Genomic DNA, 72,089 nt, shown 5'->3' with positions numbered 1-72,089 from the left:
TTGTCCAGTCACCTGTCTGTCCCCCTGTCCAGTCCTTTACCTCATCTTCTGTCCAGTCTCTGTCTCCTGTCTCATCTGCTGTCCTGTCTCAGGTCCAGTTTCCTGTCCAGCCTCCAATCCAATCTTCAGTTCTCTATATATACTCTATATATATAGTTGTGTCTCCAGTCTTGTCTCATGTTTCCTCTTCTGTCCAGCCCGTAGTCCCATCTCATGTTTTGTCTCCTGCCATTTCTAATGTCTCTCATGTCCAGTCTTCCATTCAGCCATTTGTCAAGTCTTGTGTCCAGTCTTTTAAACAGTTTCCTGTCCGTGCATTCCTTTGTCTAGTTTCCTGTTTGTTTTCTAGGTCAGTCCCCTGTCCAGCCCTTGCTTCCAGCCTCCCCTCTAGGTAAGCTCCCTCGGTGTGTCCTGTTCTGCGCCTTGGGAGCTGCACGTTGGAGGAAGGCTTCTGTAACATCTGATCACTCTTTGTTCTGGTCCTTTTCTGTCTATTTCTTGGTGTCCCAGTGCTGTGTTTATGTACATCTGCCATCTGCCTTTGTTTACTTGTGACATGTGCTTTTGTTGTCATTTTGCCTCCTAGCCCCGTCCTCTCATTGGTCTCAGGTGTTTCTCGCTTTCTCTATTAGTATTTATACACCTCCGACGTCACAGCTAGGTTGGAGGGTGAGATTAAGGCACTGCTGGAATGTCAAACTCAACACCACATTCAGTAAACTCGCCTCGAGACAGCCCGCAAGACCTCCCATGTACCAGGATTGGCCAGTTTTCCCAGACTGGTGGAAGGTCGAGGGAAACATAGTGTGCTAGGGAATGGGACCACCAGCACCTGGGCAACATCCGCACTGAACAGAAGTCACCTTAACCAAGCCAAACCTCTGAAACTTATGCCAGGGACTCTCCTGATAACTCCAGATACTAAGGACAGTGGAGTCTGGGAATTCCAGTATCGTAGAAGACTGAACTCACCTCCAGCAACAGATCTGAAGTACTCTCCTCCTCTACTCCTCCCTTGACCAATGTTTTAGTAATTGGTGACTCAATTGTGTGGAACATCAACTCCAGCTAAAGGTAAACTGTTTGTTTTATACCCCCGTGTTGCTTGAGTCATGGATATCGCACAAAACCTGCTAGAGTTGTAGTTTCTGGCCCTCTGTCAAAATTTGATTTTTAGCAGAATCTAAGCACTAAACGAGTGACTGAAAGGTGGACTGAGGACAAACTGTTTCTTGTTGACAATTAAAACATATCTGTATTCAGGTATAGAAATGAACAGTGGAATTAAAAACACAGGATGGAAAATGAACAGACGTGAATATTAAGAAGTGAATATACTACTGACTCTGACACCTTTAAGACCACATACTCAGATATTTATGAAAAACAGGAACCCACCAAAAGCAGCACAGAAACCACTGACCACCACAGACTGAAAACTCCTTTAGCTCACACTGAAGGCCTGAGCTTCTGTAGAAAAAAGAACTGATGTGTTTAATCGAAGAAACTATAATTATTCCTTGCATAGACATGGAGGTTTATTTATCTAGCACCTTTCATACACTGTGGTCATACAACATGCTTTACAAATGAGTAAATACAAAGATAATTCAAATTTAAAAACATGTAGGAGAATAAAAATTAAGAACATGACTAAAACATTATAACAAAAGCTTCAAAAGAAAAAATTGAACTTAAAAAATTCTAATTAAAGATTCAATTAGGATAATAAAGTGCCATTACAGGAGAGAAGTGCCGAGAAGTCTAGAATGAAGTGTTGTCAACTGAGCTAAAAAATGTTTTGTCACCATTTTGGACTCTGTGAGCAAGTGTAAGAGAATCCAGGCAGCAACAGGCTACACGAGCAACTTCAGCTGCTCATCCACCACACATGCCTCCATTCCTGCTGAACTCAACTCATTCTATGCCTGCTTTGAGATCAACCAAGCTTAGCTGACCAGTGAAGTTCTCTCTGTAGAAGAGGCCCTGTCAAGAGTGCACACACACACACAGCTATCGGACCTGATTTCATCCCAGGATGGGTCCTGAAAGCATGTGCCAGGCATCTTTAACCTTTCTCTGCCATGGTCTGCTGTTCCCACCTGCTTTAAAACCACAACCATTATCCCCAGATCAAAGAAACCCATTGTGCACTTGAATTACTATGGACCAATTGTTCTTGTGCTTTGACAGACTGGTCCTGACTCCTGAACTCTGGATCCTTATCAGTTGGCCTATCATGTGAACAGATCCACTGAAGATGAGTGATTCCTGCCGATGCACACTGCATTGAACTATCTGGATCTCCTCACCAGCAGGCCTCAGTCTGTTAGGATTGGTGATCACACTTCTCTCACCCTCACTCTTAGCACAGACTGTTCACAAGTCTGTCATATCACCCATGATCTACACCCTGTACACCCATGACTGCATCGCCAAGCACAAGTCCAACACCATCATCACCAAGTTCACTGAGAGCACAATGGTAGTGGGCCTCATCACTAACAACGAGGAAGTGTACAGAGAGGAGGTGAAGCTTCCCACAGAGTGGTGCACAGACAATAAACTTTCCCTTAGTGTGGACAAAACTAAAGAGATTACTGTTGATTTCAGGAAGGGGAGCAGAGTGCACACACCTTTGAACATTGAGGGGACCATGGCAGAAAGACTGAGCTACTTTACATGCCTCAGCGTTCATCTGGCTGGGATTCCACCTGGTCACCCAACACATCACACCTCACCAAAAAGGCCCAACAATGCCTTCAGTTCCTCAGGAGGCTGGGGAGAGTCAATCTGCCACATCAGCTCCTCTGAACTTCTGCAGTTCCACAATGGAGAGCATCCTGCCCAGCTACATCACAGTCTGGTACAGCACCTCCACCGCTGTGGAACGGAAGGCCCTGCAAAAACCTCTGCTGCCCTCCCACCCGGACAGGACATTTAAAATAAAAGATGTCTGAGAAAAAAAAAATCACCACTGACCCCCCACACCCTCCACCCACGTCCTGTTTCACCCACTGCTGTTTGGGAGGAGATATGAGAACATTCAAGCCAGAACCTCCAGGCTCAAGAGCAGTTTTTGCCTTTGAGCTGTTATTCTTATCACACCAACAACGCCCACCAGATGATGAACACAAACACAACTTGGACTGTATGCACATTGCACTTTAGTGATATTACCAGCTGCTGTCTGACTTTATATATGCCTGGATATATGCCTTAATGTTTATCCACCAAAGAAGTAGCTCAAATGTGTTTCGTTATAGTGTAACCCTGGGCATGTATAAGGACAAAAAAGGTAAGGAGGACTGAGAAATCAAGATAATCAGTCAAGAACTGGAACGGATGGAGGCTGAAATTAAGGCACGGCTGGAACGTCAAACTCAACACCAAACTCAGAAAACTCACCTCCACACGGCCCACAAGGCCTCCCGCGTAGCAGGATTGGCCAGTTTTTCCAGACTGGTGGAAGGTTGTGTGCTAGGGAATGGGGTCACCAGCACCTGGGCTACTTTCACACTGAACAGAGGCCACTTGAACCCAGCCAAACCTCTGAAACGTATCCCAGCGATTCTCCTGATAACCCCCACACCTTTGGAAGGTGGAATCTGGGACTGCCAGTTTTGCAGAAGATGACCTGGATCCCCACAGTCACTTCAGCTTGAAGTCACCTCCAGCAACAGATCTGAAGTACTGGGCTCTCTCTCCTTCTCTGCTCCACCCTCGACCAACGTTTTAGTAATTGGTGACTCAATCGTGTGGAACGTGAACTCCAGCTAAATGTAAATTGTCTGCTCTATGCTTCCCCGGTGCTCAAGTCATGGATATTGCATTTTCCCACTGTTTTTAATAAACATTAGGACATTGGTTATTGTCATTGTGCATGCAGGAGTACAGAACACACAACATTGAAAAGAACATTGAAAGGGCAAAGTTTTAAAAGACTATTTTATAACACTTGCATAGCGTACAGGAAAAAACAACAGCCAGAGCTGTAGTTTCTGGCCCTCTGCCAACATTTAGAAGAGGAAAGGAGATTTTTAGCAGAATCTATGCACTAAACAGTAAATTGGACAATAAATTGTTTTTATTGACAATGTGAAGACTTTTTGGGAAAGATCTTCTCTATCACAGAGATGGACTACACCTAATTCGATGCTGAATCTATGTGCTTTATTTTCAAACCATAAGAAGGCAATCAGTAAAATATGACATCAAAAAACAAACAGCAACTCGTCTGATACTAATGGTTACTTCTCTATTCAAACTTCAGTAACCAATCGCAATGCAGTTTGTACAACAGGAAGTAAAAGGAATACTTGATGTTAGTTGAAGTTTGCAGGTCTTCTTACAAACTATAACAAAGCCAAATACAGATTTGAGAATGGCGCTGCTGAATGTAAGAGCCCTAACTAACAAGGCCAGCACTGCCAGCGATCTTATTTCTGAATAGAAACTGGACTTTATGAAACTGAAACCTGGCTTTGTTCAGATGGGGCAGTTTTCCTGATTGAAACTGCTCCACAGAATTATGATTTTATCTATACTGTATGGGAGGTAAGAAAGAAGGTGGTCTAACTGTTGTTTCTTCCAGTATTTTTAATTGCAAAAAGATTTCATTTGGAACAATTTCTTCTTCTGAATATTTTGCTGTGCTACTTCATGGTCAGGAACCGATCTTGCTGGTGATTTGTTTATCGTCCACACAAATACAAACCCTCCTTCTTACCAGAACTGTCTGAACTACTGTCTATCTGTGTAACTAATCATGATCAAATTCTTCTGACTGGTGCTTTCAGTTTTATTGTTAATAAAAACTCAGACAAAATAGTTGCTGAATTAATGCAACTTTAAGTGGATCTCTGTAGATGCCTGTTTATAAAAAAGTATACGTAAGTAGTTTTGAAATAGTTAAATACTTTAATTATGTAACTTTGGAACCCTTCATGTGTGGTAAATCATTACAAATGTGTTGATGATACATATTTAAATCACATAATATTATACACTGAGCACATTAGTTATACATATTTTGTGTCACTCTCATGATACTATTTCAGTATATTAGTCTGTGCTGCTACATTGAGCTCTATAAATACATTTAAATTGTAGTAAAATTCTATTATTCTACTCATGTACTAATTAATCACATTACTAGCATATTGAGTTAAAGAATTCTTCTACTCTCACAACACTGTTTCACTGTCCTAAAGTATGTACTTGAATTGAGTACTACAGTGTACTCAAACACATTGTTGGATGGTGGACCTGTTCTTAATCTAGCAATGTGTGTCGAAACCTCAACTTTTTTGTTGGAATATCAAGGGTGTGATGACTTGACCAATGTTACTGTCCACCCAGTCTCTTTAAAAGCCCTTAAATGTCTGTCTTTAATGACTTTAAATGTCTTACTTATCTTTAAATAATTTAAAGGTCAGTGGTACTTTTGTTTCTGGTGCCATGCTGGACAGTCATGTTCCAGAAAGTCTTTTTATCTACAAAGGTTAGTGTTGTAAATCTGCATGACCACTCAGTCAATAGAAGAAAAGAAGAAAGAGAAAAAGAAAGAAAATGTTTATCTTCTGTATTCAGTTTTACAAATGAGCGGTAGAGTCACAAACACAGGGTGGATGAACAGACTTGAATATTAAGAAGTGAATACACTACTGACTCTGACACCATGAAGAACACATACTCAGACGTGTAAAAAAACAGGAACCCACCAGAAGCAGCACAGAAACCACTGACCACAACAGACTGAAATTCACTCCATTTCATATGCGTGTGAAGGAAGACAAGCAAATAATTTTGGCAATATAGTGTTAGAGTTAAAGAATTTTTCTTCTACTCTCACAATACTGTCTCAACATCCTAAACTATGTACTTTAGTTGTGTACTACAGTGTAATCAAACACATTTTTGGATGGTGGACCAGTTCTAGCAATGACAATGATGTTTGTCATTGCTCAACTTTTTTTTCTCAGAATATCAAGGGTGTGATGACTTGACCAATGTTATTGTCAGCCCAGTATCTTTAAACACTTAAGAAGTGAATACATTACTGACTCTGACACCATGAAGAACACATACTCAGATGTGTACAAAGACAAGAACCCACCAGAAGCAGCACAGAAACCACTGACCACAACAGACTGAAAATAACTCCTTCAGCTCAGACTGAAGGCCTGAGCTTCTGTTCAAAGAGGAACTTCTGTGTTTCATGTGGTAATTAAAAGTGCTTTACAAATGAAAAAGTACAAAGATAATTCAAATTAAAAATTTAAAAGATGCAGGAAAATGGAAATTAGCAACATCATTAAAACACAATTAAAATAATAGATTTAAAAGAGAAGAAATTAATAAGGGTCAAAGGTCACTGCCATTTTGTGGTTGTCATCCTTGCCCTTTTGTACACAAAGATTTCTCTGGATTCTCTGAATCTGTTGATGATCTCCATGCACTGTAGATGGTGAAATACCTAAAATCCTTGCAATCACTCATTGAGGAATGTTATTCTGAAAATGCTGGACTAATTGTTCACATATTGTTTGGTAAAATATGAGATTGATCATGTAACTTCATCTGGAAGAGCAGGTCAGAGCGAGCAACAGAGAGCAGCCTAGTTTAGCCCCACACAGCTAGTTCTTTTAGACCTAGCCTTTAGTCTGAGCTGCCTGTCTTTTTTTTTTTGTTTTATTTTTATTTTTTTTACATTTTAATCATTTTACTTTACTTTTACCATTTTGTATTTTAATTATTTTATTAACTATTAGTATTCTTGTGAAAAGCTAGTGTAACATCTGTTCACTCTTTGTCCTGGTCTTTCTTTGTTATTACCTATTTCTTGTTTCGTAGTGCTGTGTTTGTATATCTGCCATGTGCTTTTGTTGTCATATTGGCTCCTCCCCTGTCCTGCCCTGTCTTCACCTGTTCTTTGTCTCCTAGCCCCACCCTCTCATTGGTCTCAGGTGTTTCTTGTTTTCTCTGTTAGTATTTATACCCCTGTGTTTGCGCAATCCCTTTGTCTTGCATTGTCTATACACCTTGTTGCTGACTGTGTCTTGGATTGTAGGTTTTGTTTCTCTGGTTGTAGCTTTTGTTTCTCTGGTTTAGTTCTGTTTTACTTTGTTTTGTCTTGTCGTGGATTTTTCTGTTCCACTAACCTCTGCCACTGTGTTTTTGGACTTTGAATCGTGTTTAAATAAAAGCAACTCACACTTGGATCCTGTCTCAACGCCTCCGATGTCACAGAATGCAAGACCAAACAAGGATGCAGAAAAAATATCTTGAAGATTTACTCTCCACTCTCCAGTCTGTGGAGTGGAGTCTGGGAATACTAGCATCGCAGAAGATGACCTGGATCCCCACAGTCACTTCAGCCTGAACTCATCTCCAGCAACAGATGTGAAGTACTGGACTCTGTCTCCTCTGTTCCTCCCTCCACCAATGTTTTAGTAATTGGCAACTCAATTGTGTGGAATGTGAACTCCAGCTAAAGGTAAATTGCCTAGTTTATGCCCTCCTGGTGCTTGAGTCATGGATATCGCACAAAACCTGTCAGAGTTGTAGTTTCTGGCCCTCTGCCGACATTTAGAAGAGATTTTTAGTGGAATCTAAGCGCTAAACGAGTGACTGAAAGTTGGACTGAGGACAATAAACTGTTTCTTGTTGACAATTAAAACATATCATCTGTACTCAGGTATACAAATGAACAGTGGAATTAAAAACACAGGATGGAAAATGAACAGACGTGAATATTAAGAAGTGAACATACTACTGACTCTGACACCAATAAAGACCACATACTCAGATATTTATAAAAAACAGGAACCCACCAAAAGCAGCCCAGAAACCACTGACCACAACAGACTGAAAAACCCCTTTAGCTCACACTGAAGGCCTGAGCTTCTGTCCAAAAAAGAACTGATGTGTTTAGTCGAAGAAACTATTATTATTCTCTGCAAAGACATGGCAGGTTTATTTATCTAGCACCTTTCATACACTGTGGTCATACACCATGCTTCACAAATGAGTAAATACAAAGATGATTCCATTCTCCTACATGTTTTTACATTTGAATGTAAAAAATAAAACATTTATAACAATATATATTAAACAGAAAAAATTAAACTTAAACAAAAAAATCAAATTAAAGACTAAATTAGGATAATAGAGTGCCATTACAGGAGAGAAGCGCAGTGGATCTAACAATGTTTTCAACTGAGCTGAAAACTGTTGTCACCATTTTGGACTCTCATGTTGAAGAGAATCCAGGCAGCGACAGACTACAAGAGCAACATCAGCTGCTCATCCGCCATACATGCCTCCGTTCCAGCTGAACTCAACTTATTCTATGCCTGCTTTGAGATCAGCTAAGCTTAGCTGACCAGTGAAGTTCTCTCTGTAGAGAGAACAGTCTGCTGTTCCCACCTGCTTCAAAACCACAACCATTATCTCCACATCAAAGAAACTCATTATGTGCTTGAATCACTGTAGATCATTTGGCTAATTTATCATCTTCTTTGTTCATTATGGGCCACCGTGTTTTGTGTCTAGGCCAATCAGAGTGCCCAGGCTTCTTCTGTGTAAGTTCAGTCATGGTGGTAGAGCCATGGAACGTCAACCTTACTAACGGGGTTTCTTTTTTGTTCCTGAATAAACCTGCGGGTTGTTCCAAATCAGTGTGGTTGTTGACTCACACACAAATGAACCAGTTTCTACAATCACTATGGGCCAAATGCACTCACACCATTCATAATAGAAGTCTTTGAAAGACTGATCCTCACTTATATTAAAAACTATGTCCCAGAACTCTGGATCCTTATCAGTTCTCCTAGCATGTGAAGATATCCACTGAAGATGAGTTACACACACTTATCTCACCCTCACTCTTAGCACAGGCTGTCCACAAGTCTGTGTCATATCACCCATGATCTACACCCTGTACATCAACACCCACCAGATCATGAACACAAACACAACTTGAACTATATGCACACTGCACTTTACTGATATTACAAGCTGCTGTCTGACTTCATATATACCTGAACTGGACACTTGAACTAACATTCATACCATAGTAAACTGAACAATCCAGATCGGCAGCGTGTCTCTGCCTCTCATTGCTATTCCCGTTTTGTTCAATCCAGTTAGTGATGAGCTCAAGGCACTTACAAAGTGAGTCAAGGGAATCATAGTTGTTTGGGGAGAGGGCCAAGTAGTTCTGTGTTTCATCAAAAAAACTATTAAGTGAATTAAAAACTATTAAGTTATTAGTCCCACAACGGGAAAATGTCACCCTCACATCTTAACCCATCTGTGCAGTGAAACACCTACATACACACTAGTGAACACACACACTAGGGGGCAGCGAGCACACTTGCCCAGACCAGTGGGCAGCCCTATCCACGGCGTCCAGGGAGCAGTTGGGGGTTAGGTGCCTTGCTCAAGGGCACTTCAGTCACATACTGTCAGTTCAGGGGATCAAACTGACGACCATCCGGTCATAGGGCTGGTTCCCTAACCTCTAGCCTATGACTGCCCTGCTATTGTCATTCCATGCACACAAAGTGCAGGTTTTTGTATCTAGCACCTTTCATACACTGCAGTCATGGTCATGGGTCACAACATGCTTTACAAATGAGTGAATACAAAGAAAATTAAAATTAAAATTTAAAAAGATGTAGGATCATAGAAGTCTGCATAGCTGTGGTAAGACATCATATAGTCTTGTATGATTTGGCCAGGAGGAACCATGTATGTAAATTAAAGTGGCCCAACAATTGAACCCTGGATGACACCACAGGCCACTAGCACTCTCTCAGAAATATGTTCCATTTTAGCAAAGTAGTCCCTTCCTTATAGGTATGAGCTGAACTATTTTAGGGCAGTAACTGAGAGCCCATCCCAGCGAGTCTCTCTATGAGATTTTATGGTAAATGTTATCAAAGGAAGTGCTGAGACGGAGCAGTAATGGAACAGATATTTTTCAGAGTCTGAATTTAAACAAATATTATTAATAACTAAGAGCCATTTCAGTACCAGGATTGGGAGCCCCAGTGGGGGTCACCAAGGGTGACAGTGGTAAAGAAAAACTCCCTAAGAGCAAAAGAAATAGCAAATAATACATTTATATGTTAATATATTAATTACAGGAATTGAAACATAGAATATAGAGAAAAGGAAAAAAACCTGTAATTGGACAAAAGTATGTAGATTAAGCAGTGATAACTAATTACTACTGTTAGAGGCCTATCAGAATAACACTGAGAAACAGATCGGTCAGCAAACCTGAGTGAGTGAGTGAGGCAGCAGGACGACAGCACCAACACTCCCAGTTTACCATAATACTCTATGACCATGAACCCCAGATCTGCACCTTTTATCTAACAGGGAAAACTAATTACCAAACTCTGCTTCTAACAAATGCAAGTGTATAATGCACTTTAATGAAACACTTTTGATTAACATTTTTTAGTGAATGAATGCAAATGTATATGTTTCTGTTAATATAAACCATAATACAAACCATGTCCACAATTGCATTACATAAAACCAACAGACTTTTTAGTGTATTAGTTATTAAACAGTGTTCAAGATTTCCATAAAGTAACTGGCATGAAAAACCAAAAAATCACAAGCATTATCTTCACTAGCTGGAAATTTACATTAAATTATCTGAAACATGCTAAAAAAGGGCACAGTTATACATTTACACAGTTATTCAGCTGGGTTTCCTTCTGCATATTTTTATGCATATTTAGGCATAACTGACTGTCCCAGTCTCCCGACCCATAGGCACCAACAACAGCCACAAGGGAGGGCAGAAAGATGGTGCCTGAGCCTCACGGGCCAATGAAAGCTGTGACTGACAGTGGGATGAGGACATCAGCTGCAAAAGAGAGCAGGAAAACGAAAACTTGCCTATAGTCTCATTCAGCATATTTTAAGAGTTCAATTTGGCAGCACAGACTAATAAACATAAACTATATCACAGGGTTCACCTGGAACACTGGAGCACAGGACTGCGGGTATGGGAGACTAAATCTCTACTAGCTCATGGGAGGAGGACAAGGCCAACAAATCAGAGAAGAGTAACTTGATTCAATATTGTCTCTCTTTTTATTTCTTCTCAACAAGAACAAACTTATATTTTTTTAATACTGCTGAAGAGCAGAGCATAGCAAATCCCAGAAAGAACTCTGACAAGCTGAAGAGAAGTTAACCAAATACCTGGCACACCTGGCAGGTTAACTTGACAGTCACTGATCACTCTGCCTCCCCCTGTTGGTGGGACTGGGTCTTTACACAGACTGGGTGATAGGCAGAATAATAAAGAATAATAAAGGGGCAATGTGAAAGGAGTTAGAGATCTGTGAAATATTTGTTCATCTGCTGATCTGAGGAACCATAAATTATATGATATCCTTCATATCATATCTGCTATGAGCTCTTCAAAAGAAAATTTACCATTTATTAATTCTGAGAACATTTTTTTTTCTGAATTAGTGTAGAGGTTCTTGCATAATTCTTGGACTGTTTGCACTTGCTGGTTTGTGAATGGTGGGAACTCCACATTGTAAATAACGAACCGCCTTTGGCAGTAAAGTGTTGTTTTGTGGTGGGTGGACGTTGGTTGGCATTGAAGGACGTCTCCAAGACATGAGTACATGTACTTTAGTAAAACACTGATGGATTTGTCCTCTATTGAGCATTTTCAAATCATAATTATTTTATTTCTACTCCAGTATTTTAGTGAGTAAAGGAATCTGTTTTTACTCTGTTCATATTTAGTTAATAATTTATTTTTTATGCTTAAATTCATTATGTTTTGTTGGTAACAACATCTGTATTGCTTTGTGATTGATCACATCTCTGACTTTGGAGCTTTAGCATTTTATTTTAGATGAAAAGTATCTCAAAAAGAGAAGAATAAAGCTGTATATTCTTCAGCTCTGGTGCTGATAAATACTGGATGTTTTAAGAAGTTATAACACTACACTGTAGTTCTGTAACGTACTCGGTACTTAAATAGTTTTTTTCATATACTTTCAATTTTTTTACTTTTACTAGTTTTATTTTTGAGAAGGTACTTTTATTGCAGTCATTTCACCTAAGTTCCAATTCTTTTACGTCAGCATTGATTTAGGCTACTCAAAAATATTATAAGTTCAATATATGACTATTTCAGCACTACATAGGTATACATTTTCACAGAGGAAAGTAATATTATCATTTTTCAGGTACAGAACAATTCTATTTAATGTGAGTAGCCAGACATCCTACTTACACTCATATTATTCCACTGTTAGATCATAAAAGTTACAACAAATTAGCACAAAGATCATTTTTAAGCTGTACTTTAGTGTACTTTATCTTTATACATGTAATATTGCTAGACATCACATTTATTCAGAATAGAATTGCACTGCTAATACAAAATATTTTATTGTAAGCTTTGTTTCCATCACATTTCACTAAAATAGATTTACCACAAAAATAATACATTTCCATTACAAATACTTCAAGTTTTGTCATAACACCACCAGTCAACATAAACATTCTCATAAAAATAATCATTTTCAAATACAGCATACTTCACTGAATTCACTAAACCGTGTTATCACAGAAGTAATTCAGGCCCCTAAGGTTTACCATAAAATAAGTACAGTTACTAAATATATACTTGTATGAAGTATATCACAAATAGCAAATTAGCACACCCAAATGAAGTATACATGTAACATACATAACTACTATATATACCATAAGTCTTCTGATAAAGAGTCTCTCCTTCTCTCCTCTACTGTGGTCAGTGAACATATACACTTTAAGTTGTTTCAACAGACATATGTTATAAATACATTTACTTTGTTAGCTGCTTGATTCTTTTAGATGTACATACTGTATATAAGTACTTTATTTAACTCTCCCATATATATGTATGTATGAGAGAGAGAGAGAGAGAGAGAGAGAGAGATATACACACAGTATCTCAAAATGAGAAAAGTGAGTGCAAATATTTTATTATATCTTTTCATGGGACCGGCAGCTTGGATGATGCTGCACTGCGGCTATGGGCTGCCTGGACCAGTAGTGTTCGGCTGCGTGAGCAGCAGTATGCCATGGCTACAACGCCTCTTGGGCCGGCTTGACGCTACATTGCAGCTACATGGCTACCTGGGCTGATGGTGTTCAGCTGCAGGCAAATGTTACCCCTTCGTGACTAAGGACATTTTCGGCCTTCAAGCCTTCTTAGGCTGGCTGCCTGTGTGACGCACCATAGCTGTGGAGTGAGACTTTCTCCCATGGCTAAATGACTCTATACTATGGCCATTGTAATTTTAATTGTAAATTAGCTAAAGTATCAGTATGACCCACCTTCTATGTCAGTTCATGGTCTCTCAATGACTGGAATGTGCTTGAAATCAAAGTATGAAAGCAAACAATTCACAGAATAACCATCATTTTGCTGAAGCATAAGGCAGTAGGCTACAACATAATGTTAGTGTAGAAAGTATTACAGATTACAGCACTGCAGACATCTTAATGTTTCTTGAACCTGGCCTTTAAAAAAACTGCAGTAATAAAATATAAGAAATTATCTTCTGTAATAATCTATAATACATTCACTACTAACATTATCATTGCTGTACTACTGTCATTTAATTGTATATACTTGTGTACTATTACAAGATATTACAGTATTTGTCCTAATATAAAATAAGATTCTTATAAGAATATTTTAAAAATGTTTGTTATAAATATTGTCATAAGAAAATAAATATGAAAAGATTATTTTAAATAGATTATCTGAATTCCCTATTCAGTGTTAATATAAACATTGAATACATTAATATATTTCCTTGCTTCACCACCTAGATTGCATCTGGGGTGTTTGGCATATCAGAGTCATGGTTTAGGTGGCCAAACGAGACTGGGACATTGGAACTATGATGAGTTCCACTCCACCTTACATCTTCAGATATTTTCAACACCCAAAAGCTATACAACAAAAATACCATAAGCAGTACACTATTACTGCACTTAGGCACTACATAAACTGGTGTCAATAAGCTAAAGAACCATGTGAGAACAGATGCGTGCAAAAGAATACATTCTTTAGTAGTTAAATAAGTCACCTGAGTGTATTGTGTGTGCAGTGTGGATCAGAAGAGAGCAGCTTCACTTTTGATTCTCCTGGTCGATTGTAGGTCAGATCTAGTTCTTTCAGGTGTGAGAGGTTTTAAATCAGAGCTAAAGCCAGTGAAGAACAGTCTTCCTCTGTGACCATACAATAAGACAGGCTGCAGAGAGAGAGGAGAGCTGGAGATTAAACAAAAGAGATGAGAGATGTGAATTTGCATAGAACAAAAAGCTATCATCTTGATATGGAAACTGTAGGCACCAAACTCTATCAAATATACAAAAACATGTTAATATAAACCAGACATAACAAATTGACACACTTGATTCTAACATAATTCTAACTGTGCAGTCCCCCACCCCTGCTGTTGTTGTTTTTTCCCTTTAACACACTGACCATTTGAATTTGTAATAATTAAATAATAATTTAATTAGAAATAATAATAATTTCTCTGCATAATTCTCAATACAAATCATCCATGTCACACCTCTGTCTTCTCTCTCCACTCAGAGGGGCTTCATGTGTTCTGATTGCCCCAGCTTCTTTGTAATTCACAGCTGTATGTTATCAGCAGCCATTTTCTCTGTGTAAATGAACTCACATCTCTCACTGTGGGTTAGTTTTCCTTCAGTATCTATATTAGCCATTGTTTTTTGTTGCTTTGCCCTTTTGTCTCTTTTAGTATAGTGAATAATGGCTAATAATGGGAATAACTGCTCTTTGAATGGAACTGGCTCTTATTCTCTGTTACTTTCTCAGAACTGTTCAAAAGAATGGCCACCAACAATTCCTTTTTTTCTACCCTTTTTCTACCCTTAACCTCACACAACTTGTGACTGGCTGGTTATCACTGTTCAGTGGGAAGAGGTGTAGATTTAAGGCAGGCAGTGAAATTTGGGCACAACAATAAAAAGAACATCTCTCAAGAACGACTTGTCCCCCATTGTTCTTACCAAAAAAGGACTGGATCATTTCTGAACATAAAATTACTATGTTAGTAGCTTGTTTGCTGAATTTGTTTATTCTCTTGTTTTTGGAAATGTTTCTTATTTGTTATTTGGATGACTTACTAATAAACCTTCCTGTATGTGTATCCAAGTCACCTCCAGCATGTGACAGTCCAAAAGCATCTATAACCTTAAATAGGAGGCTGAAGATGACAAAAAATTAAACGGTTTGTGTTGCACACAAAGGTGAAATCATAGGCAATCGATGAGATGCATTTATGCAAGCACAAGTTGATGAAGTGCTGAACATCACAGCATAGCATTTACCATTTTCAATGAATTTAGGGAAAGCTGACCTGAGTGTCTCTAGTTTAAAGAGTGAACTCTTTATTACAGCAGCTCTACTTCTGAATCCTGCAGGTCATTGTTACTGAGGCCCAGTTCTTTCATGGAAGATGTATCCAGTTTTAAAACTGATCTTGAATCTCTGAATTTTCACACATCTCATCCTCAAGATTACAGCCAGATAGTCTGCACCAGGAGCATGAAGTTAACAATACCATCAAATGCGAATAAAAAAAGACTGATAATTTAGTGTGTGTGAGATCAATAATACAATGGTCATGTTAACGCATTTTCCCCATTATTACTGCCCTCTTGTACTATTTTGTCCTGTTTAAATGTGCTTTTTTAATAAGATGAAGCTGTGATTGGCAGTGGCACATCAATCTAAACCATGCATCTGTTTAGAGTAACACATCACGCTTAATGTACTGTATTAGATGCACGTGCATACTGCAAAATTTACCTTCATTTCAAAACTACAGCAGTGTCTCCTCAGTTCTCAAACGCTTACAGAGTTCTGTTAAAAGAAGAGGTGATGAAACACAGTGGTAAACATGCTCCCATCCCAACTTTTTTGGAACATGTTTTTAGCATAAAAATCAAAAATTCGCAAATATTTTTCAAAAAACAATCAAATTTCTCAGTTTTAACATGTGTTGTCCTTCTACTATTTTCCTTTAAAAATATGGTATACATGATTTGCATATCATTGCGTTCTATTTTTATTTACATTCTGGACAGTCTTTTTTTAATGGATTTGTATTTACTGAAACACAGAATCACTAAAAGATGAAATATAATGTAAACATTCAAGTATAAATCAAAACGGAAATGACCTTGTGTAAGGCTACTATATAACTAATACTGTATCTTAGAGAGCCATGTGAAAATCTTGTGAACCAAATAGAATGTCTTTAATTATCTTAAGTGAATGAACTCTCTCCTCTCTGAATATCATTTCATCAATTAATATTCATAACCAATTCACCAAAAGCTGACCTGAGAATCTCCAGTCTACAGTGTCTTTAGTCCAGCAGAGAGTGGCTCCACTCCTGAATCCTACAGGTTTCTGAAGTCCAGTTCTTTCAGATAGTAACTGTCCTGTTTTAAAACTGATCCCAGATTTTCACGTCTTTCTCCCAAGATTATTATTACATCTATATAGCCTGCTAATGGAAACAAAAACAACAGATCTTACTATACAATCAAATGAATAAATTCAAAGCAATAAATACTACAACATTTAACTGTTGTGGCATTATTTGGATGGGTAGAATAAGAAATACTGTACTGTTAGATTACAAGAAATAAATATGAGAAAAATAAATACATTTAAGAAATATTTTTAAATAACGAAATAATTGCATGAGTATCTTGCATTTAACGTTCTTGTGGAAATAATAATGAACCTTTTACTATTCAATTTTAAATTAACAGAAAGCTGACCTGAGAATTTCCAGTTTTAAGTGTGAACACTTCAGTCCAGCGGAGAGAAGCTCCACTCCGGAAACCTTCAGCTTATTGTTACTGAGGTCCAGTTCTTTTACAGAGGAGCTTTCCTGTTTTAAAACTGATGCTAGATTCTCATGTCTTTCACAACTTTCAAGTCTTTTCCCCAAGATTACACAAACCCAGTCTACACAGGGAGAAAACAACTGATCTTGCAGTACAAAGAAGTTGTTTTTAAAGGAACATATTGTGTTGTTTAAACACAATTATATTTTTCTAACATATTGTTGTAATATAATTGTCTAATATATTGCTTAGCTGGATGTTTAGAATGAGACGGAAAGTGAGAATAATGCTAACCTGAATGTTTCTGAGTTCAGGAGGCTTTACTGTCATTTCAGCTCTATACAAGTAAACAAAAACAACATTATGAAACAACATCAATCCAGGACCAACACAGGAGCACAAGTGCAAAACAATACAATATACAAAGTTCAGACAAGTCCTTTAGTTCAGTCCATGGGAGCTGAGGAATCTGATGGCTTCTTCCAGATGGCAGAAGAGAAAACAGTTGGTGTGGGGGGTGTGTGGGGTCATTCACAATGCTGGTGGCTTTTCAGATGCAGCATGTGGTATAAATGTCTATGATGAATTGAAGAGAGACCCCGATCTTTTCAGCTGTCGTTACTATTTGCTGGAGGGTCTTGCAGTCGGAGGCAGTGCAATTCCCAAGCCAAGCAGTAATACAGCTGCTCAGGATGTTCTCTATAGTGGTAAGGATGTTGGGTGGAAAATGAGCTTTCATAAACTTTCTCAGGAAACAAAGATGCTGCTCCCGATCTGGACTAACAGAGGTCTCTCAGTGGGGAAAGTCCAGGAACCAATTGCAGAGGGAAGTGTTCAGGCCTAGCAGGTTCATATTTCCAACGAGATGCTGAGGAATGATTGTATTAAATGCTGAACTGAAGTCTATGAATAGCATCCTAACATAAGTGTCCTTTTTCCCAAGATGCGTGTAGGCCAGATGAAGAGTAGTGGCTATGATGTCATCTGTAGAGTGGTTGGAATCTTGGGGTCCAGTGAAGGAAGCAGCTGGGTCTTGATGTGCCTCATTACAAGCCTCTCAAAGCACTTCATGATGATGGGTGTGAGTGCGATGGGTTGATAGTCATTGAGGCAAGATGCTGGTGATTTTTTTCAGCACAGGGACAAAGGTGGTGGCCTTGAAGTACTTTCAAACAGTCTTTATTTAAAGTGTAAGTATGTTGAGGGTGACCCTCATTTACAGAGTAGCTGAACATCAGAATAAAGAATGAGGAGCTGTAAACTGTGTGTGGAGCTCAGAGTGTTTAACAGACAAACATCAAGATCAACACCTCCATCATTTTACATGAACACTCATTTTATTAGATTACTGTTAATCTTTAGCACCATCTTAATCAGTGGTGCGTGTAGGACAGAGTGTGTGTCCAGAACCATTTTTTTTCCCACAGTACTCAGCAGGCTTCTCTCTCTTTCTCTTTCTCTTTCTCTCTCTCTCTCTCTCTCTCTCTCTCTCTGTGGAGGTTATTCTATCTCACACAGACTCACAGGGGACTCCAGATACACTCCTACTCTGTTAGAGGGTGAGGGTGTGGGGGCTGGTAGGTCAGTCCTCTGCTTATTGTGATAGACAGAGTATCTGTTATTAATGCAGTCCAGACTCCAGGACTGATTATTGTTTCCAAACAATAATCAAGACAACAAGAGCTCCTTCTCTGCTCCACTGAACCTCCCAGTAACAGCGTCCAGTCAGACTCTCCACACTCAGAGTCCAGTCAATAAATCTGTCTGGATGATTTGGATATGACTGATCTTCAAACATACACTCCACCTTTCTGTTCCTCTCAGACAGAGAGAGACATCTGTGTGCTGTGTTTGGATCCAGAGTGAGATCACACACACCTGTACACACACAATTACACAATACTCAATACACACAATCATAATCAGGGGTGTAAATAGTACTGAAAATCCCCACTTAAGTACAAGTACTGTTACTGTAGTGATAATTTACTCAAGTACAAGTTAAAGTATTAGTAAATAAAATTACTCAAATAAATGTATATATCTATCTGCTCTGCGATGGACTGGTGACCTGTCCAGAGTGTTTCCTGCCTTCTGCCCATGACTGTCGGGAAAGCAGCTTAGAAAATGTGTGTGCATAGAAATTAGATAAGAGTAAATTCATAGTTTATTGAAAAACTACTTATTTTCATATTTCCACTGTCACACCTTAAAAATATTTCTGAGCTGACTCGGCTACATCACTGGAAATGATCTGCACAGAAAAACACTAAAGCAAAACATGATATTATGGGGGAAAAGTTCTGAGAGCTGAGACTGATCACAGTTCACTCTGATACACGCTTTTGTGAACTGTGCATTAAACTGCATGCATTTCATGGTTAGATGATTACATAAGATGTCCTAGTTTATCTGTTTCCAATAAAGTATTTCCCTGAAAGACGTGCAGAGGCTGTTACTATTTAATTAAGTTCATTTAAAAAAACTGATTAAGAGTCAGAATTGTGAGTAGATTACTCAATTAATTATGTAATTTTAGTGAGAGTCCTGCTGCCCATCAGCTCCCTGGACTCCAGCACCTTTACAGATGGTAAACACATTCACAGCTTTGTGAGAAATGTATAATTTCATTGATATTTGTGTACAGCATTTCTACCATTTACCCAGCTTTGTTTTTCACTGTAATATATTTCACTAATCATGCTGATCACTTCATACAGAATCAGACATTATTACTTAATTTGACAGTTAAACAGCTAAACAGCCTCTCACAGTTACAGACAAACACCAAGACAGAGAAAATACAGCAGGCTTTACTCCACCAGTACAGACCAATAAACTTAGTTACTGAACTAAAACCTGCCGACTTTTTTCAGGAAAGGAACTGACTGATAATGCAGTAATACAACAGTAACTGCGATAAATCGCTAGTTACTGCCATAAAATGTCTGTAATTGCAGTAAAACCTCAGTAACTAATTCCCCCCTTAATGTTCACACTTTAGAGAAGAACTGAAGGTGTTTATACAACACAGAGCTGAGAGATTTCATAATAACAGTAACATGGTTTATAAAATAATATTATAAATATTAATATTATTATACACAATTATGTTCACAGTGAAAAAGATTTTCCTGTGAAAAGTTTTGCCTGTAACTGTACTTTTTGGAGTAAAATTATATAGTACTTTTACTCTTGAGTAAATTTTAATTAAATACTTTTACTTCTCTACTTCTGTTACAGAATAAACATAAATTAGGAGCGTATCATAACAAACCAATACGAACAAAGTGCGGTTACACTGAAAAGATTCACCAATCAAAAAACAGGTTCTCCGGCAGGAAAAACACTACAGAGATGTCCAGTTTATTGAAGAAGGAAAGAGGAGAACTGAACCAGCTCACATGAGGAACAGATCGCGTCCAAACGGTCATCTGTATTCATTTAACACAAAGTAAAAGAAAAGTATCAGGCGTCACTCACAGCCTACAGTTTACCGTTTAAAATGCTGCCTGTTTTGTAGATAAATGGACGTAAACCACTGTTATGCAAGAATTATAGTCTAATACAGGCTCTTCATCAACTCTGGACAGAGGTTCTGTCGCGCTGTCATTGTTTAAGCTGACTGGCCTGATCTGATCAGACTGTGGGTGGAGTATGAAGTTTTTAGTCGTGTGCCGGCTGTACACGCAGACAGAGTTTAAACAGTGTTGAGCCATAATGTTCAGATCATCAATCAGTCTGACTGAAAAAAACTGTCAAAAATACTCCTTGATCTCACCTCGCAGATAAAACTGCATCATCAGAGACTCTGTTCAGTCAGTTCTAGGTCTAACTCTTCTTCCTCTCTTTGTTTCTTTCTCTTTCCCATTCCCTCACCACCCCCTCACTCTGTCCCTCTCTCTTGCCCCCATATCTGTCTCTCTTTGCCTTGGTGTTTGTCTGTAACTGTGAGAGGCTGTTTAGCTGTTTAACTGTCAAATTAAGTAATAATGTCTGATTCTGTATGAAGTGATCAGCATGATTAGTGAAATATATTACAGTGAAAAACAAAGCTGGGTAAATGGTAGAAATGCTGTACACAAATATCAATGAAATTATACATTTCTCACAAAGCTGTGAATGTGTTTACCATCTGTAAAGGTGCTAGAGTCCAGGGAGCTGATGGGCAGCAGGACTCTCACTAAAATTACATAATTAATTGAGTAATCTACTCACAATTCTGACTCTTAATCAGTTTTTTAAATGAACTTAATTAAATAGTAACAGCCTCTGCACGTCTTTCAGGGAAATACTTTATTGGAAACAGATAAACTAGGACATCTTATGTAATCATCTAACCATGAAATGCATGCAGTTTAATGCACAGTTGCAAGAACCTGCACAGACACATTATCTTCTTTAAACACCTCAAAACTCAGCTGTATCTCCAGTATCTCACATCTAATAGGAAGCTTTTTTACTGACATGACAAGTTAATAAACTTTATGCAGCTCTAGAGGGATTAGTGAACATAAAAATGTATGTCAACTAAGGAAATTCTTATGGAGCACTGAAGGCTTTTCTGTGAAACACATTGAACTTAAAGAAATCCTTAAGGTGTTTTAAGGATGGAACCAGGCACTGAACTCTACACTGTGTTCTTCAGAGAACTGCAGAATATCCAATAAACAGTGCTGAGAACATCTGTAATCTCTCACCTCCACTAGAGATCTTTCTAAACTCTTCACAGAGCTGCTCCACTTTCTCTCTCAGCTGAGACACAGAGTTTAACACCTCCTTAAAAGAGTCATTAGGACTGAATATGATGGAGGACAATCCTACAGATCCAGCAGGAACCGAGAGAGGCTGGAAACAGAGAACCAAAAAACAAAAAGACACATCAAACACACATCTTACAGAGCTAATAGAGACTGAGAGGATCTTAATTTTAGGAATTGCAAGAGATAAAAGGTTCTGTTTGTTTATTTTTACTTTCATTGTGTTTAAGACTGAACTGGCTGATGTTCAGTCTTACAAAACCTGGAAAATGGAATGGAATAAGTTTATATCCCTAAATTTCAAAGAATTCGATTTTTTTTTTCCAAAGAAAATGTTCTCAAACAACATTTTGGAAAAGTCTGGCTTTTCTAAGATGAAAGTCGTTCAAAACCATATCTACAGTCACCCAATTATGTAATGTTAAGTTTGTATCCGTACATTTGCTTTTTTACATACATACATCAACTAAACCGCTTATCCTTCTGGGTCGCGGTGGGGTGCTGGAGCCTATCCCAGCTGTCATTGGGCAGAAGGCAGGATACACCCTGGACAGGTCGCCAGTCCATCGCAGGGCAGACAGACAGACATACACATTCACACCTAGGGGCAATTTAGCATGTCCAATCAGCCTGACTGCATGTCTTTGGACTGTGGGAGGAAACCGGAGTACCCGGAGGAAACCCACGCAGACACGGGGAGAACATGCAGACTCCACACAGAAAGGACCCTGGTCACCCGGCCGGGAATCGAACCCAGGCCATTCTTGCTGTGAGGCGACAGCGCTACCCACTGCGCCACCGTGCTGCCCCATTTGCTTTTTTTCAAAGAATTAATTTTTTTTCAAAGAAAAAAGTCTGACGTTTCTGAGATGAAAGTTCTAAATTATATTGTAAGACATGCTGAATCTGGTAAAGTCTCTATTTTGCTATTGCTAGATCTTAGCACAGCCTTTGATACTGTTGACTTGGTCAGTGGGTTGGGACATCATAGACTGCTCTGAATGGGCCTTTAATTAATTATTTAATGAATAAATGTAAATGATTGTCCATCGGCTATTAATCATCAGTATTGTGTACCTTTCTCAAGTTAAATTAACACGTTTATTTTTTACAGTATATTTGATGTTAGCCATATTAACTCTTGAACTACTGTAATGCTTTATACACTTTCTTTAATCAAAGAAGCTCTGGTTCTGCTTTAGTTCCCATATTTTCATTGGGGATCAATAAAGTGCATCTGTCTATCTAATTAGTCCAAAATGCAGCAGCTCGTTTTCTTACACACATTGATGAGGATTTATTTGTTTTCGTCTCTGCCCTCTGCCCTAGACTATAGCCCTTTGGTGGGTAGGTAACAAGCAAAGCACTAAGTAAATCAAGTGCTTTGATCAACCATTTAGTTTACTACAGACAAAGAAGTCCTCCTAATTGCTTAAAAGTATTGAGAAAGTAGGGAAATGGCAATAATGGCATTTGGCGAACACATTTTTTAACATGGGAGACTCTTCCACAGTGCATCAACACATTTTTTAGGTCCAACATAAATCTACCAGGTATTTACACTCTTAAACACAGACAATAGCTTGTAATTATCAGAGCAGAACACCAGTAGATGATCATTCCAGTCTCTGCACTTCAGGCTTTGAATTTATTGGTAAATCTCAGCGTGAAGGTTCTTGGTGGTGCTGTTACCTGGAGGAAATGGATGTGGTCCTCAGTCAGTGAAAGCTGCTCCAGCTCAGTGTTTCTCCTCCTCAGCTCAGAGATCTCCTGCTCCAGTCTCCTCAGGGCTCCTTCAGCTCGACTCACTGCAGTGTTCTCCTGAGCTCTGATACCTCAGAGTGTCTTTGCTCAATAGAGCAGATCAGTTCAGCAAAGATCTTCTCAGTGTTAGAGCAGAGAGAGAGAGAGAGAGAGAAGAGTCTACACTATATCTACACATCTACATTATATTGCCAAAAGTTTTCACTCAACCATTCAAATCATTGAATTCAGGTGTTCCAATCACTTCCATGGCCACAGGTGTATAAATCCAAGCACCTAGGCATGCAGACTGCTTCTACAGACTGTAGTGAAAGAATGGGTCCCTCTCAGGAGCTCAGTGAATTCCACACATGCATTTAGAATAGGTTATACACAATATTATTAATCTGAAATATAGGTTTGTTTCATCATTATTTAAAGTCTACAGAGTCTACACTGTATACACCACTCATGCTATGGGAATGTGTCTGGAATGTTTTTGCGTTGGTGTCACTGTTTAACAGAAACAGTTGTTTAACAGCTTAACAGGCTGCACTAGAAAAATCAGCTAAAACTAACATAAAACTTCTATTTTCATAAAGTTTTTTATTTCTTTCAGACATGTCTAAAATGTACGCAGACCAAGTTGATTTTATTTATTTAGATCTATTTTAGTGTATAGGTTCTGTAATGTATAAAGTGTTTATGTATCTTATTTTTCTCTGATTCAATTTAAGTAATAATACAAAGACAATACAGTTCTTACCTGTTTCTCAGCTCGTTCTGCTGCAGCTGGTACTGTATCATGTCCTTTATGTTCATCCATGGTACACAGCATGCAGATACACTGCTGGTCAGTGCGACAGTAAACCTGCAGACGTTGCTCATGCTGAGAGCAGATCTGCTCCTGGAGGCGTCTGGAGGCTTTGACCAGCTTGTGCTTCTTAAGGGCAGGAGATTGATAGTGAGGCTGGAGGTGAGTCTCACAGAACGAGGCCAGACACACCAGGCAGGACTGGACGGCTCTGAGTTTTCTCCCAGTGCAGACGTCACACTCCACATCTCCAGGTCCAGCGGGAGAAGCAGTGTGGAGCTCCGTCTTCTTCAGTTTTTCCATCATTTCAGCAAGCATCACGTTCTTGGATAAAACCGGCCTTGGAGTGAAGGAGCGTCTGCACTGAGGGCAGCTGTACTCCCCCTTCAGATCCTCCTGATCCCAGCAGCCATTAATACACCCCAGACAGAAGCTGTGTCCACAGTGAGTGGTAACTGGATTATTCAGGACGTCCAGACAGACTGGACAGCTGAACTGATCCACTGAATCACTGGCCATTTCACTGCAATACACAATCACCACGACAGAAACACCAGCACAGTCAGAGATCCGTACAGCAGCAGCTCCACTGTGGAATGGATTGAAGTTTCTGTTTCTCTGAACTAAAGAACAGAGACAGTTTCCTGGTTCTGAGTGTGAGAACAGTGGGATGGTATGCAAACATTATAGTCCAAAAAAACTTCACGCATACTTAAGTAATGATCAGAGATTCATTCTGAGAGACAGTTACTAAGTTTTCTATCCTGATTCCCATGGATAGTACTAAATCTAAGGTATGGTTGCAGCGGTGTGTATGCCCTATAACATTTTGAGTATAGCTCATAGCATCAACAAGTGCTTTAAAAGCTGTTTTAAAGGGTCTTGAGTATTCTCAAAATGAATGTTGAAATCTCCTACTATCAGCGCCTTATCCGCAGAGAGAGCGATACTTGTAAGAAACTCTGCAAATTGTATTCAAGATCACTATGGTGAAGACCCTAGTTTGGGTCTAAAGGCTGTAATACAGCCCCAGTTTCACATTGACTCATTCCTGTATGTAGGAATAGATGCAGTGTCTGTCTCTAACACTGGATGTAAGGATCTGGGATAAGATGCCATTTTGGACTCTTGCTGCTGACCAAGAGGTACAGGCTGTTGGCTCAATTACACTTTTAGGAATCAACACCTTCACCTGTTGGTCCAGTTACCTCTGCCGAGGATCTGGTGTCCGGCTGTGGCATTTGCCTTCAAAATTGAAAAAATGTGTTTATTTTTAAACCCATATTAAACGGCTGAAATGTGCCTGTTATTTACCTTTTATATTCATGTGGATTTTTACTTTTGTAAAAGTGCAGTTAAAGGCCTCAAATAGTCAGTGCTGTTTTTTTTTTTTTTTTATTTTCAGTTGGTTGGTGCTCACTTGAAATATTTTTGACTGTTAAGGTGGCTTCAGGCAGAGATTAGCAAGTAAGTGTTTTTGCAAATTCTGTAGTGTTACTTTTAGTACAGTTTGGTAATTTAGGAGAAGCAGTTTTAATGTGTATGAATTTCATCGAAATATTACATTTAATGTTAATTTAAAGTAATTGGTATTGTACATAATCTCTTATGAATGGAATTCCTGAGGTCAAATTATCTGTTATCGCCATAACAGTCACTGTGTTATGTGTATGTCGAGACGGTAGGTAGAAGAGTCGGGCTCTGCTCCTAAAGATAATATAACGTGTTAAAAATTGTTATAAAAATGTCAGTTTGTGAAATAGTTTGTCAATATATGTGGATTACATTTTGTAAACAACAGCTCTTATGATTTGTTCAGTATGTTAATATTAGTGAGTGGTTAGAAAGCTGCTGGATACAGAGTCGTCTGCCTCTTAATGGTAAACAAACTGTTTGCCTGTGGTTTACATTTTGTTGTACAGGAGCTGAGAGTTTTAGTCTGTGCCTTTTTATGACCCCAATGTTTTGTTCTTGTGTTTGTCAGGCATGTTAATTTAATTATTTTTACTTTATTAGCATTTTTCTATGTATTTCTGTTGTTTTAGTAAGCGTTGTTTCTGAATGTAATGATCTATTATTGTTGCTACAGTAACATAACAGAAGATCATATCAAATGAAAACAAACTGATATAATTCCATATTTTATGGTATCTAATATATATGATCACTCGTTTTATGGTCACTGTGTTATGTGTATGGCGAGACGGAGCTAAGAGCTTACTTTATAATCTTCATGACTGCTAATTGTGATCCTGGGATTCTGGGAGGGAGTTCAGAGGGTAAATAGCTGCTGCTGATATAGGGGCAGTTCTCTATGCAGGTATGAGATGTGATGGTCTTGTAGTCAGTTGTCTAAGGTGGTGAACTGGAGAGTCTAATAGTTCTTTGTTTCTCCTTTTAATGCATGGTATGCATTTTTTTCAGGCTATATTTTTCTTTTTTTTTTTCCTTTTAAGGCCTGCTATTACAAACTGGGACCAGGTAAAGGCTCTGTGACAGCAGATCCTAAGACTAAAATGATAAATATCTATTATATTGCAGTTTGTAATTTCCCTTGCTGATACTGTTTGGATCAGTTGGTATACAGAAGTGAGAGCTCTGCATTGGTTTAAGTTTCTTTTTTTATAATTTTATTGGTTGTGAAGTGTATTTACAGTTTATTTCCTTTGATGTGTCACTGTGAGTCGAGTGTTTTAGTTTCAGATTCCAGAGGGTGTCCCTCATATGCTTGGGAACTACTGAAAGTTGTATTAGTAATATAAGTATGTTTGAGGCTTTGAAGATCACAGATTTAAAACAAATCACAGATACGCATTTTATTCCTTCATAGTCTGTCTTATGAAGAGTTGTAACAATCCCCTTGTAAATCTCAACCAAGAAAACAGTTACTGAAGTCCAAGGACTATACACCCCAAGTATAAGAGTAGAGGAGATTGCAAATAAGCCCAAACAGGAGAGACAAAAACCCGTTGAAGTTATATTGGAAAAATCAGTGGAACAAACACATACACATATACAACCCCTATATACACACAATAAGTGCCCAGTGTCCATCAACTCTGAAAGTCCAAAACTCAAAGTCACAAAAAATCCAAAATCCCACAAGTCCTTAGCAATGCATTGCAGTGAACGAAAAAAGAAAAAATCCAGGATAGATCTCACCGGTGGAGCAGGCCTGACATCCAGTTACATCCAAGACAGTTAGAGGAAATCCACCTTCTAGTTCCTCCATGCGCTTGTCTTGCCCTTTTAGATGGATCCTCGGCCGAGCTCATGAGTTCCCAGGTTGAGTGGTAGGCTTTGGGTTGTACTGCTCCTCTCACCCCAAACACATCACCACCCCCACTTCCACATGGCCAAACTTTTTTCTCTCCTTCCTCTTCCTGGTTCCAGTCACCTGTCTCAGTGACTCCACCCCCCTTTTCCAGCAGAGCTCTTAAAGGGCCTACGCAACTCTTAGTTCAGTTTCAGTTAGGGCCCCTGTATAATACATGGCTAATAGAGAATAAAGAAAACTCCATTCATTTAATATGGTAACCACACACAAAGAAGGTTTAACCTTGCAAGGATTTTAATTTAAACCATTTTAAGACTTCTCATGTGGCACTGTCACAGATCCCCCCCCCCAGCCGGAGGTACGAGGGACTCAACTCCAAAATAAGGCTTGAGATTTCCCACATGCACTGTGTCTACTCTGTCAGGGTTATTCTGCCATTGTAGCCTATAATTAACAGGACCTAGAATTTTCATCACCTTAGCTGGACCTGTCCACTTTGGTGCTAATTTGGATGAAAACCTATCAGAGGCTTTGGACTGTGGGTGTGCCCTAACCCAGACCAGATCTCCCACAAGAAATTGCGCTGGTCTCCTGTGGGCATTATAATATCTGGCTTGTCTTTGTCTGGCCACTCCCACTTTCTGCCTTACCTCCTGTGCCATCTGGTGTTGTTGTTCAAGTAGAGTATATGATTGCTGTTGAGGATGAGGTGCTGGTGTTTGCTGAATTAGCCTTTCTAATGGGCCTTTCAGTTGCCTTCCCAGGGCCAATTCAGCCGGAGTTCGCCCTGTTGTTTCATGCTGGGTGCTGTTGATCGCAAACCAGAACTCTGACAACCACTTATCCCAGTCTTCATGGCGATTACCCACAAAGGAGGCCATCATAGTTTTTAGAGTGCGGTTAACCCGCTCTGTGAAGTTGGCCTGAGGATGGTAGCTGGTGGTCATCTTCTGTATTACTCCCCATTTCTTGCATACATCAGTGAGGAGCTGGCTGGTGAACTGGGGGCCCCGATCTGAGACAAGGTATTTTGGCACACCCCATCTGGTGAAGATCTCATCCCGCAGCAACTGACAAAGACGTGGGGTTTTACTGTCCCGTAGAGGGAATAACTCTATCCACTTGGTGTAATAGTCTACCACAACTAGCAGATAACTGTTTCCCTTCTTGCTTCGAGGAAAGGGCCCCATAAAATCCAGTCCCAGCATATATCCAGCTTCTTCCACTTCAGTTGTCTGTAAAAACCCAGCAGGTTTCTTGTTGTCCGGCTTGTACTGCTGGCAAATCGCACACAGTCTCACATGTTGCCACACATCTTTTCGGACTGTGGGCCACCAGGCCACCTCTAAAATCCGCAACAGAGTCTTAAGTCTGCCCAAGTGACCCCCTAGTGGATTGTCATGAAAATAGTGGAGAAAAGCGGTGGTCATCTCCTTGGGCACTACCAGTTGATACTTCCAGCCTGCTCCTTTAATGGGAATTGTCCTGTAAAGGACATCTTGAAGTATCTCCCAACCAATGCGCTCTGTCTGCTTGCTGATGTCGGCCTCTTTGGCCCGCATCTCTCTGACTTCTTGATCTTGTTTTTGAGCATGTGCGACCTCAGCCAGAGAAGTGGGCAAATCAGAGGTGTAGGCAGTTGGGGGTGTAGACACATAAGGGGCCATCACTGGTGATTGGTCAGGCTCCACTGCCCGCGAGAGCGCATCTGGCACGACGTTCATGCAGCCTTTACGATAGTAAACATCAAAGTTAAATTGTTGCAGCCTCAGAGTCCAGCGGGTAAGCCTGGAGCTGGTCTTTGGACAATTGAATGCCCAGGCCAGAGCACTATGGTCCGTGAAAACCATGAACTTGTCTCCCTCCAGGTAATGGCGCCATTTCTCTATGGCCCAAACCACTGCTAGGCACTCCTTCTCCGATGTAGAGTAGTTCTGTTCTGCCCCACGGAGCGCTCTGGAGGCATATGCAATCACTGTCTCCCCCTCTGCAGTCTCCTGGGTCAGAATTGCTCCTAGCCCTACATTACTGGCATCAGTATGTACCTGGAAGGGCCGAGATAGATCAGGCTGGGCCAGAACAGGAGGTGTTTTCAAGGCCTGCTTTAGCTGAGCAAAACTCTTCTGGCATTCCTCTGTCCATGCCCACTCAACTGCCTTTTTCTTCAGGTGGTTCAAAGGCGCAGCAAGGTCTGCAAAGTGAGGGATGAATTTGTGATACCATCCCACAAGACCCAAGAACCTTTGCAAGGACTTGATGTCTTGCGGGACAGGATAATTAGTCACAGCCTGGGTTTTCTCTTCATCAATCTCCACCCCCTTTCCTGAGACGATATGTCCCAAAAACCTAAGCTGAGGTTGCAAGAAGTGGCACTTTTTCAAGTTCAAAGTGAGGTTTGCAGCCTGCAGTTTGGTGAATACAGCATGGAGATCTTTTAAATGCTGCTCGCGGTTAGGGGAGTAGACAATGATGTCATCAATATACACAAAGCATATGTGGCCCCGTAATTCCCCTAAAACTGTTTCCATAAGGCGCTGGAAGGTTGCCCCTGCATTTTTTAAACCAAAAGGCATAGATTTAAAATGGTAAAGTCCTACAGGCGTAATAAAGGCTGTCTTGGCCTTGCTCCTTGGATCCATTGCTACTTGCCAATAGCCAGATTTCAAATCTAAAGAGCTGAAACACCTTGCCCCATGTAAAGATTCCAAGATGTCATGAATCAGTGGCATAGGGTATGCATCTTGGGGTGTCTTGGCGTTTAGTTTTCTGTAGTCGACACAGAAGCGGTAGGATCCATCTGGTTTTCCCACCAGCACCACAGGCGAAGCCCAAGCAGACTGAGATGGCTCTATGATGTCATCTTCCAACATGCATTTCACATGCTCCTCTATGATGTTTCTTTTCAGGGGGGATACCCTATAGGCCCTAGTGCGAACTGGAATCTCATTACTGGTATATATATGATGCTGGGTTATGGTGGTCCTTCCTAATTTTGAAGAACACACTGAGGGCCAGGTTTGAAACAGCACCTGCATCTCTGGTGGATGAGATTTCAACAGAGCTTCATGGGCTTCATGGGTTCCAGACGCAACAGTGACCTTCACACTGAAGGAGAGAGGAGGAGCCATAGCCACATACAAATTCACGGCCTTTCTTGATTCCGCCGATAGTGACCAGGTCAAATCACATGGAGAGCGGTTTAAAAATGGAAAGAAAGATCTTTTCCCCTGGATCAACACTCCATAGGTATATCCCCCTAAATTAAGCAGGACTTGAGCTTTTGTTAAAAAATCCAGACCCAGAATAAGAGGAAAGGCTAAGTTGCTGTCTGCCATAATGTAGGTCTCCAAGGTCCAGACGGCCCCATGCCAGGTGTATGCCAGTTGAGTCTTCCCTTCGGCCCGGTGTGACTTGCCATCTGCCAACACGAAAGTCAGAGGATCCCCTGTACTCAGAGTCTCTCCAACCCTGGCCATCTTGTGCCAAAGACTACTCTGCATCAAAGTGTAGGTGCAACCCGTATCCAGCACGGCTTCTCCTTGGAGCCCTCGTGTTTCAATAGGAACAACCAGCAGGTGTGGAGATTCTGCTTTAGCTAAGGCCACGTGGTGACTGTGTTGGCCCCGGTGTTCCAGATTGACACTACTGGAGCTTTTGCTGTTCTGTTTCTTCTTGGTCTTGTCACTAGAAGCCTGGCTATTCACTCTGGCCCAGTAGTCCTTTTTTGCAGCCCAGTCACGCTCTACCATGGACCCAACTTTAACTAGTTGTTCCACAGTATGGACTGTCCCTCTCAAACTACTGACTAAGGCTGGATTGCAGTTGTTCATGATACGCCTGACCAATTCGACTTCCGTCATGTCAGGCTTCCATTTTAAGCACAGTGCCCTGTAGTCATAAGCAAAGTCTCTTATGCTTTGGTCAGGGGCCTGGACACTGACACGCAGCTGCTCCTCCACCTCAGTCAAGTAATCAGTGGGCAAAAACGCAGACAAAAAGGAGTGCTTAAATTCAGTCCAGTTATGAATCTTTGTCTTCTCTGCCATCCACCAGCTCTTTGCAGATTGTTTTAGGACTGTTGACAATGTGGCTATGAGTTCGGCATCAGACAAGGGCCTTAGTGATAAAAAGTTTTCACACTGCTCAATAAAGCTTAACACAGCAGGAGTATCACGAGATTCCCCAAAAGTCGGAAAATCTAAGCGAACAGGAGGCTTAGCAACGAAAGAAGGGGGGCCAGACACAATGCCAGAAGAGGGTGTCATGATGTTACTAACATTAGGAGATGGATAAAAAAAGGAGCTTTGACTCATAGGGGTGCTAGAGCGCTTTAGCTTACCAATCTCCCTTTTCCATTGTTCATCTCTGCGCAACAGACATTCAACTACCCCCTGCTCTAATTGTTTTAGAGAACTTTTTAAAAGCAGCTCAAAGTCCTCAAACTTTTGATCCACATATTCTCTAAGGCTGTGCTCTCTATTCACTGCACTCTCTACTGAAGCTCTAAAATCCCCCTCTAAAGTATCAACCTGGTTTTGGAGGCTGTTAACAGATTCTTTTACCTCTTGTATCATACTGCGGTTAATAATGTCTGTAACTGTTGAATCTTCCTCATCCGAAACCTCTGAGTCATGAATATACATTTCACTTAAAAGAGAGGAAATTTCTGCGACAGGTTCCCTGAATGTTACAAAGGGTCCAGGTCTGATAGCTGGAGTTACATCCTGGCCCTCCTCTGGTTCTCGAGTGTCAGCCATTTGCATTTCCATTTTAACCTCACAAACTGGGCTATTTGCAACTCACAACTCTCTATAACTCTATTCTCTTGTAGTGTATATCCCCGTACGGGCCACCACTCTGTAACAATCCCCTTGTAAATCTCAACCAAGAAAACAGTTACTGAAGTCCAAGGACTATACACCCCAAGTATAAGAGTAGAGGAGATTGCAAATAAGCCCAAACAGGAGAGACAAAAACCCGTTGAAGTTATATTGGAAAAATCAGTGGAACAAACACATACACATATACAACCCCTATATACACACAATAAGTGCCCAGTGTCCATCAACTCTGAAAGTCCAAAACTCAAAGTCACAAAAAATCCAAAATCCCACAAGTCCTTAGCAATGCATTGCAGTGAACGAAAAAAGAAAAAATCCAGGATAGATCCCACCGGTGGAGCAGGCCTGACATCCAGTTACATCCAAGACAGTTAGAGGAAATCCACCTTCTAGTTCCTCCATGCGCTTGTCTTGCCCTTTTAGATGGATCCTCGGCCGAGCTCATGAGTTCCCAGGTTGAGTGGTAGGCTTTGGGTTGTACTGCTCCTCTCACCCCAAACACATCACCACCCCCACTTCCACATGGCCAAACTTTTTTCTCTCCTTCCTCTTCCTGGTTCCAGTCACCTGTCTCAGTGACTCCACCCCCCTTTTCCAGCAGAGCTCTTAAAGGGCCTACGCAACTCTTAGTTCAGTTTCAGTTAGGGCCCCTGTATAATACATGGCTAATAGAGAATAAAGAAAACTCCATTCATTTAATATGGTAACCACACACAAAGAAGGTTTAACCTTGCAAGGATTTTAATTTAAACCATTTTAAGACTTCTCATGTGGCACTGTCACAGAGTTATCGTATATCTGCCACCTCATGTTCATTTAATCGTACAAACCTTGTAGGAAAGGTCTAATTACTAGTGCTAGTGTTATTGTATTTTTAAAACACAGGTAAAAATAATATTTAAACCTTAGTATTAAATTGATAATAATATTTAATACATGGGTTGCTGTCATCCCTTAACTGAGGCTGGTGTAGTCAGGTGTTTAAGCTGTCCTGTCTTGTCTTGTCTTGAATCCAGTTATGTAAATAATTTGTCTTATTAAAAAAAAAAAATCATAATGTCACCTTAGGGGCTCCGTACAGTGCAGATATCGTTTAGTGTACATAAACAGTCTGTGATCTTATCCATTTGTGACTGTAAGAAGAGATAAAAAAAAAAGGGGAACCCATCCTCCTCTGGTCGACACTGGATAGCAAACATTGTTAGTATAAAGTATTCTAGTAAAAAACGGGGAAAACAGGTGGAGCAATGGTTAATTGGATTAGTTTTAGTTTATGCAGCAGCAGCAGGAGGGTCAGTTCATGCAGGTGAGGTTTGCAAAGCTTTGAACATCATGAAGCTCAATGGTGGTCAAGCCGGTCCAGAAGGCTGGCGAGCAGTGGCACCCGATCAAGGCAGAAGAAGCAACAGCATCAGATGCACAGGATGGGCAGCTGTTAAACTCGGCAGAGTAAAGGAAACACACAGAGAGTCAGTTCTGTCCAGAGTGACTGATCACAGATTACAGTGTTAACAGAGCAGCAGAGACTCCGGCAGGTCTAGATATTACAGCCTCACTAAGAGGGAGAAACCAGAAAGGTAACAGAGTCATGAGGCTCCCTGAGATGTCGGCGCCCCTCCACTCTGAGGCTGAGGCAGCGAGACGAAAGCACCAACACTCCCAGTTTACCATAATACTCTGACCATGAACCCCCAGATCTGCACCTTTTATCTAACAGGGAAAACTAATTACCAAAGGCTCCACTAAACAAGTTTTTAGCCTAGACTTTAAGACTGAGGCTGAGTCCCAAACACTGACTGGGAGATTATTCCAAAGCCGGGGGGCTTTGTATGAGAAGGCTCTTCCCCCTGATGTAGCTTTATTAATTCTAGGTACTAATAGTGAGCAGCACCTTGTGATCTAAGTAGGCGTGATGGTTCATAGTGAGAGAGAAGTTCACTCAGGTACTGAGGGGCGAGTCCGTTTAGAGCTTTATAGGTCAATAATAGGATTTTATAATCGATGCGAAATTTAACTGGTAACCAGTGTAGGTTTGATAAAACTGGGCTGATATGGTCAAACTTTCTGGTTCTTGTGAGACTCTGGCTGCAGCGTTCCGGACTGAAGCTTGTTAAGGCTTTTGCTGGAGCATCCAGCCAGCAGGGCATTACAGTAATCTAGCCTTGAAGTAATAAATGCATGAACTAGCTTTTCTGCATCCTGTAGAGAGAATGCATTTCTTAATTTAGCAATATTGCGGAGATGCAGGAAAGATATTTTAGTAATATTTGTTCTATGTGCATCGAAGAACAGATCAGGATCTATCATTACACCAAGGTTTTGTACAGATTTACCTGATGCAACTGAGAAGCATTGAATTACAGTGTGTTTCTAGCAGCTTTTGGACCAGTAAGGGGTCTTCACAGTGTCTGACTCTGGCGTCTTCACAGTGTCTGAGTCAGGGGTCTTAGGATGTCTCCGTTTGGGTTCTTCACAATATTTGAGTGTGGAGTCATCACAAGATTTGAGTCTTAATTTTGTCTGACTCTGGGGTCTTCACAGTGTCTGACTAGGTGACTTCAAAAAAATCTGAGCCTGTCAGTGCAGCTCTTTTAAAGCAAGGCTGATCTGATCTCTCTGTGTTGTTTTTGTTAGGATGCTGCTGCATTTTATACAAGTTGTAAAGAATGTTTTGTTTTCTTAGGATGGTCAGTAAGAATATCATTACAGTGATCAACTCTGCTTGTAACAAATGCATGAACAACTTTCTCTGTGTCACTCTGAGAGAGAAAAGGCCAAACTTTAGCGATAATTGATAGAAGGATGATAGAAAGCTCCGATGATAGATAGCTACTTTAGTGACTGTGCTTACATGCAGATAAAACAGAGCTCAGAGTCTAAGATCACACCCTGGTTTTGTACTTCAGGTTTGGTAGATGAAGCTAAAAAACAAGCTTTTCATACATTATTTTTCTCTGAGTTCTTTTGTACCAACAATCAATATTTTAGATGTAAACATATTGTAGAAAATTTTACGACATCCACTGAGAAATATCTGACTCACATCTAGTTACTCTACAGAGTCCTGATCATAGCTATGAAAATTTATATTATGCTTCTTAATGACTATAATATTATTGTTGATAATACTAGAGAAACAGGATTGTCTAGCTTTGCACAATAGTGTGCTTTGAAGATTTCTTTGTGAATCTGAGACTTGGTTTTACACCATCTGTGTTCAGCCTTCCTATATTCTCTATTTTGGAGTTGAACTGCTGTAGCATTCCTCCAAGGTGCTTTCTGTTGGCATGACATAGTTTTAGCTTTAACTGGTGCTTCTCATCCATAACACTGACAGTTTTTTTTAAATGAAGTTCTCCAGCAAAGCATCAACAGAGTCTGATGGCTCACATGGTGCAGAGCATATTTTGTTCATCAAAAGTGTAGCTGTGCTGTCATTTATTAACCTTTTCTTAAAGCAAATGTATCTGCTCTTCATGTCTAGTGAGGTCCACATTTCAAAGAAAACACAGTAATGATCTGACAAAGTGACATTCTTAACAGTGGCTGATATGTTGAGCCATAAATAAATATGGGCTAGAATGTACAGCTCTAGTTTACAGAAGGTCATTCAGGCTTATTCAAGCTTTAAACAGCTTGCTCATTAAGTGTAAGCAAGAATATATATTTCAGCTCAAATGATAGAAAACTGTGTTCTAAACAAAGTGAATAAGATCATTTGCTTTTATACCTGTATGTCCATGTAAATTGTAACTTGTCTAAAGGTAACACATTATTTCAAGGGTGTCTACATAATACATTCATAACATCTTACATAAACACTTCATATCATATTCAGGAATGTTTAAATCAAAATTTAAATCAAGATACTATGGTAACACTTTCTTTGAAGGGTGTCTACATAACACATTCATATCACCTTACATAAACACTTCATAACACGTTCATGAATGCTTAAATCAACATTTGTAAACTATACATATTTTACATGATATCAATATGGACTACAATGTCATTTTACCGAAAGATGTTTTTCAAAATAAAAGTCCTCATTTTATTTATTATTTTCAGTGAAACTCCTCTTTTCTGGACTGTCAGCATAAAATGACCTGGCTTTATCCCTTTGGACAGAAAGTGCTTTGACACTTTTTGCCTAGACTTCCAACTTTTTTTAATTTTTTTTTCTCAAGCATTTGTATTTTGCAATATGCTATTCTTTCTGCTTTTTACGCTAATTATTCATATATAAAATGTACTGTTGATTCAACACTCTATACATAATTGTGGAAAAAGGTTACTTAAACTAAGTTTAACTTTCTTGGGGTAAATGCTAACACTGTTATCCCAATTACTTTGGAGGTTTTATTTTTAGTGATGTTCTTCCTCACTTATGGTTTTGGAGAAGGCACAAGTATAACTGTGCATTGGTTACCTTGTGTAACTGAGGTTAAATGTGACAAGCACTGTTATCACAAGGAATGATTCCTTTTTTGGCATTACTTCAAAGTACAGTCAAGTAATGTCTCTTTGACTTTCCTCACTCAGGGTGCTGATGATTTTGTAAGAAATGTCCTTTATAAATTTGCCTTGCTTTGCCTTTACCATAAAAGTGATGGAAGCCACGTTATCCTGACTAAAGTACATGTTACATGAATGGATGGATATTGAATGGAATGGATAAGTATTATGGGCCTGTCCCACCACCACACAGAGTTTGAGACTTTAAGTTGATTGACTGTTCATAGCATATTTATGAGTAATTCACTGTCCATATAGTAAAGTCACATGCAAGACAACATTCATAAGTGATTCATAGCATTTTAGGGAACTGTTAATATACCATATAGTAAAGTGACATGCAAAGCAGCATTCTTAAGTGATTCATAGCATTTTTAAGAGATGTTTACAGACCATGTGTATAGTGATAGTGATTTACAATTAAACTTCTACAATTATTTTCCCTACCTTTCCAGCAAGACCCAATGACTGTGAAAAGGAGTCAATAAACACCACAAGTAGGAAGGACCTTTTTTTTATTGGCAAGACCACTGTTCAGAAAAGGCACTTAAACATGCTGCTCAAAATCAAATCAGGAAACTACAAACTCTTCTGAACATGGAACTGCAAAATACAGATGTGTTCGATAAAATTTTCAATTCTTTTCTAAAACGAAAATAAAACACACCACCTCATGTGGCCATTACTTAAAGGGTATTGCCTTCACTTTGTTCCTTTTCTTCTTAGACTGAAATTGTTTTAAATTCTCTGAAAAACAAAGCAAAAATATGGAAAAATAAACAAAACGGCACAAGTCACTGCAAGAGTCTGAAGATCTCATGATACTGGCACTGCTGCTGGTTGTCTGTCCTCTTCTGGCTATAAAAAGATCATACAAGAGCAGTCAGATGTGTGGAACTCTACACGTACAGGATAAGCCTGGAAGTGCAGCGACTGTCATAGCAGAGGTATGATATATAACTAACTGTTAGCAGTATAGCAGTTAAATTAGCTATACTGCTTATGATCAGTTACTGTAGCCAAGAAACTTTGCTAACTAGCTAGCAGGCTAACACTAGCTTACATTAGCTATTAAAATGCATCAAGCTAATGTTAACATCACCTAGTTAGCTAGCTAAGTCACATGATTCAGTTAAGCCCCAAAGATTAATAGACCTTATGTGGCTCTTGTTAACAACATTCTTATTTTTCAAACTTAAATTAACTGATACCAATTTAGCTTACTGTTTTGTAACCGTGCCAGTCAAGTTGAAGTAGCGTTACTGGGCCTAAATGAGCATTACTTATGACGCACAGCAGTGCGATGCGGAGTGATACGTTAAACAAGCTAGTCCCAAACACAAGGTGCACTTAAAACACTCGCTAACGTTTGGCTAGTGACGTGGTCTATGCTAGGGGTTGGCGAAGTGTCAACAAAAATCATTTTGCTATCCTGGCTGTAATGTGTCTCAGTGTGTGCTAATGTGCTAGTATAGGCTAAAAGTATATAAACGAAAGACTTACTTTGCTCTGCTTTAAGCTTTAGCTCAGCTATAGCTTTAGTTTAGCTTCAGTTATAGCCGTGTGTTTCGCATCTCCACCACGAAACTTTGCCGAAAAGTGAAATAATCTTGTAAAAAAGTGGAATAATTCTTGTAAAATGTCTCTCAAAGTTAGTTTTTTACGAGGTTGAAGTCGCTTCTTGTTCGCCAGCTTCTTGTTCAAATTTTTCTGTTCCACCTTAAATGGCGCCTGAGGTGCCAGAATGTAACTGCTGTGGCATTTAAGGTGGAACGGGAAAAGGAAGCTGGCGAACGAGAAGCTGATTTCAGCCTCGCGACTTTTCAGTATTTGATAGTTTCTCGTTACAGATTAAATATATCTGGAAACCAACTGGAGTGATAATGAATTCAAATAAGTCCATTCATATCCAAATGATCATCTTAAATCTTTCCCTTCGCTTTTTTGTTAGCTAACTTTCTAGCTGGGCAGGACTGTTGACCGTCCTGCTGTGACCAGAAGTCTGCACGCCTGCAGGGTTAAAGGGTGAATTAGCAGATATAGGCTATATCAACTCCAGTGTTTAAGACCGTTTGTAGTTGAAACTGTGTTGAACGATCAGCAGAGCTTTATTTTACTGTAAAGGCGGATTATTTTATTTTTGCCTATTTTGTAGTTCCATGTTCAGAAGAGTTTGTAGTTTCCTGATTTGAGCTTGAGCAGCATGTTTAAGTGCCTGTTCTGGACAGTGGTCTTGCCAATAAAAAAAAAAAAAAGGACCTTCCTACTTGTGGTGTTTATTGACTCCTTTTCACAGTCATTGGGTCTTGCTGGAAAGGTAGGGAAAATAATTGCAGATGTTTAATTGTAAATCACTATCACTATTTATACACATGGTGCATAAACATCTCTTAAAAATGCTATGAATCACTTATGAATGCTGCTTTGCATGTCACTTTACTATATGGTATATTAACAGTTCCCTAAAATGCTATGAATCACTTATGAATGTTGTCTTGCATGTCACTTTACTATATGGACAGTGAATTACTCATAAATATGCTATGAACAGTCAATCAACTTAAAGTCTCAAACTTTGTGTGGTGGTGGGACAGGCCCATAATACTTATCCATTCCACTCAATATCCATCCATTCATGTAACATGCACTTTAGTGAGGATAACGTGGCTTCCATCACTTTTATGGTGAAGGCAAAGCAAGGCAAATTTATAAAGGACATTTCTTACAAAATTATCAGCACCCTGAGTGAGGAAAGTCAAAGAGACACTACTTGACTGTACTTTGAAGTAATGCCAAAAAAGGAATCATTCCTTGTGATAACAGTGCTTGTCACATTTAACCTCAGTTACACAGGATAACCAATGCACAGTTATACTTGTGCCTTCTCCAAAACCATAAGTGAGGAAGAACATCACTAAAAATAAAACCTCCAAAGTAATTGGGATAACAGTGTTAGCATTTACCCCAAGAAAGTTAAACTTAGTTTAAGTAACATTTTCCACAATTATGTATAGACCGTTGAATCAACAGTACATTTTATATATGAATAATTAGCGTAAAAAGCAGAAAGAATAGCATATTGCAAAATACAAATGCTTGAGAAAAAAAAATTAAAAAAAGTTGGAAGTCTAGGCAAAAAGTGTCAAAGCACTTTCTGTCCAAAGGGATAAAGCCAGGTCATTTTATGCTGACAGTCCAGAAACGAGGAGTTTCACTGAAAATAACATCTTTCGGTAAAATGACATTGTAGTCCATATTAATATCATGTGAAACATGTATAGTTTACGAATGTTGATTTAAGCATTCATGAACGTGTTATGAAGTGTTTATGTAAGGTGATATGAATGTGTTATGTAGACACCTTTTCAAAGAAAGTGTTACCGATACAATAAGGTATGTTTTACATGACATTATTATGGACTACTATGTCATTTTACTGAGTTACTTTTTTAAAAATAAATGTCCTAATTTTTAATTGCTAAAAAGTATATTATTTTCAGTAAAATGCCTTTTTTCTGGATAGATAAAATAAAAATGACCTAATTTCTTCATTTTGGTCATTATGTGCTTTGATACTCAGGCATGTTTTACCTATACTTTTGACTTCTTTTTAATTCTTTGTTTTCTTCAGCATTTGTTGTTTTGCATGTGACTGCTCTAGATAGACAGTAAATTACTCATAAATATGTTAAGAACAAATATTCAACTGAATCTTAGTATGGTGGTGGGAATGCATGAAGGAACCTTGAAGGGCCTTCTTCAAACTATATTATTATCATATAAAACTGTCTAGCTGAAACTACTGGCGACATGGCTGCCTCAGACTACAGTTCCCAGAACCACTTGCTTCGTCTCATGACTCAGGACTCTGACCGATCCACCTATCATCGTTCTACATCACTGAACTTCTGATTACCCTCACCTATTTCCCCATGTATATATACTGACTGTTAGGACTTGTTGCAAAGTCCCATCTCCCTGTTGAACATACCGAGCATTCCTTTGATGTATGTTTTCGTTTTTTTACATATGACCTGTATCTTGTTCATGACCTTGATTTTTCTCTTGCCCTTTTGCTTAGTTTTGGATGTCTGGTTTTCAACTTTTTGCTTCTGTTTTTCGACTGTGCTTTTGGATCAACCCTTTGATATTAAAGTTCTTAACTCAAGCCTTGTCTGCAAGTGTCTGGTTCTGTCTGCCACCATTACAGGATACTTTGCCATCATGCAGATGGTGGACTATGCCGAAGATCCCGAGCAACCAAGGTCAGCTTCTGGGACATCACCAGCAGGTACTGGCAGATGTTACTCAGTCTGTCAGAGATCTAACACAACAAAAAGCTGAACAGCAGACCCAGCTCACTCAGCTCCTGACTGGTATCAAGGACATCATCTCACAACTGCGTAATCTTTTCATTGCATCACCTGCCCTTGTATCTGTCCCCATAACCCAGCTTTTCCCATGAGTAAACCTGACAAGTTCAGTGGATCTCCCAACAAATGTGTGGGTTTCCTCCTTCAGTGCTCAGTGTTTTTCAGTAATTCCCTATCTAGTACTGATTCATTATTTCACACCTTTCAGACAAGGCAGTAGAGTGGGCTCCTGCTAGGTGGTCTTATATACAAGAAATGTGATAAAAACAATTTTTGAAAGGCTTAAAAATAGTTTTTGATCATCCTAATGATGGTCACTCTAGTGGAGAACTTTTGTGCAAGCTAAAACAGGGCAATCACTCGGTGGCAACCTACGCTTTGGAATTTGACACTTTAGCCGCCGGAAGTGGTTGGAATGAGCCTGCACTCATAGTAGCTTTTCGTAACGGACTTAATCCTGAAGTGAATTGGCATGTAAAGATGACAATTTAACATTGGACCAACTCATTGATCTCTCACTAAGACTCTCAAATTTGCTGGTCCTCTGCTTTTGATCCTGGTAGCTGGTGCTAGATATTTTACTAAATTAGTCCTCTGCAGTGCTTACAGTCTAGTGCGTGTTAAAGAAAGGGATGAATGGAAGACTGCATTCTTTACCACAAGGGGCACTACGAGTACCTAATCATGCCTTTTGGTCTTTCCAACACATCCTCAGTCTTTCAATCATTCATTAATGGATATCCTCCAGGACAGGACTGGTAAACTCGTAATAGCGTACATTGAAGATATTCTGATTCATTCACCTAAATACAACACTCATGTCCACCAAGTCAGTCAAATCCTACACTGCCTGTTAGAGAATACTTTATTCGTGAAAGGAGAGGAGTGTGAGTTTCACCTACAAAAGGTCTTATTCTTCAGGTATATTATTAGATCACAGCTCTTCTGTAAGGAGCGACAAAGAATCTTGTCTGGAACCCAACTGCTGACACTGCTTTTCAGAATCTCAGAAGAGCCTTCACTTTAGCCCCTGTCCTCAAACACCCTGATCCCTCTAAGCCATCGTAGTAGATCCACACTGGCTTTGCCCTGGGACTGTAAAAGCCAGTAAACCATTCAAACTAGATGTTCTGTAAACATTCAGTTAAATAAGAAGACATTTGATGTTTTGATAGGACAGAAGCACATATAGTAGACCTTAAGGTTTAGACCCACTGAGCTCTATGATTTGTGATACATACAAAAAATGGAAGAGATGATTTTTTTTTTTTTACAATATGTAAACACAGCTTCATTGTTCTCTTTAACAATATCTATAAATCTTTTAAACTCTAACAAGAAACATGCTAAACCTACAAACATGGATCCTGATTACAATCTCCTTGGCCGCTGTGGATCAATTTCTCTTTAAAATCTCTGTCTTACTTTTTGCTTTTTCACCAATTTACACTTGTCTCTCACATGATAAATTATATAGATTTGATAAAATTCCAGCAACACTAGGATGTGCCCAGTCTTGTGTTGTGGGCCTAAGGGTGCCAAGCTTTGTTCAGGATTGAGATCAGGTGATTTCTCTATCAAACATGCCTGTTTAACTGTCAGTTCTCACACTCAGAACCAGGAAACTGTCTCTGTTTTTCAGTTCAGAGAAACAGAAACTTCACTCCATTCCACAGTGGAGCTGCTGCTGTACGGATCTCTGACTGTGCTGGTGTTTCTGTTGTGGTGATTGTGTATCTGCAGTAAAATGGCCAGTGTTTCAGTGGATCAGTTCAGCTGTCCAGTCTGTCTGGACGTCCTGAATAATCCAGTGACCACTCCCTGTGGACACAGCTTCTGTCAGGTGTGTATTAATGGCTGCTGGGATCAGGAGGGTCTGAAGGGGGAGTACAGCTGCCCTCAGTGCAGACGCTCCTTCACTCCAAGACCTGTTTTATTCAAAATTGTGATGCTTGCTGAAATGATGGAGAAGCTGAAGATCTCAGCACCTGCTGAGTTGGTGGATTGTGACGCCTGCATTGGGAGAAAACTCAGAGCTGTCAAGTCCTGCCTGGTGTGTCTTGCCTCGTACTGTGAAACTCACCTCCAGCCTCACTATCAATCTCCTGCCTTTAAGAAGCACAAGCTGGTCAAAGCCTCCAGACGCCTCCAGGAGCAGATCTGCTCTCAGCATGAGCAACGTCTGCAGGTTTACTGTCGTACTGACCAGCAGTGTATCTGCATTCTGTGTACCATGGATGACCACAGAGGACACGATACAGTATCAGCTGCAGCTGAACGAGCTGAGAAACAGGTAACAAATGACATTTACCCTACATTTTAGTGAGTGCCCAATTGCTGAACTGTGGATTGATGCATAAATCCATATATATTTCAAGCTTATAATAATAATAATAACAATAATAATAACATCCGTTTGTGATGCATTTTCCTTTAATCCAAAGTGCTACAAAACAAATGATCCAATACCAGCAGGCTTAGCTCAGGGGTCACAAATGTTAAGAAGAGCCATTTTGTCCTTTCAATAAAAATGAAAACACCTTGAGAGCCACAACATTTTGTGTCCGTTTTACTATCTTGGCTGTAAGTATGTCTCAGTATGTGCTGATTTACTAGTATAGACTAAAAGTATAAACAAAAACACAGACTTACTTTGCTCTTCTTAACCTTCAGGTCAGCTGTAACCGCTTTTCTTGCTCGCATTTCAGTCAGGAAACTTTTCCACAAAAGAGTTTCTTGTAAAATGTCTCTCAAAGTTTGACTTCTTACAAGGCTTTAGCCAGTTTCTCATTTACCAGCTTCTTGTCTGAATTATCCCATTCCACCTTAAATAGTGCCTGAGGTGCCAGAATGAACTGCTGCAACATTTAAGGTGGAATGGGGCAATTTGAATGAAAAGCTGGCGAAAGAGAACACTTAAACTTCGCGACTTATATTTGACCATTTCTCGTTGCAAATTAAACATATCAGGAAACCAGCTGGAGTGCTTTTAAATGCAGATAAATCCGTTTGTCTCCAAATGATCGATGTTCGTCTTGCATCTTTCTCTTTGCTGTTTTGTTAGTTACGAGCTAGGCAAGATTATCAGCATTGCTGTGTGTCCAGCAGTCTGCACATCAGTCTTCAGCGTTAAAGGGTGAATCAGCAGTTCTACATTAACTCCAGCATTTAAGACCATTTATTGTGAAAACTGTGGTAGAACTGTGTGTTATAATGATTTTACAGCAAAGGAGAATTATATCATTATTATTTTATTTAAATCTAGATCTGCTGTGGAGCCGCAACAGCAACAATGGAGAGATTATTCAGGCCTGATTCTCACCCCAAACAGAGTCAGGGTCACTGATGAGAATTTTGATGCTGAAGTGTTGCTGAAGTTTAAAGGACTCTGAATGTCTGTAAATATCTTACTGAAATGTTTAAATTGGAGCATTTCAACAGTTGACAATGCTTTGCACAAAATTGTTTGGTTTCGAGACGGTTATTTTTGTTGATTTTTTTTTTTTTTGTAGGAAAAACCTGGAATGATTGACTCTGCCTTTACTTAGTCTAACTTTTTGTTAGATATCACGCCTTTGGTTGTGTAGGTTTGGTTGTTGGTTACACTTAAATTTACTTTTTGGTGATCTTTATGTAGATTTGCAGCTTTTCAATTGTATGTTTTTTCTGGCTCATGACTAAATGCAGTGTCTTGTTCACACAGTCAGGTGGGCTTGTTTGGTGTGTCAGGTGGAGATTCACAAACATTCTGACAATCATGCTTTGAAAGCAGCTAAAAAGAAGCCACTACATTTTCTAGAAAAGTAGCTAAATTGTAGCAGCTACAAATTTTGGGAAAGTAGCTACAAAGGAGTTAACTACAAATTTTTCTGTAGCTATTGAAATCTGACTGTGTCAGATTTATCGCTGCCCGACAAGACAAACTGGAAAGGAGATAGCAGTTCCAGCTCAGAGGGCCAGTCGTAATCGTAATATCAAGGCTGTTGATTCTCACACTTTTTCTGCTCTTCCTTAGTCTTCTCTCCTCTATTTCTCAACTCTCTTGTCCTGATGATATTGTATCCCTGTTTAATGGCACCATTTCTGATGTACTTGCCTAGCTGGGCCCTCTGAAGACTAGACTGGTTCCTTCTGGTCATTCCTCCTCTTGGTTTACCCCTGAACTCTGTGCTATGAAAACCAGAGACATAGAGCTGCTTTAACTGCTTCTTGTTCTTTGTATATTCTTTCTGTCATTAATAGTACTGGATATAAGCCCAAAATACTTTATATACAGCGCATAGCCCTGAGACAACACTTTTTCAGGTTCTTAATGATCTCCTCCTGCCCTCCTGAGAACATGCAAACACACAGAAAGAACCCTGGTCGCCTGGCGGGGAATAGGATCCAAGCCCTTCTTGCTGTGAGGCAACTGCGCCACCAGTTCTATGACAATTCTATGTCAGTTACACTGGTTACCTGCCCTGCTTCGTATCCAGTTTAAAGTCCTCCTGCTTACAAAACTGGTCTAGCGCTAGCTTATTTAGCAGATCTCCTGCACCCATACTGCCCTGCCTGAATGCTCAAGTCGTCCGACACTGGCTGTCTAGCTGTCCCAAAATTTAGACTTTTCTCCTGCTTCTGTAAAGCGGCCTTGGGTTTCATAAAGGCACTATATAGATTTATTATATGTCAAATTATTATTATTATTATTATTAGTAGTAGTAGTAGTAGTAGTAGTAAAAAGGCAGATAAATCATTCAGATTCTTTCCCTGCTAGAGCTGAAATGCTCACACCCCAGGTAAGTATGAACATTAACATGAGTAAATGTATCAGAAGTGTGTGCCTCTGACTAGCAAACCCAGTGGTGAAAAGAGACTAATGTGATTATGAGATAGATCAGCAAGCTAGCATGTAACTGAGATAAGGAGGCTGTAGAGGTAGTGCTAGAACAGAGACAGAATGTGGGTGTGTATATAACACAACAGCTAAAAAAAAAATTAGAGGAAACAAGGGTAAGTCTGGCAGATCTGTTCTGTCACATCTATTATACAAGTGTTTTGAGTAATTTCTGTATTCAGAACTTGGCGTTGATCAGTATGTGGTAACACTGTAAAGCTGCTTTCTGACAACACCTGTTGTAAAAAGCACTATATAAATAAACTTTGCTTTGCTTTGTTACTTTCTATGAATGTCATGTCTATAAAAATGCATTACACCTTTTAGCCATGCTTATGATGCATTATGAATTGTTCTTATAATGCATTATAAGTAGTGTTCATGTAACACTGGGTGAACAAACCAGACACTCGCAGATGTAAAATAAACCATAAGGTTTATTAAAAAGAGAATGGTCCAAAAGAGTAGAATTAACACCAGACCAGGTGAGAACCAGAAGAGCAAAACACAGTACATAGGATTAGGCAAAAAGAGTAAAGTGTAAACAAGCGAGGGTCTAAACCAAAAAGCAAACCAACCAATACCAAGGCTTGGTACACACTGGTAATAGTTTGCAATGAAGAGATAAACAGACAGGTGTATGTACAGGGGCAAACAGGTGAAAACACTTTGAATTTAGGTGGCTGGGATCTGCTGACTGAATTATGATTGAATGGCTGAGTCATGTGACTGGCTGATGCATCTTGTGAATTGTAGTCCATAAGAAAGTGAGAGTCCGTTTGAGAGCTGGGAAGCGTGACAGTGGATAACACATTATAAGAGCTTGTAAGTTGCATTTGTCCACTCTAAGTAAAGTGAAGCATATTATATTTTTCTTCAGATGCCAGATTTTAAACTGGTGGCGCCATCAGTGGTGTTTTACCCAAGGTGGGAAAGTCAATGTACACCACTATTAGCCTGGTGCTAACTTACCAATGTGTGTCCAATAGAATGCTAGCAGAAGTTAGCTTTACTGTACTGTAGTAAAGTGATGTTATAATGTGAAGGCTTCTAGTGGTTCTAATGTTAGAACCAGTGAGTGAGCAAATTACAATGATAGCACTCTATGAACCTGCCTCTCTCTCTCCATGCCTTCACTCCTCAGTAAGTTCATGTTCAGTGTGATGTCAGAGGGGGGTCTGGGGAGGAGCCTGATTGGTACTTGGTTTGCTGTGATGTATTGCAATGTATGAAGTGAGAGCAGTTTTCTGAAGCAGGAAGTTGTTCCGATGCAGTTTTTTTTCTTAAGTAGGGGTGAGGGTTACAAAGCACTCCAAGGTTATCAGGATTATAAGATACTTATGAAGGGTATTGTTAATAACCTCTAAGAAACCTCCCAGAGCTGTAAATCAAAATCTCAGAAGCATTATTTTTTGCAGCATAAACTGTATTACTAGGAGTAGTTTTGTATATTGTTCTTGGTTTACATGGTCATATTACTGCTCACTCCAGAGTTAAAAAAAGATCTGATTGGTGAAATGAGTCAAACACTGGCTTTGCTCCAACTTGCCCTGGGACTATAAAAGGCAGATAAACCATTCAGACTAGACGTTTTATATACGACACATTTCCTTGGCTGATGTGGATCAATTTCTCTTTAAAATTTCTGTCTTACTTTTTGACCAATTTACACTTGTTTCTCACGTGACATTTGAAAAAAATTCAGCAAAACTAGGACATGACCAGTCTTATGTTGTGGACATGAGGGTACCAAGCTGCGTTCAGTATTAAATGTAGGTGATTTATCTCCATCAGACACACCTGTTTAACTGTCAGTTCTCACACTCAGAACCAGGAAACTGTCTCTGTTCTTTATTTCAGAGAAACAGAAACTTCACTCCATTCCACAGTGGAGCTGCTGCTGTACGGATCTCTGACTGTGCTGGTATTTCTGTTGTGGTGATTGTGTATCTGCAGTGAAATGGCCAGTGTTTCAGTGGATCAGTTCAGCTGTCCAGTCTGTCTGGACGTCCTGAATAATCCAGTGACCACTCCCTGTGGACACAGCTTCTGTCTGGGGTGTATTAATGGCTGCTGGGATCGGCAGTATGCTGTTAATGTAAATCTTTGATCTCACCACAGAAGTTCGTAACGATGTTGATTTGAGTGTTCTTGCCAAATCCTCCCTGAGGGGTGTCATAAAGGCAATTTGCTGTAATTATTCAAACCATGAGAACAGAACATAGTTGACATAGTAGTTGACCTTTCAGCATTAATACTGCTTAACAATGAATCACTACTAAAATAAGGAAATAAGAACAGAAAACTAGGAAATAAACAATTCCCCACACTGTGTAACATGGATGACCATAAAGGACACAATACAGCACCGTTTCTCAGATTTTTTTCAGTCATGACCCCCTTTAGAAGTTTAAACCTGTTAAAACCTTTAAACTTTAGACCTGTCACCTACTGAAAACATTTGGAACCTGGGAAGTGGTGGAAGTGAGGGTGGTGAAACAGACCACAATTGTCTGCAACTGTGGTCAGAGAAAATGAGAGTTTTTAAGAAATCTAAATTTGTGAGTAAAGGGATCTATAAAAGGTAGTATTTTAAATTTAGCATGACATTCACAATTTGCAACTTGTTTTAGATTAGGTTGGTGGAGACCTAGCAGAAATGCAGGCAGAGAATCCAGGAGCGAGAGAAGGAGGTTGAGGAGCTGAGGAAGGCTGTGGAGTCTCACAAGGTGAGTTTGGAGCAGAGGAGGCGACCAAAAGAAAATTGACCCATGCTGGTCACAAAAAAATGTACTTTTAATGTCCTGTAAGGAAAAGTCTAAATGTTTTCTTATGGAGCTGTCTGAACTAAACTGAAAAGATCTTAGATAGATAGATAGATAGATAGATAGATAGATAAACAGATAGATGTGAGCAGGAGATCTCTGAGCTGAGGAGAAACACTGGGCTGGAGCAGCTTTCACTCACTGAGGACCACATCCATTTCCTCCAGGTAACAGCAACACCAGAACCTCCACACTAAGATTTGGAAGGTTCTAGAACAGAAACAGGGTGGAGATGGTTTGTTCTAAAAAGGAGACACCATGAAGAAAAAATTGTAAAAGAGAGACAAAGTGAACATGGAAAACAGAGACAGAGTGGAGAAGGAAGGTTCTAGAACAGAGAGAGTACGAGGACAGAAGATTTTAGAACAAACACAGGGTGAAGAAAGTTCTCAAACTGGGATAAACAAGAGACAAAAGGATCTAGAGCTGCAACAGGGTGGTGATGAAAAATTTCAGAACAGAGGGAGTGTGGAGAAATTCCAGAGCTACATAGAGATGCTACATTTGTGGGACATTTGCTTTGCAGAATAATTTCATTGTTGTGTGTCTGTTAGTTACTGTAAGTCTGTACTGTGGATGCTTTGCCCACAGAGTCTCTCACGACATTCCTCACCTCCATTCAACAGCTTAATGAGTGATATGATAAACACACTGCTCTTCATCAAGTTAAATGCTAGTAGAAAACAAATGTAATCTCTGTACACCTGTGTGCCTTTAAGACATGCAGTCACTGAACTAAGGAACTTCAATTGTATCCTGTCTAAAACAGAGAGAGTGTGAAACAGAGACTGTTCTAGAACAGAGAGTGTGAACAAAGAAGGTTCTAGAACAGAGGGTGTGAACAGAGAAGGTTCTAGAACAGAGAGAGTGTGAACAGAGAGGATTCTAGAACAGAGGGTGTGAACAGAGAAGGTTCTAAAACAGAGAGAGTGTGAACAGAGAGGATTCTAGAACAGAGGGTGTGAACAGAGAAGGTTCTAGAACAGAGTGTGAACAGAGAAGGTTCTAGAACAGAGAGAGTGTGAACAGAGGATTCTAGAACAGAGGGTGTGAACAGAGAAGGTTCTAGAACAGAGTGTGAACAGAGAAGGTTCTAGAACAGAGAGGGTGTGAACAGAGAAGATTCTAAAACAGAGTGTGAACAGAGAAGGTTCTAGAACAGAGAGGGTGTGAACAGAGCAGGTTCTAGAACATAGGCAGTGTCATGGTTCAAAAAGCAGCTGTAACTCAGTGCATCACAGTGAAAACATTGATAAACGCCTAGCTTATTTTACACTGTGTATTAATTTAATGGAATAAACACTTTGAAAAAAAGAGAATTATTTACACACTTGTTGACACTGACAGATTCACACTGGTTTTCAGCTTAAAGGCATGAGATTAAATAAGTAATGATCACATCTACTGCCTCCATGCCACCAGAGGTCGCTGTCACCACAATTCTAACAAGTGTTGATCACCACTTTGCAATTTATGGCCTTTTTGTAGTATATATAAAATACTATAGTATATAGTTTTTGCACTCCTTGCGAAGACTTGTTTGGTTATCCTTGAAATTCTGAGCCTTGCTTGGTTATTCTTGTGGTCTGCCATGTTTGGAGTTCTTTGCCTGTTTTGACTGCGGTTTTTGGGTTTGTGTATTTTGTGGTTTTTGCTATTGTGCCATGATTGGTGGCTCAGGTTCTTTTGAACTTCGTTTGATTACTTTGCTTTTAGTAGTAATAAACTTGCACTTCGTCCCTGATCTCCTTGTGAGGCTCTGTATTACCGTCATTGGGAGAATGTGAGTTTGATCCTTGGTAAAGTTTATGGCTGGGAGTTCACAATTAGAGATCACAATTAGCCTTGCTCTCTTTGGTTGGGTAGGGCAGGGTAGGGTCTCTCAGCGCTATGCTAGCCAGGCTTTTGTCAACTGACATAACAAAATTAGCATATTGAACTGCCCAGTGCTGTCGTCTTAGTGTCAGCATAAAAAGGTGCAGTGTAGCTTCACATGACTTGGAGGAAGCATGTGCTAGAGCTCTAAGATAGAAGGGGGAATTTGAGTCTTAGTGCCATTTGATACATACTGCTGACTTATATGGCTTTTATTTAACACTATGTTGTTGTTTTTGTTTCTCTGTAGAATTTCCAGTCTCTCCCAGTTCCTCCTAAATTTGCAGGATTGGCCTCCATCATATTCAGTCCTAATAACTCTTTTAAGGAGGTGTTAAACTCTGTGTCTCAGCTGAGAGAGAAAGTGGAGCAGCTCTGTGAAGAGGAGGTTAGAAAGATCTCTGGTGGAGGTGAGAGATTACAGATGTTCTCAACCTTCTTTACTGGAGATTCTGCAGTTTTCTCATATTCATAACATAGAAGCGTTGCATCAGTTTCATGAGTCGGATGGAAACCAAACTACTGTTAACAAGCTAAACTACAGTAGCAAACAATCAATCTCTGTTTTGTTTGTTTTACATGTCACTCAAATTCTGGAAATAACCTGGTCTAGTTTATGGTAGAATTAACCGGTGTTGTATTTCCTCACTGACAAAGAACTTTTTTTTGGTTTTAGTAAAAATGAATTCTGGTGTCTCCTTATGACTGTTTTTACTACTGTTTTTCCACTACAGCATTTCATTACTAAACTCAGGTGCTGCCAACAGCTGCCCACAGTGCCCACTAGTGGATTCACTTGTAAACTGATCTATGCAACCCCTAACATAGTGTAGAGTCCTGCTCTGTGCAGTAGATGAGTGTGGGTAGTGTTATTATTAATGATAGGTTTAATAATAACAGTGAAATTGTTCATAAATTAAAGAAATGCATCACAGACTGTTTTTGTTTACAGTGAAAAAGATCCAGATTCTCCTCCCTTTTGACCCGAAAACTAGAGCAGAGTTTCTGGAATGTAAGACACACACAAGCATTTGCTCACATGAACACCCTCTACACATCCACAAGCATTTCATTAAAATCACAAATTGTAGTGCAACAAACAAAACAGCATCAAGCCAAAGATTTTAGGGTCTTCATAAATCCAGAAATATACAATATTGTGCAAAAGTCAGAGATCACCCTTCATTTATTTATGAGTCAAAACAGCCTTTAAGTACAAATTATACATTTTTCAGCATCAGGAAAAGAGCAGAAAACTAGATTTAACAGTTGATACCACAATGTCCCGTCTAATATTGATACTGATACCAGATCCTTAGGTATCGGATAAGTATACAGTACTGATACTGGATAGATTAGATTTTTATCTAATCTAACTAGCCTATATTTGTACAATTCCACTTTTGAAATATTTGGTAAAAGCTGTGTTCTGTGTTATAAACACAACACACTAAATTGAATGAATGGCATTTACTTATTGTATAATATATGTGTAAAATGCTGCTGATATTCTCAAATCATGTAAAACTGACAGCTACACATCCTTTCAGACCCATAGCACTGAGTTGTCTTCTCACAGATAAACAGAAACACCTGTGGATGTTTTTCCGGTCTGAGGCAAGAATGGAGCTTGATTTTCTCCACTCTGTCAAAGATGAAAGACTCAAAGGGATAATGCAACACTGTTCTGACCTACAGTCAGGTCCATAAATACCTGGACACTAACAAAGTTGTTGTTAATTTATCTATCACTGCATATTGGTGTTGAATATGAGCTCAAAGTGCAGACTTGCAAGTTTAATTTAATGTTATTTACAGTTGCAATCAAAATTATTCACCCCAAAGTTAACAAACTTTCAACTGTTTGCAATAAACCAAAAAGCCATCAGGAAATTCTAGGACAAAACGTCATGCCTTCTGTGAAGAAGCTGAATCTTGGGCGTCTTTGCATCTTCCAACAGGACAATGATCCCAAGCATACCTCAATCTCCACCATGGCTCGGTTTCATAAGAAGTTCTGGAAGATTCCGGAGTGGCCATCACAGTCGGCTGATTGAAACCCATAGCAAATTTTTAGTGGGATTTGAAGAAGGCAGTTGTAGCACGCAAACCCAAGAATATTAGTGAACTAGAGGCCCATAAGGAATGGGCTAAGATTCCTCAGGAACACTTCCAGACGCTGGTGCCTTGCTATGTATCACATCTGCAGCAGGTTATATCAGCAAAAGGGTGCTCTACTAGGTACTAAAGACACTTGTCATGAAGGGGTTGAATAATTTTCAAACTGCAGTAGTCATTAAAAGTGGCATTTTGTGTTGAATTTGGAGAAACTACGTGTTATATTAGTTGTGTTGAGCTATTTAAATTGTTCTTTTTTGATTGGTTTATTTCAAACAGTTGAAACTTTGAAGATTTTGCTAATAAACTTAATTTGCAATGGGGGTTGACTAATTTTGATTGCAACTGTATATCCAAATCATGTGAAATTGTATATTATTCAACTGAATATCCATATATACCCCCTTTTTACAGGCTCAAAAGTAAGTGGACAAAATAACAATCATAAATAAATACTAATTTATAATAATTGGTTACAAATCCATTGTAGTCCATGACTGTCTGTGGTCTGGATCTGGCTCTGTTTCTTTCTTGATGATTCTGTGCCAGACTTCCACTGCAGCTGTCTTCAATTCCTGCTTGTTCTTGGGCCGTTTAACTTTCAGTTTCTGCTTTCAGGAAGTAAAATGCATGCTCAGTTGGATTAAGTTCAGGTGATGGACTTGGCCACTGCAGAACATTCCATTTCTTTGCTTTAAAAATGTGTTAGTTTGCTTTCGCAGTATGCTTTGAGTCATTTTTCATATGCTTTGGACCTAGACCTTTTATCTGTTTACTTGTAAGCAAAAATTGATAATAATGAGGGAGTAACACACATTTGGACCAAGTGGGCAGCGAATTGTCTGATTACTTTTAAGGCCCTTTAAAATGGGGAATCTAATTATGAATACGACTGTAATACCTGCACTGTTCACTTGCTTTGAATGTAAATACCCTTAAATTGAAGCTAAAAGCTTTTGAGCACTTTGAGCTCATAGTCATTATTTATTTTCACCTACAAGACTTCACTGAAACAAAGTAGACCAAATTCTTTGCAGAAAGAAATGGAAGAGCTCCATTTTAATTGCAAAGACATGGCCTGGAGCTGATTGTGGAACAGATCACACACTACTACTACTACCAATAATACAACTCTATCTGTAAACATATTGAAAAGGCAAACAGATGTGGAAAAACAAGTGTTGTGACATTCGGTTATTCACCAAATTGGACAACATCAAATCTGGAAAACAGCTCAGTGGCCAGCAGATTGGAAACTGTCTCACAATTTACCTAACATCCCATGCAATTAACATTATATAAAATTATTATTCAAGGCAGATAGGGCCTTACATCGAAAGAGAACTGCCAAACATGCAAGCAGGATTCAGGTTAAGGAACACATAAAATGACAATGTACTCACGAAAATGGCAATACCAGAATATCTCATAAGTCTAATGAGGAATCTCTACACTGATCAACAAGGCAAGGAAGGTTCTTCTGCAGAAGATTAAAGAAGAGTAAAGAACAGAGTGAAAAGATGGAACTTCAGCTCAGTATGAAAAAGACTGGGGTCATGACAACAGGAAAAAGTGCAAACTTTTCCCATTGATGGAGAAGGTGGGAAGATGGTGGACAGCTTTTGCCTACTCAGATGAATTATTAATAACAGAGGACACAGTTCAGCACTCAGCAGAACAAGGATGAAGGAGCTTGAAAAGATCTTCAAATGCAGTGATTTGTGTCTACAAATAAAGATCAGAATTTGCTGATCAAAAATTGGTAGTCAAGTCTATTGCTTCTCTACTGAGTTTCTGTAAGACTGCTCCACTTACACACAGACCTTGACTCCCACATCTTATGGTACATTGGACAGCAAGGAAACAAGCTAAAGCTCTTATGGACACATTCTGAAACAAATCAGTTCATTAGAAACAAGTCATACAGGAATAGTTTAAATTGCTCTACCACAGCAAAACATGTATTCCAACTGAGGCCTCTATTAGCCTTATTTTCATTTTTATTTATGTAAGAGAACAAAAAATATGATAGGGAAAGTGAGATAGGGAAACTAGCTGCTATTATTTACCAAATCATGTTGAACATCACAGCCGCTGCAGATTTTCCAAACCTGAAATATCCTGATGATGCACCAAGACAGATGCTCAGCTATGAGTATATGTAGTCTGGATTTCACTCCAGAGGACTATGCACAAGACCTGTAGAGTTAACCACCAGCATCTCAACACTGCTTAAAAATAACACAACTAAGTCTGAGACAGTTGCAGATAAGTTGACATTGAATGCTATAGTCTGCATTTCATGGATGAGTAATGTTTTTTTCCTGTGAAAAGATGGTTGACTACTTACCTGCTTATTGATTTATGGAATAACTTGGAATTTTAATGGAGGACCATGCCTAAAACACCTCCCCTGTCAGACTGGAGTGACATCAGATATTCTGCCTGGGAAGTTGCTGCTCTACTAATCTGCTGGAGTTTTTCTGGTCACTGTCGCCCTCGGCTTTCTCATCAGGGGTTTAGACCTGACAACAACATCATTGTCAAAGTATTGAACCAAATGAACTTAACATTTGCTGTACTCATCATCTTTCCTCTCTCATCTTGCAACCCTTAATGGCAACACACTGATTTTGCCCCCAAGCTCCAAGAGGGGCCAACTTTAATAGACCTTCTTACCTGCTCAAGCTGAACTCCTCCACTAAACCATATAAATCCTAGTGAACCACATCTAACTCAGACACCTAAATGTTCTACCATATGACCTTTCCCTCGTTCTGAATCTAGCTCCTCCATATCCCACTGGCATAGGATCATACCCAAGTTTTCTATCTAAATCTTTATGGTTCTTATAACTCATAATCAGCTCTTGCGGGACAGAGACTTCTGGACCACTGTCTTTTGCATCATGTGAGGGTTCCTCAGCATACTCCTCACACACATGAATACAGTCCACCTGGACAGTTCTGAATTTAACTTGGGGTTATTTGGGGGTCACACCCTATAGCTCCAGGCAGAAGCTGCTCAGTCCTCCAGCCCAAGTTCTCTCACCTCTATCATTCACACAGTCTCCAATTAAACTACCACCGTATGTTGAAGGCCCATTCTGAATTCAAAAAGAAACGTCAAAATAAATTTTGTCACTGTTAGCCCACTGCTCTCAGGACAGTAACACCTACTGCTCTGCTTCTTGTAGTTTGAAGCTCTTGATTAGTTTGACTCTTGATTACCTCAGCAAGGGTAATATTTTGACCAAAGTAAAAGATATTTCTGGTACCATAGAGTGCATTAACATTTTTCGTTAGAAATGTTTTATTGCTGCGTATAGTTTTGTCTACCAGGTCTTGCAGGTGGTTGTTAGGAATCCCATTTTTCTGTAGCTTTTAATTTTTTTTAAACTCCAGTTCTGGAAACTCCTGTTTTTCACTTATTTTCACTTTGACTTTCTCACTCCATGTGCAAGTGGATTATCTAATATCTAATCTCCTCTCGAATATCTCCTGAACATGGATAACAACATGGCTGTTTTGACTGGAAATTAAATAAATAAAGATGGTCTCTGACTTTTGTGCAGTACTTTATTTCTGAGATTTGCTATATATTGATATAGATATTGTGTATTTTCTAATAACTGTGGTTTGATCTCCATCAGGTTCCTGTGAGCTCACACTGGATCCAAACACAGCGAATGTACACTTCCATCTGTCTGAGGGGAACACAGTGGTGACCAACAGTGGAACAGTCCACCCATATCCTGACCACCCAGACAGATTTGATTTCCCTCAGGTGCTATGTAGAGAGAGTGTGATTGGACGCTGTTACTGGGAGCTTGAGTGGAGTGGAGGTGAAGAGGTTGATGTTTCAGTGTCGTATAGGAGCATCAGTAGAAAGGGGCATGGCACTGAGAGTGCATTTGGATGTAGTACTCAGTCCTGGGATTTGTTCTGCTGTCCCTCCAGATACGTATTCTGGCACAATAATAAAAGCACTGAGATCCCCAGAGTGTTCAGGCCCTCTAGACTAGGAGTGTATGTGGATTACAGTGCAGGAACTCTGTCCTTCTACAGTATCTCTCATACAATGTCAATGACTCTCCTACATAGAGTCCACACCACATTTACTCAGCCCATCTACCCTGGGTTTACTGTCCGTCCAGGATTAACAGTTAAACTGTGTTTTTAAAATACATGACTTTGGGAAGTTAACACCTTGTCCTGACAGCATATGAATAGAGCAAGCAACAGCAGTCACTGCATCAATGAAACTGTCTACACCATCCCTGAGTGTTGGAGAGACATTTAAACACTTGCTTGCAGATTCATTTAAAATCAATTTGAATAAATTCAGTTGTGTTGTATTACAGTGCCCTCCACAAATTTTGACACCTCTGGTAAACATGAGCAAAACAGGCTGTGATAAAGATTCTTTACTGTTTATTCCTTTGATTTTTCATTCCAAATATTAACAGAAGTCTAGCCTTATTTGAAGAACAGTGATTGAAAAAAAATCTTTTCACAAAATAAGTATTTTTCTTAAATCTGTATGTGCCACGATTACTAGCAGCCCTTCATTTAATCCTTTGTGCAGCCTCCCTTTGCAAAGATAACAGCTGTAAGTCTTCTATAATGCTTTATGAGACTGGAGAACACATGGCAAAGAATCTGACTGTTCCTCCAAACTGAACCTCTCCAGATCCTTTCAGATTCTGAGAGTCTTCAGCTCATCCCACAGGTTTTCTCTGGGGTTTAGGTCAGGGATCTGAGGTGGCCAAGGAAAAATCTTAATTCTGCAGTCAGTGAACCATTTTTGTGTTAATTTTGGGGTGTTTTTTGGATTGTCCTGCTGGAAGATCCAAGCTATGTCCCAGTTTAAGCTTTCTGGCTGAGCTAGTCAGGTTTTGACTTTATTTCTGCTGTACTTGATGAAGTCTGTGATGCCTTGTATCCAGATAATTGTCTGGGGCCTTTGGAAGAAAAACAGCCCACAGTATCACAGATTCATCACCATACTTCAGTGTGGGGATGAGGTGCTTTTCTGTTTTGCTATCTTTGTGTCTATGCCAAACTCATCTCTGGTGTTTGTTACCAAAAACGTCTATTTTGGTCTCGTTTAACCACAGAACATGGTCCCACTGAAAGTTCCAGTAAGTTCTGGCTAACTGTAGGAGCTTGAGTTTGTTGGTCCTTGACAAAAGAGGCTTTTTTCCTGGCAACCCCTCAAACAACTTATGGTTATATAGGTGGTGTTTGATTGTGGTTTGGGAGACATTCTGACCCCAAGACCTAACATCTGCAATTTCTCATCTGAGATCCTTGGAGATTCATTTTCCACTAAAAACATTCCTCCTCACTGTGCGAGGGGTCAATATAGATATTCATCCTCTTCCCAGCAGATTCTTAACATCTTCAGTTGCTTTAGGCTTCTTAATTATTGCCCTGATAGTAAAACTGGGCATTTTCTTTTAGCTGTTTCCTGATTTTTGTAGCTCAACCTTTTGTCATACATCCTTCCTGCATGCTCTGCTTTTTCTCACAGTGATGAACGACTGAGGGAATTCAGCCTCTGTTTCATCTGATATTTATTCCCCAGTGAATCAGGAAGTCACAGCTCAGGTCAACTGTAACAGATAATACATATATGTCAGTTAGATTTCACTGTTATTAATTTCTAGGGTTGCCAACAATATAGATTAACACATAGATTAAGAAAAATATATATTTTTTATTGCAAGATCATTTTTTTTCAACCATTTTGACATAAATAAAGGTTAGATTTTTGCTAATTTGTTTGAAGGATCAAAAATGATAAGTAGCTAAGAAGGTTTTTTAAAGCTCATTTTGCTCATGATTACCAGGGGTGCCAATATTTGTGAAGGGCACTGCATATAGATGATGCAAGGAAGCAGGAAATTTTAAATTGGGTGTGCTGAAATTTTAGGCAGAGTTAAGAGATTAACAGTGATGTCATGCAAAATTACATTTTTTTGTTTTATGTAACATAAAACTGAGTGGTGATCAATCAGATTGTTTAGATTTGTTTAGATAGAATGCTGCTAAAAAAATGAAAAAGTATTTAAAACTTCAAAGCACAGGACATTATTACATTAAATGACTTTAATGTAATGTGAGGGAAGTAATTCAGTTCACTGTAATGAAAAATACAGTTGTAACTTTAACAGTCCAATCCTGGAGGTTTTGAAAATATATTAGTTAAAAGTATAATATAATACAAACTACCCTCTAAAATGAGCACATATCCCTCCTGACTATGAATAAATTAGTTTGTCCAAATAAGTTTGGATCTTTTGTTATAAAATATTTTTAGCAGCTGCAGTAACATAATTCTTTTCCCGAGGCCCTGACTGGACGAGGTCCTCAAAACGTCTCAGAATTAGGAGATAAATTTAAGAATCAATGGTTAGTGCTTTTGGAGAAGAGATTTACTTCTCCATTTTTTGTGTGTGTTTATTTTACTGTTTTTTTGTTTTATTTTGTTTTGTTTTTTGCTATTGTCACAAGTAAAATTATATACACTACATATGTGACAGTCTGTATAGCACATATCATTCCACCAATTAAGTATCCACCAGCAGTTCAGGGTGGAGAATGGAGGCCGAGATCATTTGTGACATGGGTGGAGGAGCTAAACATTCAGCTTAACCAATAATATTGGCCAATCTAATATGTATATTATAGTCCTAGTGCATTTTAGTATTATACTCAAGTAGTTGTAATTAAATAGTGCTTTACTGTAACTAAATAGTGCTTTACACAGCTGTAACACTTCTTAAACTCCAGTAAACAGCAGAAACTCACAGTCTTAGATAATATACTGTAGCCCTGGGGGCAGAGCTGCCCACAACTCTATGGTTTTGGTTTCTGTTAGTGTGTGTGTGTGTGTGTTATAACATGTTAACCTGATGCTAAAGGTTTGATTTTGTCATCTGGGTGAGGTTGAGTCCACATGTTAAAAGCCACTCCTGTAATGTTTTGCTCTGTCATCAGGAAATCAAATACTAAACAAGTTAATAACTATCAACATATTAATGGTATTGGTTTTTGCCAATAATGGTAACACAGTGGGTATTATTTGCTGGTTTTCTTGGCCAAGTAGGAACAGCTTTCATTTCTCACCTATAGGGCTGCAATAACATGGCATGTGTGGTGTGGGTCACTACTGAGTTTCAACTACAGGAATATAATCAGTGTTTCCACAGCAAAGACATGAAAAACAACTTCATAAAGCATGTTTACCAGTAAACAGCTACAAAATAGAAACACATTTCTGAACCTCCTGGGGAAGACTGTATACAGTGTTTTGCTATTTATATATATTTTTGTATATATTATGAACTGGCATTTGTCTGTCACAATTTTTGTATAAGCATTCTTGTAATTGCTACTTCCTTATTTTCTCTGTACAGTACTGATTATGCTGAGTGAGTATGGTGCCTGTATAACACAGATGAGTGTATCTGCAGAGTGAGTTTATTAAAGTTTTAAGAGTCTCTTTTTAAACATTAACAGAAATCATCAGAAAATCTCATCACAGAGTTTACAAGTTTTTAAGTCTTATAAACCATGGAAACTTTGGTCTAAAATGTGGTCTTTAAAAGACACTTTAAGAGTACGAGGGGCTGCTTTAAGCTCAGTCCAGACTTATGAATGTCTCTGGTCTTTTTATAGCTTATTGATTATTTAAAAAGAGAAATCTTTCCTTTCATTTTATATCACTAAAAACTGAAAAAAACAAATACAAAATAACTATTTAGATTTAGGTGAGTTTATTGGGGGATTTTTCCCAGTATGTTCTTTCTGTTCATACATCCTTATTTGCTGTGATTGATTGCATTTTTCCTAATAAATTACAATTAAACAGCTATTATTTTGTCATTGTTATTTGACTCTGAGGCCATTTTGTCACAATCTCTCCCCCTTCTGGATGGACCTGCCCCGCTCTGTATTGGCTCACTTCAGCTCCTGTGTGTGTGTGTGTGATGGTTTGAGTGTGTGGTAGGAATGCACATTCTTATTTATTTATTTATTTATTAGTTAGTTATTTGCTGCTGTAAAATGTTTGTCAGATACAGTGCACTGTGAGATCCTGTAACCAAAACAAAATTCATTTTATGTGTTTGCATATCTGGCCAGTAAAGATTGATTCAGATTCTAAGAGAACAGGTAATAAGCTATGTAGCTTTCTGCTAAAATAGCTTTTCTTTGTTTCTGTAATGTTGGCTAACTTTAACGTGGTCCCATTTACTGTGGAGCGTGTCAATTAAATTCATATTCTGTAAGGATTTACACTTAATCGAGACATTTATAAGCTGAAAAGTATTTATTTGTGTTTGGGCAGTTTTACAATAAAGAAATAGGAGAAAAAGAACTGAAGATCAAGCTCTGCATCCATGTTCTTTGTTCATCCTATAGCTTCATGTTTAGCTTGCTGGATAGCCAAGTAGCAACAACACTTAGTGAGCCCAGTATATCTAGTAATGTTAACCATAAAATCAGTGAGTGAAATTTTACATTTGCCTTTAAACAAAAGTTAAACATCAATCTACAACATACATTGTTAAATGCTAAGAAGTGTAATCAAGGACAGTGTAATAAAAGGTAACATAACCTAGATTGCTCTTTAGACAAAGGATATTGCCAAAATTTGTTGCAAGGTGAAGAAATTGTAGGCTTTAACTTAACATACCATAGATGTGGTGTCAGAATTAGGGATAATTGGTTCAGCATGGGCAGCACCAGAGGTTGGTTTATGATGTCTACTGACGACTGTATCTTATGTGTATATGTTTCATTTGTTATGCATCATAATCAAACAAGCAAGACTGCAGTGGTAAAATACTTAACATTTTAGCAGTCAAATATCTAATTATAACCATTGCTTTGCCTGTTTTTCTCCCTTTTGAGTCTTTCCTATCAATGTTTCTCCCTCTTGCTCTTAGGGAGTTTTTCCTTGCCACTGTCATCACGATGCTCATGGGGGCTTGGACCTGGATTTTTCTGTAAAGTTGTTCTGAGACACAATCTGTTATATAAAGTGCTATATAAATAAAATTTGACTTGACTTGACTTAACTTGGCAGGAAACGGTTAATCCAATTCAAAGATGTCTGCCTTTTTTCCATTTCTTTGTCATTTATCATCACATTTATGGGACTGTCCTTGCTTTACCACCTAGATTGCTTCTGAAGTGTGTGGCATAACAGAGTCATGGTTTAGGAATTATGATCAGTTCCACACCGCCTTACATCAGACATTTTCAACACCAAAAAGCTATACAACAAAAATACCATAAGCAGGACACTATTACTGTGTCATCATCTTGACATGAAAACTGTAAGAACCAAACTCTACAAAAACATGTTAACATTAAACCAGACATAAATTCATTTGATTCTAACATAAAAACTAAAAACAGTAGAGTGTCTATTTGCACCTTGATTCATGTAGCACTGGTCAAACATCAAACCAGGGTGGGGAACTGAGGGCCGGAGTGCAGCCCAATTTGATTTCTCCACTTTGCATAATTCTCAATACAAATCATCCATGTCACACCTCAGTCTTCTCCCTCCACTCAGAGGGCTTCATGTGTTCTGATTGCCCCAGCTTCATTGTAATTCATAGCTGCATGTTATCAGCAACCATTTTCTCTGTGGAAATGAACCCACATCTCTCACTGTGGGTTAATTTTCCTTTAGTATCTATATTAGCCAATCGTTTTTGTTGCTCTGCCATTTAGGCTCTTTTAGGATAGTGAATAATGACTATTTGCGAATGCAGACCACGCCTTGGTAAGTGAGATAATGAGAGGAGGGGAACTCTGAGGAAATTTTGGGCTGGAGTTCAGTACGGCTTCTGTGGATCACGAGAAGGCCGACCCCCCTATCACGATCAATTGCAGGCATGGACAAGGTGGAGGAAAAGGGGAGGAGGAGGGGTGCGAAATATCGTCACGAGTAGGAGAAGTGAAGGACTGGTATTTATAGAAGGCTGAAACTGGGAAGGAGGAGTTTAGGCGTGGTCTTTTCCTCAAACTTCAGTTATGTCATAACTCCATTTTGCAAATGCAGACCACGCCTTGGTAAGTGAGATAATGAGAGGAGGGGAACTCTGAGGAAATTTTGGGCTGGAGTTCAGTATGGTTTCTGTGGATCACGAGAAGGCCGACCCCCAAAAATTCCAGATTAGATCGAGGCCAGCCGTTCGTGAGCTTGGCGGATGTCCTGGATTTGTGTTCGTATGTAGCCGTGGTAAGCTGGCGAAGACCATCGTCCGAGTAGTTGGACCATATGGTTGGGGAGCCCTTGGCAAGTAGCAGAAGAAGCTGCTCCGATTCTGAAGGAATGAGCAGAAAATTGCTCCAGAGGGTAACCTGATAATGAAAGAACTAGGCATAAGAGTTTGTGGAACCAGCGACGGGAGACCACAGCGCCGGTTTCTGTAATGAAGAGTGGGTCTGATTGCTGGGCGTTTTGAGAGAGCCTGAGTTGGAGTAGCTGTGCCAGAGGTTCATATGGGCTCAGATAAGAGTTAAGTACAAAGTAATGCTTTTACCAAATTGGTTTGTTTTGCTGTGTTTGATATTGTAGATCATGGTATCTGAGTTTAACCTGGTTAAGTCTGATAGGCAGGGATGTAGAGCAGCGTTGAAAGCTTCTGTTTGAGCTGTATATTCTGAACATCTCAGGAATCCGAAGAAAGCGAGGAGAAACAGGGCTTCTAATGTAGTGGATAGTTCTTTGGGGAAGAGACCAGCGCGGAGTATCTGAATGCAGTGGTGGAGGATGTCAGAGGTTAAGGGCAGCTGACATGGTGGAAGACGAGGTTTGGTTCTTTGGATTCCTTTTAGTAAAAGTATAATCTGAGGGTGGTTAGCCATTGTGTGTTGGGTTCCGTTGATAAGCTTCGTAAAGAAATTGATCCCAGCTAAATAGACTCTTAAGGTGGAAGAGCGAATGGCTAAATATGAACTGGCAAATGTGAGGTAAGCAGCTGTCGTTGACACATTGTCTGAAGGGAATGGAATGCTGTGGAGTGCGTGGAAGCACTGGAAAGATTTCCATCGGAACCAAAAGGTTGACAGGATATGAGGGGCAAGCGCGCTTAAGATTATTTCTTGAGCTTGGAGGAGGAGCTGAAAGAACTGCTGGTCAGTTGGGGGATGGAGTCTGAAAATGGAGGAGTCGATGTCAGATGAGGCTCTGCTTGAGATGCCAAGGCTTTGAATTTCTGAAATTGAAAACGAGAGAGTCAGCAATAGCATTCGAATGGCCTGGGATGTGAATGGCTCGAAGAATAAATTGATGTTTGATTGAGTGCCAAGTCAGGTGACGTAAGAATGACATGAGTGTTAGGGATTTAGATCATCCTTTGTTTATTATATGAACAACAGCGGAGTTGTTGGAGTGGATAAGAATCCCTCGTCCTGTCGATTCATGTCCCCAGAGCAGTGCGGCTATGACTACCGGGTAGAGTTCCCACAAGGCAGAGGAATCGGCTGATTCAAATGAAAGCAAAGCAAACTCCGGAGGCCATTGAGAAGCGAACCAGCGGCCACCATAGACGCCGCCAAAGCCTATCGAGGGAGCTGCATCAGTGAATAGTTGCAGATCTTCAGGGACAAGGATAGCATCTTCATAGAAGAAATAGATGCCATTCCAGTGCTGGAGGAGGAAGAGCCAGAAGCGGAGTTCTGAGATACATGCATCATCCAAGGAGAGGCGGTGTTGGAGTGAGGGAACCGAGGAGGCAATGCTGAGGAGGTGGGAGATAAAAGAGCATCCTTGAGGTATTATTCGAATTGCGTAATTGAGATGCCCAAGAAGAGAGAGGAGCTGGAGCTTCAAGCATCGGGGCTGCAGCACAAATTCTGACAGGGCAGTAGCAATGCGATCCAGCTTATCGGGTGGAAGGGAAGCCTGGAACAAGACTGAGTCCAGCTGAATGACAAGGAACTCAAGAGAGGTAGATGGACTCAATGTCTTCTCTGGAGAGAGGGGGATACCGAGACGCTGAAATGCAGAGGAGAGGGTACAGAGGCCATACGCAGGTGGGGAGGAAGGGGGGACCACCACGAGGAAGTCATCGAGGAGGTGAAGCACATAGGGTAGTCTGCAAACATTCAGCAAGATCCAACACAAGGCTTCGGCCAGAGTGTCGAAAATCTTGGGGCTGCTCTTGCATCTGTGGGTGAGTCGAACTGCAAAATAAAATCTGCCATCCCAGCAAACTCCAAACAGATGCCAAAAATCAGGGTGCAGAGGCAGGATCTTAAAAGCCGAGACAATGTCAGCCTTGGCGAGCCAAGCTCCACGGCCGGCCTGCTTGATGAGCGATAAAGCATTATCCCCGGTAGCACAGTGGAGAGAGAAATCAGAGCTAGGCACAAGGCTGTTGATGGATGGTTCTGAAGAGCCATGAGGGGCAGACAAATCGATGATGAGACGTCCCTTGCTGGAGTATTTACAAGTGGCAACGCCAATAGGACGATGAACAGACGATGGTAATCGTAGAAACCTGACCCTGCAAATCAAATGGCGAGGTCCAAGATGATAGAAAGATAGTCATCCAGCTCCTGACGCCGCGATGGGAAGGCTGAACAGAGGACATCACGGTAGATGGAAAAGGTGAGTGCGAACTCAGGAGCTTAGAGGTGCGAGGATCGGCACACTTAAGGGTAAGAGAAACGTCGCCGGCGTCAGTGGTACGGGGAGCACACAAGGCAGCGGAGGGGTGAAGTAATGAGGGGATACTGACGTCCGCACCTTGGAGGATCCGCGCACGCAGGGCAGAAGAGACGAGCGGTGGATTGAAGAGGCGGGCATCGCTGGGTGGGACAGCAGGAGGAGCGGTGTAGAGGGAAAACGAGGAGTCGGTGAGGAGGAGCCGAGGCTGGGCTGGCAGTGACTGCGACTGGAGACCTGGAATGGGATGAGAAAACGAGGCAGAAGGGCGAGCAGGGAACTTCATGAAAGACGGAGGAAATGGGTACGAAGAAAAGGGGAGGGGCTGGGATGATAAGGGAACAGGGAGGGATGATGAAGGGATGGGATGATAAGGGGAGGGGTTGGGATGATAAGGGGAGGGGTTGGGATGATAAAGGAGGAAGCTGAAAAGAAGAAGGAAGAGACATAGCCAAAGGTGGGGCAGAAAAAGGCTGGGTGCAGGATGCGCGGATCCCTGGGAGGAAAGATGCTGGCTTTCTCCAAAGAGGTCATCATCGGAAGCGACAATGTTGAGGTCCATGACGACGAGATGATAGCAGGTAGCAGCACGAAGCCGGGTCGGTGCGAAATTTCGTCACGAGTAGGAGGAGTGCAGGACTGGTATTTATAGGAAGCTGAAATTGGGAAGGAGGAGTTTAGGCGGGGTCTTTTCCTCAAACTTATTAAGGAAATTATTCTCTGCTCCTTTCTAAGAGCTGTTCAAAAGAATGGCAACTAACTAGTCCTATTCATTCTGCCCTTAAATAATGTCATTTGTTTATTCTCTTTGCTTTTGGAAATGTTTCCTTTTTGTTATTTTGGTGGCTTACTAAAAAATCCTCCTGTAATCATCCTCCAATCATGTGCCAGTCTAAAAGCATCTGTGACCCTAAAGAGGAAGTTGAGCATAAGAACGAAGGAAATCAAAAACGTATTGCCAAAATGGTGAAGTTTTAGGCAACAGATGCCAAGATGCATCTATATAAGATTCAACTTATACAATTTTATCAATTAAAATCATACAGATTACAATGTGTTAAATGAATAAATTTACTAAGATTTCACATTTTTCTGATATAAATTGTCAATTTGATAAAGTGCTAAACATTACAGGGTAGCGTTTACAATTTGCAATGAATTTAGGCAAAGCTGACCTGAGTGTCTCCAGTTTACAGTGACGTCTCTTTAATCCAGCAGAGAGCAGCTCCACTCCTGCTGGTCATTGTCACTGAGGTCCAGTTCTTTCAGGGAGGTTGTTTCCAGTTTTAAAGCTGATATGAAAACTAACATAGGGCAAGCGTCTTTGAACTGTTTGCCCTGTCCTTTGAATACCTGTGCATTTATGCATACTGTATTAGATGCACATATGCAGTGCAAAATTGACCTTGCATCATTTTCTTTTGCCTTGACATATGAGAAGTTATGGTGAAATAAACCTTGGTGAGGTTTTACAATCGACTATTAACATTATAAACCTGCATCTTTGCTATCACTGTTTAGATGTTTGCATCAGAACAATAAAAGTTATATATTATATTATATGATTAATTATATAATAGAGCAGAGTATGTTACAGGTACATTTCATTTACATTTAACAAAAATATTTAATTTAATTTAATTACTTTAATATAAAGTTAACATGCAAGTTTGAATCATAATGGAAATGACCTTGTGTAAGCCTACTATATTACTAATATCTTAGAGAGCCATGTGAAAATATTGTGAACCAAATGCAATATGTCTTTAAATATCTGAAATGAATGAAGTGGATATCTCCCCTCAGACAGCTTAATATTCACTTCAAATTCAGTAATATCTGACTTGGGATTCTTCAGTTCATAGTTCCACTGATCATAGATTTTCATATCTTTTCCCAAGATTACATAAATATAGTCTGCAAATAGAAATAAAAAACAACAGATGTACTACACAAATATTGTGGCATTATATGGATACTTAAATTAAGAAATAGTGTAGAACTGTTAGAGTACAAGAAATAAATTAGATAAATAATTAAATAATTAAATAATGAAAAACTGCATTAGTAAAATCACATCTCACAGGATTTAGGTGATTCATTTTGTATTTCAACATTGTGCAAAATTCATGCATAGTTACTCTACTTGTTATTATATGTTATTAAAATATAATTATTCCATATGCAGAAGTTTCAGGTTTATAAGTCTCAGTACTTAAATATTTCATTAGACTTAAGCAAGGCAATAACTGTCATTAGAAATTGTCTGTTGATGAAAATTACAAAATGAAATTAATTCTCTGACTCTTGGAACCTTGTACTAACACTCAACAATCACAGGTTAAGGGAAATGTGGAAGCCAAGGCAAGACCTAAAAGACCAAGAAAACCCTCAGATAGCACTACTCATTTGCTGGTCACAGAGAGCAAAGGACCTGCAGGAAGGTTAAGCTAACACAGGAGTGGTGTTGCACCATTTTACTGTGAAGTGCGTAAAGATGATCTGCATGGAAGAGTCATTACAAGGAAAGCTTACTGGCAAAGTCATTATAGGTGAAATTTTCAAAACCCCATGTGTATAATTCAGAGGTATTTTAGAAACTAGTGTGGTGGACTGATGAAGTTAAAATTGAACTTGTTGGCTACAATCATCAAAAGTATTTTTGGAAGTAAAAAGGAGCAGCATTTGCGGAAAATAACACCTAGATCCAGTAATCTTGTTGAAATTCCAATTTTTTCCCCAGATTCAGTTTCTCAGTCAGTGAGATTACATTCTCCTCTAATATTCTATGGTACATTGCTCCATTCATGTTTCCTTTGATAGTGTGTAATGCCTCAGCACTGTTTACAGAAAAGCAGCCACACATCATGGTGTTCCGTCCTTCGTACTCCAGTGTTGGAGTTTTTCTATCATTCAAGCAATCCTTCTTTCACCAAACATGTTGAGCTAAATTACAACTGGGAGTCTTATTTTTGTTTCCTCTGACCAGAGTACATTGTGACATGGCATTTCACTTATGTTCCTTATCGTGTGTGAAATATTGCATTGTGCATCTGTCTGGGTTGTTTCAAGAGTCAAGAGTTCAAAACAACTTAGGGACTTTTAACTAACTTGGTCTTTAGACTAAAATACTTTTGCTTTAAGTGATCCTATTTATTATGTTTGTTTTATGAAAACTACATATAAAACATTCAATTTTGTCGCCATCAAAACAATCATAACACTGCTCAAATTTTCAGTAGTGACTGATTCAGAAGTAACGATTTTAGCTCACATTGAACAGAACTCTAAAATGTCAGCCAGTACATGACTAGCAAACAGCTTTGCACAGCTTTACCCACATAAAATCATATTTTTCATAAAAATCTAATATTTTTCGACTTAATATTTTAATACATCCTGATTGGCTTTTCCTTCAGTCCAGTCCAGAATGAACTTCTGCACAAAGACAGTTTTTTTTCAATGCCAGCAATGCCTTTAGTCAGTACAGTTCTGGACACTTTTGGTATTTCCTTTCTTTTTTTGACATATTTAAACTTTAAAGCTCTTGCGTGCAAGATACATCTTCTAGATGTGCTGGGACGCATCATCAGTGATGTATCCTGGGATTCTCGGGTGTTTCGGGTCTTTCAACATCAGACACCCTCGCCCAGGCGACCCAGCCGGGTTTGATCAGGCCCCGACTTGCATCCCAGCACCTGGTGGCTTTCTCTGCGGCTTCGCTCGCAGATCGAATAGCCCTCCTCTTTGACACCCCCGTAATGCCCAGTTGGTTGAGGACTTTACAGAGTGAGCGTCCTGCAAAGCCTCTGCAGCCCACCTCTATAGGCTCGTAGTATGTCTTCCAGCCTCTGTCCTTGCACTTTTCCACCAGCTCCTGGTACTTGGCGCGTTTCCTCTCATTTGCTTCTTCAATACGCTCAATACGTGAGAATTTAAGCTGCTTGCCCAGGTCAGCTTGCAGCTGCCAGTCAGAGGCTGTGTAGAGGAGGCCTGCCCTTGTTTTTGGCTGTGGGCGGGGTTTCTCTCCAGCTCTGATGAAAGAGATCGACTTCCTTGGGGCGTGGTGGTGTCTGCTAGAACTAAAAGCAATGGCTATACTCTCAGCAACCGCCTTAGGCACTTGGTCATGCCGCAGACAATAGTGGCGTTCTCCCAGGGCCTTTGGGCAGCTGCTGAGGAGATGTTCTAGGTTTTCTCTACCAGAGCACAGGGGGCAGGAAGGTGTCTCGCTCTTGCCCCAAACATGAAGGTTTGCTGGGCTTGGTAGGGCATCGTAGACAGCTTGCACAAGGAACCGGATGAGATAGCAGTCCCCCTGCATGATGTTTGACCAGGTAACCTTACGCTGCGGTATACTCTCCCACCTCGTCCATGCTCCCTGCTGCCTGAGCCCCACTGTTCTGCTCATGCGCTCTTCCTCCATGCCTGCTCGGACCTCATCCTGGATAAGGTGGTGCCTGTCCTTACCCTGGGCCATGCCCACCTGTGTCTTAGGGAAGTAACCCAAGCCCGCTCTGCCAGTCGCCATGGTACCCACCAGCGCCTTTGGTCTTAGGCGTGACTCTGCCACCTCCACTGCTTTTGCTGCCCTCCATTTCCTCCCTGTTCTCACTTCAATGCCAGCTGATGACACCTTCTGGTCCCTGGAGTCACTGTATTGTAGGGCTTCTCTCGTTCGTGCCACCATGAACTCTTACTCTCACAGTAACTGATTGCATTGCCTCCAACTGATGACTACTCATTACTCTCAAGACAGCATGTAGTGTCCTTAACTGGACATAACACATATTTAACACATGAGAAAATGTGTTAAAACAACACAAAAAGACTGTTCTTATTACACCATATTTTAGCTTTTGCCCTTCACGTTTTACCCCAAATGTGGTCAATCAGACAGAACACTTTTTAGGTCCAGTCTGCTTCTTCAGAAAATTATGTGAATTTGACTTTTCGCCAAATCATTTTAAGACTCTCAACATGAAAATGATCATGGCTTGATGGCATTAACAGATTTACTTAGGGTGAGAGATACATGGTTGGCTAACTTTTAATTTCTAGGCTGTTGTTTTCATCTGGTCAGATTAATGATTTTTGGTTCTATTATAATGTTCTACATAGTTTACACAATTATTTCACTAACATTATGTAATAATATCATGTAGTAACATAAAAGTACACCAGAGATTTTTAACTCACTCTGGGTCATATGGTCCACTGGACTGGCATGGATTGGTCACTTTCAATAGACTCCCAGCTAGTCTCTAGAGATTTTGCTGTCTGGATTTCAATCCTGCAAACAGGGTGTGAAAATTCGGTTATCATCTACAAAGGACAACTCCAAATAAAGTGTTATGCTATTTTCTGTTTAATTTCTCACGAATTCTTACTTGACATTAGCCAGCTGGTAACACATGCATCTCACATTGATCATACAACAGAAGATAAAAAAAATGGCATGCACCATTTTAACCACACAGTACATCTACTGAAACCAAACTAGGTAACCTATGGCAGGAAACATCCTAGACAGGTTATAAATTAAATAATTAAGTAAATTAAATTATTCCATCTGCTACATTTGCACCTATATTATCTCTCAGTACAGCAGTTCTTGAGTCCTCTGTCAGCTGTACATGCTGTAACGCCGGGCAGAGCAAACTAATGAGGGCTGAAATCCCTATGACCAGCTGAACCCCACCAAACCCCACTGCAGAGCCAGGGTGGAAACTTTGAGAAAGAACCTCCCCTTAACACACAACTGCAAGGGTACACAAGCATTATTCATAGAAGAGATCCTGTACAACTGGGCAACTTCAGCAGGGAAGACCAGACTAGCCACAGCTGGATGTGAACCAGCTGGGTGAGATTCGAGACAGCATCCGGGCAAGAGCAGCACTGGACTGGAACAGAGACAAACAGACACAAGAGGAAAATAGACAAGAGCAGCAACAGAGACTGGAGAAAAATCAGGTTCTTAGACAAGAACTGCTCATGTAGTCACTGTACCCAAAAGTATGCAGCATGTGACTAACATGACTTTCTACAGCATGCTAAAGATACCTGGATACTACAAGAGCTATTTTCATGATATACAGCATCCCATAATGCAATGCTGTCATTTAAGGAGGAGGCAGCCATGGGCATAACCAACCAATGGTCACGTGATCCTCTAATATGGTACAGAGTAAATGATGTCTATTGCTTGTCGCATATTACTGTGTACGATACTGTATACTGTATATACCGGAGCAGCGAGTGGAACACTGTTCTGGGGGTAACAGTCAGATCAGTCAGATTTGAAAAGCCAGTTTTGAAAAATCTTGATAATTATTTTGGTAGCAATGAATGTCACACTTTTAAGCATCTATAAACACATTCATAACATGTTATGCATTCATAAGGCATTATGAAGAT

General features: G+C 39.8%; 2 pseudogenes; one reads left to right on the top strand and one right to left on the bottom strand.

Moving 5' to 3' along the window:
• Nucleotides 1-42,786: 42,786 nt before the first annotated feature.
• LOC118809187 lies at nucleotides 42,787-57,521 on the top strand (annotated as a pseudogene).
• Nucleotides 57,522-64,098: 6,577 nt separating this feature from the next.
• On the bottom strand, nucleotides 64,099-66,234 carry LOC118809185 (annotated as a pseudogene).
• Between the last annotated feature and the right edge of the window lie 5,855 nt (nucleotides 66,235-72,089).

This window comes from Colossoma macropomum, unplaced genomic scaffold (genome assembly GCF_904425465.1).
Source record: "Colossoma macropomum unplaced genomic scaffold, Colossoma_macropomum, whole genome shotgun sequence".
NCBI classification, from domain to species: Eukaryota; Metazoa; Chordata; class Actinopteri; order Characiformes; family Serrasalmidae; genus Colossoma; species Colossoma macropomum.
This window is presented reverse-complemented; position numbering and strand designations above follow the sequence as displayed.